A 72089-nucleotide genomic window follows, 5' to 3' on the forward strand; every position below is an offset into this window, starting at 1 on the left:
TTCAAGTCTTATATCTGAATGTGGAATTTCAACAATGTGGTAGCCAGTACCTTTGTTGCTGGCTAGCTCGGCTGTTTCATTATTCACAGCTTCAGATGTCGGAAACAGAAATATTTCTGTAATGTCAGGTTGTTTGTATATGAGGAGAACCCCTGGCTGCCTCTCTCTCTATTAGATCTTTAATAGGGTGAGTATCCTACTGTGCCTTGTCACTGTTTATTCCAAAGAAGGGTGCCTCTGGAAAGATAATAGAATACTGAAATAGAAAATACTCTCATTAGAACTATAAAAAAAAAAAAAAGAATGGAGTCTGCATCAAAAACATCTATATTGTCTTACCTACCCACATATACAAATACACAAACCTGGAAATGACATGCATTATTGAGGTCCAACAACAATGAATCATTTTGAAATTCATCAGTTAAGAAGAAAAACCTAGATTCTCATAGTGATTTTTTTCCCCAAGAGCTTTGATTTTGCTGGCACTTTGACAGTTTTTTTTTTTTTTTTGGTGCTGCTTCAGAACAGGAATTTGAAGACTCCTGCAACCCTTAAAATAGATAAGGGCATTAGCTCTGATTATCTTTCCCTAATCTAAAGCGCATGATGGTACAAACTAAGCCTTCATGTGTTAATGCAACACTGCTGCATAATATTATGTCACTTTAACTGAGCTAAGCCAAAGATTCAAGGCAGTGATAGATCTTATTTTAATTTCTTTAAACCACTGTAATTAAATTAATAGCCTAAAGGCAGCCAGGCATTTTGTTGTGACAGTGTATTAGGTGTTCGCAAACAGAGCATATGTGATAACATTTTTTTCTTTTAATAAAAAGGATAATTACTATAGCAACTGCCTGGCTATTATGATTTTTACCAGGATCTCTGTGGAGAAATTTCTGTCAATTGCATGCAGTTCTGAACAATGTCCTCTAGATGGCAGTGTTTACTGCAGTTAGAATTTTCCCAAGGCTACACTGCAATTGATGAAGTAGCAGAGAAAGAGCTGCCTGCCCATGCATTATGCAATCAATTTTTAAAATGAAAGTTCTTGAAATTTGGGGGGGAAACAAACTAGGATTTGTCAGAATCAAAGAATTAGAAGCTTCAGTGTTTATTTTTCTTTGCCCTTAATTATCAAGGCCTACTTTGTAAAACAGCACCAGCTTATGAGTAATAATGTGTTTTGTTCACTGTTCTTTGTAATGTGATCTAAACACGATTTAGTACTCTTGAGTTTTGCTTCATTAGATCAATTATTACACTTTTAAATATAAGTGTCTTCAAGCAGGATTAAAGAGAGTATCACTCCTCATTTCAAAAAAAAAAAAAGAGAAAATAAGTTTGGCATGTTGAAAGCCCCACTCTTGGCTGCCAAAGAAATGCACACAAATCTTGTCTACAAAAGTGCTTTGATCCATAGATATCCTTTGTTCCTTAAATGGATCCTGAGCAAAACTGCAGATCACGGTATAGTATCAGACCTGCCAAGTCTCTCGCTTTCAGTGGGAGACTCCTGCTTTTGCGAGTCATCTGCCGCCGGAGTGCCGGGATCTCCCGTTGAACAGCTCCATTTCCACTTTCCAGGGACAGCAGGAAATGCCTTCATTAAACGACATCTCCTGCTGCCGCTGGTCTTGCAGCAGCAGGAAAAGATGTTTGTCAATGTGTTTTACAAGGTGTCTCCTGCTGTCGTTGGAAAGGGAGGCTGTGCAGGAGCAGAACTGTGGTGGTTGTGGGTGGAGCTGTGGGCAGTTCTGGGCAGAGATATGGGTGGGTTGGGGCGGAGCTGTCGGTGGGCCCTAAATGTCCCGCTCGGGAAGCTGACTCCCTTGGCAGCTCTGCAGTATTCTATTTTGGAGAGTTCAGGAGGTGATAATGCCCTCGTCGGATCATAGAGCAGAGTTGCAGAGGTCTAGTTTTGTACCAGAGAACCTTCACTGATGTGTGAAGTCTAGCAACTTCTCCTACCATAACAGGCTAAGGGCCCAATGCGCAAAACTCGGGCACTAGAGGCAAGAGCGCACATCCCATAGCGCAAGAACAGCGCTGAAAACTAGCTCCACAATGCCCCAAGCAAATGGGATATAAATTATATGCATGCTTGTAAAGCGAAGGCAAGGGGAGGAACATGACTGACACAGGCACACAAGAGCTGTGCTTACCACGAAAATCCTGTGCTCGTATGCCAGGCAAAACAGAAAGTACAAGAGCACATTGACACTCTTACCCCATGCCATAAAATACAAGCCCCCCCCCTAAATTTTTGCAGTTTAAATCCCCTAAGAGGCTCACACCAAAGCACAAGAAAACAGGCGCCGGTGCCCGCCCTTACCCTTGCCTTTGCTCGAACTCGCAGACATGTTTTTTTTCCTCACTATCAGCACTACAGGCTGCATGGGCTTCTTTCTCCTTTCAAAAGAAGCCCAAAACTGGCAATTTAATGTGAAAATTGCAGAAGAAATCCTCTCCTCAAAACCCAAATGCCAACCCTGACCTAGCGGTGTGTTTTGAGCGTTAAGGCCAGTGTTAGTTTCTGCGCTGTCTTCTGAGCATTGGAGTGAATACGTAATCACTCTGATTTAAACCATTTCAATGCATTTAAATACAAAACGCACTAATCTTCAGTGGACAGATTAGCACACGCGCTGGAAGGTTTTGTATATGACGTGCACATTAACATGTACGCAGTTCCCGCGCTAATCGCTCCTAAGGCCGGCATAGGTTTTGGCATCTGGGCATTAGTTTGTCCTACTGTAATTAAGAGAACATGGAGGGAGGGGAACGTCTTCTTTTTTCATTTTTGAAAGTGGAGAGCAACGGGCTTGCTTTCTACAGATGGCTGAGACAGAGTTACTAAACCTACCTCTTTTAGGAGTATGTTCATGGCCAGTACAACCATTAAGCAGGACTAAGTGGTCGCCTGGGGCAGCAGTTGTTTTGCAGGCAGGAAAGGGCAACTGCAATCAAAGCAAAACAAGAGATCTTGACAGCTACATTAACTCGAAGAACCATCAACACATATTTTAACCTACGTTTTTATAGGATGATCATGCGATGATCATGATTGTTGAGTTTAGTAATCAGTCTTGGAGGGGCTGCAGACTAGGGGCCTGAAAGGCAATTCAGGGAGGGTGTAAGACTAGGGTTACCATATGGCTCCAGAAAAAGGGGGACGGATTGAGCCAGCCGGGTTTTACTTCCATTGCTTTGAAAGCAATGGAAGTAAAACCCGGCTGACTCAATTACTTCCATTGAAAGCAATGGAAGTAAAACCCGGCTGGCTCAATCCGTCCTTCTTTTTCTGGAGCCATATGGTAACCCTATATAAGACTGAAGAGTCACCTAGGGCAGGGGATCTTAACTAATGGAGCCCTCATCCTCAAGGGGTGCAGCAGTGGCATCCAGGAGTTTTTTTTTTTTACAGGGGTGCGTCTCCTGCGTGCCCCCATTCCCCCTCCTCCCCTAATACCTTAAAATCATCTCTGCTGCAGTCTTTACCCGAGCAGCGGCAGGCATAGGTTGCCTGTGGCCTGCACCGGGACTTACTTTCTGAACCATCCCACCCTTCACAAAACAGGAAGTTGCGTTAGAAGGGGCAGGAAGTCCTGCTACAAGCTGTAGTCAGTTTGAGTGCCACTGCCGCTGCCTGGGCAAAGACTGCAGCAGGGAAGATTTTAAGGTATGGGCGAGGAGCTGGGTCTGACAGGGGCTGCGTATGCAACCCACACACCTTGTATAAATACACCACAGCAGTGTGGGAAGAAGTCATAAGAGATGTGGAGAAGGGTTGTGAAATCTAAGGCAATATATTGAAACTTTCTAGACAGCGTGAAGCCAGTTATTAGGAGAGTTATTGGAAGTATAACTTTGTCCTACTGTAACTTTAGTGACATGTTAACAGTTAGCACTGTTAGCAGCTAACAGCGACATGTGTAACTGTCAGTAGTTAAAGTGGACAAGTGGTTTAGGAAGGGGTGCAAGAGTTTCATTGATCGGTTAAAGGGGTGTGGGAATCGAAAAGAGTTAAGAATTCAGGCCCAGATGCACAAAACCTAACAAGCCAGCAATGTGGTTTTTACACTGGTTCTAGCCGGTTTAATGAACAAGGAGTAAAACAAGACATTCACAAAAGGTTTCTCTGAGCTCTTTTCCTGTTACGGTAGCAGCTAATGAAAATGCAAAGCTATTATAATGACCTAATTACTATAAATGTGCATGCAAAGTAATGCACAGCCATTTTCCTAGCGATGCACAGAGGCAGCTCCTACTTTTACTGTGGAAAATTTAACAGCTGATCAGGAGCTGCCGGTACTGCCTAGAATGACTCAGTGGAGGGAAGAGCTTCCTCTTGGTGGCAGGCATAGTCGCGGGTAAATGTTTCACTAGGCTGTCCCCGGCTGCTTCTCCTTATAAGTAAGATCAGACCTCAGCAGCAGTGTATAATTTGCAGTTCCAAGAGTAGACTCGCTTTGCACTTTAGTTTTTGACCGGAAAGTATCTCTCTTGGGGAAAAATAGGTTCATTCCCAAGGCTTATAAAAATGCCTTTCCTTCCTCACTAGCTAGCACTTTAAAGGTAAGCTGTGAGAAATCTGTTGCCATCACACTTTGGACTTTTCTGTTAAATTGTTCTTGATGCCATCCAATGGTCATTATATGGGGCTATGCAGCTATGTAATTTTCTACCACTGTGGTGTGGAATCCATTTTGCAGACTCAGCAAGATTCCATCGGCAGGGAGCGGGTGGCCGACACCTCCACCCTAGTGCCCTCCCCGCCAACGATGCCCACATGCTGCCGTCTACATGCTGCCTCCCATATCCCAAAAAAACGGCGCTTATGCTTGCAAAAAAAAAAAAAAAAACAGTAAAACAAACAAAAAAAGGGCTACCTCTACTGCTTTCATACAAGTAGTTTGTCTACATTATGAAAGCCGTCTGTGGCATGCGCAGAGCAGCCGTGCTTAACGATAGGCTGCTCTATGCAAGCTCAGCTGACCGACTGGCTTCCCCCTTATTGCATGCAAATGAGCCTGTTTGCAAAAGCAGCAACCAGCTCATTTGCATGTGATTCGCTTTGGGAATCCCTCAGTATTTCCAAATCGGTAAATTTTACCGAGATGGAAATACAGAGCGAATGTTTATGGGGACCTTAGTGCATCTGGCTGTCATTGTCTAGGGCATCCATTACCCTTGCACCAGCTCTGAGTGTCTCACACTCATCTGATGGTTCTCTCACTCTCATACTGTTTTGAGTCCCTTCTCTCACTCATTAATGTTTCAGTGCCAGTGCACTGATCCTGATCACTACTTTCATCATGAGAGGCGAGCCCAAGAATAGAAAAAGCAAAGAAGCAGTGGCGATCCTAGGTCAGCTGCCACCTGGGGCGGATCGCCGCTGCACACCCCCTCCCCCCCCAGGTACAGTGGCATCTGTCCCCCCAGGGTGCAGTACGACACACACCCCGGCGCAATGACACCCCCTACCCAGCGCATCAAGCCCCCCCCCCCCCCCCCGGGTGCATTCTTGGCTGCTGGAGGGTGTAGAGAGCAGCCGCGTGCCTGTCGGCTCCGCTGGCTCCCTGCTCCCTCTGCCCCGGAATGAAGTAGCCTGTTCCGGGGCAGAGGGAGCAGGGAACCAGCGGAGCCGACAGGCGCGTGGCTGCTCTCTGCACCCTCCAGCACCATGCACCCGGGGTGGACCGCCCCCACCGCCCTGCCCTTGCTACGCCACTGCAAAGAAGTGTAGTCAGTAGGAAGACATAAGAGCATACCTTCCTGCATACTGTTCCCCCTGCCTCGTACCTTTTCCCTGCAACTACAAATACATGAGCTCTGAAACCTTTACATGTACTTTTACTCATGGAGGGGAGGACACTTTTCAGTTCGGAAAATAGAAAATTACGCAGGGAACTGCTTAGGTATCAGGACAAATTCTATTGAAAATTATCTCATATTTTCTCCTCTCTGTCCTTTCAGAGGCACAATAGAAAAGCAACTATTTTATGTTGCTTTTTTTATTTTCCTTCCAAGAACAATAAGACACTGATTCTGCGAAGAAAATAACAAAGCAGCATAAAATGGGGCTCCTTTTACAAAGGTGCGCTGAAAAATGGCCTGCAGTGTTTAGGTGCACGCAGATCCATTTTTCAGCGTGCCAGCAAAAACTGCCTTTTTAAAAATTTTTGCCAAAAATGGACATGCGGCAAAATCAAAATTGGTCTCAGACCTTACCACCAGCCGTTGACCTAGTGGCAAAGTCTCATGTGGTAACCGGGAGGTAATGACTTATGTGTGTCAAATGCCACTTGGTGTGCATCTGATACGCGTGTCCTAAATTATTTTTCAGACACACGTATCGGACACGTGCCAAAAATGAAATTAGCGCAAGAGCCAAACGGTACCAGGGCGGTAACTCCATTTTGGCACACATTGGGCACATGTAAAAGGGCCCCTTAAATCTTTCTAGATGTATACCCTGGACATATCATCTTAAATAAATCTTACCCACTAGCCTTCAATCTTACATTTTGGGGTGAAAACTCTCGTTTTGGGATGGTCTACCCTCGGCCCCTCTGCTGACACTGTACCATTGTAAAGCAGGCTGGCAGTCTCACTAGCCATCTATGTTTTTGCCCCTCTATTCCCATGCTATTTTGATCAGGTTCCATTGTTTTGTGTCCACTATGCTGACATAAGAGACAGCCCCTTCCCCCGGGGAGTTTACAGGACACACAGGTAAGAGAAACAGGAGATTTCAGTGAAGTCAAGCCATCAGGAAGAGGAGAAAAAGTAATGGCTTGAAGTTATTCTTTATGCCAGAATTCAGCAGTACAAATATATTTCATTTTCTGTGTGTTAGAATCTAGATAAGAAATGGATAGGAGGAGGGAGGGGAAAAATCTGAAGCAGACAAGTCAATGTTTCTAGGTTAGCTGGTGGATTTCTGCAATTTAAGCAAACTGCTACAGACAAAAAGAAAGCAACTGCTTTAGAGAATATTAAGGGATAAAGCAGTTCACCCAACCAATAAAAATAGAAGGAATAATTATGCCTAGCTGGAAACAGATACTGCCAGTGAAATGGCACCCAGCAATGACAAGGGCAACATCCTTACCTAATCACCTGTTGATACTCAGTCACAGTTGCATGTAGTTGATGAGAATACAGAGAACAGAAGTTTAAAAACCTGAAGAAAGAAGCTTATAGCATGAGAAAATATTCTTTGGAAGGTACTCTATAAATCAAAATTATCATAGAAGAAATAGACATTATTTTTAGGTACAGTATTTATTCTATATCAGTTCAATATATAACAGGCGGCAATGATACTTTTTTTTAAAAAACTCTTACAACTGTCAGTCAAATTAGACCCAGATATTCAATGTCAAGCTTTGTCCGGGCACCATAAGAACATAAGAGTAGCCATACTGGGTCAGACTAATGGTCAATCTAGCCCAGTATTCTGTAAACAGTGGCCAAGCCAGGTCACAAGTACCTGGCAGAAACCCAGATCGTGGCAACATTCCATGCTATAAATCCCAGGGCAAGCAGTTGCTTCCCCATGTCTGTCTCAATAGCAGACTATGGACTTTTCCTCCAGGAACTTTTCCTCCAGGAACTTGTCCAAATCTTTTTAAACCCAGATACGCTAACCACTATTACAACCTCCTCCGGCAAAGAGTTCCAGAGCTTAACTATTCGTTGAGTGAAAAAATATTTCCTCCTATTTGTTTTAAAAGCATTTCCATGTAACGTCCTCGAGTGTCCCCTAGTCTTTTTACTTTTGGAACGAGTAAAAAATTCATTTACTTCTACTTGTTCTAAACCACTCAGGATTTTGTAGACCTCAATCATCCTGATTATCTGGGATCAGCCACAGACATGGAAGTTATGTGGATGCAGGCTAATATTCAGTGCTGGCACTTACATATCTAAGCAGTCAAACATAGGACTGTTCTATCTGACCGGTAGAAACTAACACTGAATACAGCCAGTGCCTGCTTATCAGCTGGCTCCACCCAGACTCCATCCCCAGGCTGCTCTGTCACTAGCAGGACAGTGCTCTGTCAGTCAGAGATATTCAGAGGCACTGCCTGGTCAAGTGCCTCTGAATATCACCTCCTAGCCCACTGGGGTTTAATTTTTTTTTTTTTTTTGGTTACATTTGTACCTTGCGCTTTCCCACTCATGGCAGGCTCAATGCGGCTTACATGGGGCAATGGAGGGTTAAGTGACTTGCCCAGAGTCACAAGGAGTTGCCTGTGCCGGGAATCAAACTCAGTTCCTCAGTTCCCCAGAACCAAAGTCCACCACCCTAACCACTAGGCCACTCCTCCACTCTCCTTCTCAAAATACCTTTGAATATCTACCTCTGTAGTTTAATGGAGTCTTTGGGATCCTTTTACTAAAGCTCATTAAGGGGTCCTTTTATCAAGCTGCGGTAAAAGGACCTCTGCGGCGGCATCGGTGCGTGGACTTGCCATGTGCTGAGACCATCTTTTACCGCAGCGGGTAAAAGGAGATTTTTTTTTAACAGAAATGGCCATGCAGTAAGTTAAGCACTTGCCATGTGGTCATTTCCTGGAGCAGTAAGGGCTCTCGCGCTAACCCAGTGTTAACCGGGCAGCACATGGCACTGCACGATTACTGCCAGGTAAGTCCCTGGCACTAAAAATATATATATATTTTCTGAGCACTAGAAATGGCGCACGGAACACACTATAACTACCGCTGGGCTCCTGCAGAAACCTGGCGGTAGGGCCAATTTGCTGCATGCCATTGCTACAGCGGCTTTGTAAAAGGGCCACTAAGTTTTTAATGCAGGAATTAGCACATGATAACAGATAACTCAGGGGGTCTTTTACTAAAGCTTAGCTCGAGTTATCTGCAGCAGGGCCCACTTTAATCCTATGGGCCCAGCTGCAGATAACTCGAGCTAAGCTTTAGTAAAGGACCCCCAATCAATTTGATACTAAGAGGGGCAAAATCGAACGGGGCACCCAAGTTTTCCTCAGGGTGTCCTCGCAGGACGTCCCCGCAAAGGGGTGGGGAAACCCGTATTATCGAAAGAAGATGGGTGGCCATCTTTCGTTTCGATAATATGGTCGGGGATGCTCAAATCTCCACATTTAAGTCGACCTTAGAAATGGTCGTCCCCGATTTTTGGCGATAATGGAAACCGAGGATGCCCATCTCAGAAACGACCAAATCCAAGCTCTTTGGTTATGGGAGGAGCCAGCATTTGTAGTGCACTGGTCCTCCTCACATGACAGGACATCAACCGGGCACCCTAGGGGGCACTGCAGTGGATTTCAGAAAAAGCTCCCAGGTGCATAGCTCCCTTTCCTTGTGTGCTGAGCCCCCCAAACCCACTCCCCACAACTGTACACCACTACCATAGCCTTAGGGTTGAAGGGGGCACCTACATGTGGGTACAGTGGGTTTGTGCTGGGTTTTGGAGGGCTCACATTTACCACCACAAGTTTAACAGGTGGGGGGGATGGGCCTGGGTCCGCCTGCCTGAAGTGCACTGCAGTATCCACTAAAACTGCTCCAGGGACCTGCATACTGCTGTCATGGAGCTGGGTATGATATTTGAGGCTGGCATAGAGGCTGGAAAAAATATTTTTAAAGATTTATTTTAGGGTGGGAGGGGGTTAATGACCACTGGGGGAGTAGGGGGAGGTCATCCCCGATTCCCTCCGGTGGTCATCTGGTAATTTAGGGCTCATTTTTGTGGCTTGGTCGTAAAAAAAAAAGGACCAAGTAAAGTCAGCTAAGTGTTCGTCAGGGACGCCCTTCTTTTTTCCATTATCGGCCGAGGACACCCATGTGTTAACCACGCCCCAGTCCCGCCTTCGCCACGCTTCCAACAAGCCCTCGGGAACTTTGGTCATCCCCACAACGGAAAGCAGTTGAGGGCACCCAAAATCGGCTTTTGATTATGCTGATATGGGCGACCCTAGGAGAAGGACGCCCATCTCCCGATTTTGTGTCGAAAGATGGGAGCCCTTCTCTTTCGAAAATGAGCCCATTAGTGTGCATTAATTTGCACATTAACTGCATAGCATGGAATATGGTGAGAAATTAGCAGGACTGTCCCTTTCAGTTAATGCACGGTAACTTACTGCTTGTTAACTATTAACATCCTATATAATAATTTGCACCTCCAACGTTCCATGTCTGGCTGCCTGGGTTCGTAACAGCTCCTGACTTCGGCCAGCCTCCAGCGTTCTATTCCCCCTCACTGTCCCGCCCTTGCATCAAGACGTAATGATGTCAGAGGACGGAACAGTGAGAGGGAATAGAACGCTGGAGGCTGGCTGACGTCAGGAGATGTTATGAATGGAACGGAAGCCAGCGCCAGCCAGCCAGAGAATGTTCAGGTACAAATCAAGGGGAGGAGAGAATTGCGGGACATCGATGGGAGGGAGGGAGGAAGGAAAGGGAGGGGAGGGCATGGCAGAGGAGAATTGAGGGACATGGATGGGAGGACAGTAGAGGAGAGAATCACGGGACATGGATGGGAGGGCAGGGAAGAGGAGAATCGCTGGACATGGAGGGGAGGGGAGGGGAAAGAGAAAAAAAGCTTAAAGCTTACATGACAGCCTTCCTTGGGCCCATTTCATTGTTGAGGAAACGGGCATGGTTCCACAAGTAGTAGATAACCAGTTAATCCTACCTCAACAGGTGGAGTTAAGTGCATTCATTTTATCATACAATGAAGCTAACATTGAGTCTTAGGTGGAGAAGTGTCTCAGACACAGAGTGATGTAGGTACTATCTGAGATGAGAAGATACTGGAGAAGGTAGAAAGATGCTACAGTCCATGATGGTGGAAACTGGAGGTAGATTTAGGCTTCTTGACCGAGCCCACCTTCTCCAGCCTTTTCTCTTTTGAAGGGCACCATCTTCGTTTCCTCAGCCTCCCTCTTCAAATCTGTGTCAATGGGAAATCAAGAGATTTTCCTCATGTCTCTCAATGCATTTCACACCTTTGCTGTATTGGAATTTATAGGCCAGACCAAAGCACTGATTAGGTGTCTTTATTTTGTGGCAGGGAAAGAGGAAGATAAAAAGTAGTGCCCTATCATCAGAGGATGGATCACACAAATGGACAGTTTTCCTTCCCTCTGTGACCTGTGCCCAGCAGCTGTAATCAGTATGGGCCATTGAAGCAGTGAACGTTCACGGACCCTGCCCTTCCACCTCTATGGGCTTCATGTGTCCTGGAGTCTGTGAAGGTACAATGAAACACAGGGCCTTGTGCTGACTCCCGCTACTGTTCAAATTGCTGCTGCTGCATGATACCTTCCTTTCTGTATACAAGTGGGGAAAGAAGGAGGGAAGGAAGGTTTGCTATTTTGTTTTCATCATCATCTGAGGTCATTGAATGTTAAGATGGGATCATATTGGATCAAAGTTGAGGACATCAATAAACAAGTAACACTAGAAAGCCAAAATAACATCGCTGTCTGAAAGCACACCAATCAACTATAAGGACAGACTCAGATGAAATAGAGTGTACTAGGCTTTGCACACAGGTTAGTTTGGCTTTTGCCTACAATTTTGTTTGTGCCCTATAAGTAAAGGAGTTTTGTGAAGGAGCTAACTGCATCAAAGCCTCCAGTAGACATTAGAGCATAGCACATTTAAATCCATACTTATGAAACTATTTGCTATTCTTTCCAGATGTAGAGAAGTACGTAGAAGGCAATAAGGCTTAGTGAAATGCAAGATCTGAGGAAGTGTAAAGCTTAGTTGATAGTTGTGCTAGTGAGGATTTCATGCCTGTAAGCACAAGGAACCACAACTTTTATCTGGCTTTCATGAAGATTGTCCATTAAAAAGGATGCAGACCTGAGGGGAGGTGTGCTGAAGAGCAAAGTTCTGTACAAATGGGTATTGGTCGTCATCGGACTACATGTGCACATATCCATGCATATGCAAGAATGCTATTCAGTGCATAAATACTGATCTTGTATGAACTGAATAGCATTCCAGCATATACGTGCATTCAATCCAATGAGCACCAATACAGTATTTTTGTGTGCAAGACATAGTTCCACTATCAGAGACCTATGTTCACATGGGTCTGATGTGCTGTCTCAGGTCAGTGCACATTTTTGCACTCAGCCTACTTGCCTGTTATTTGCTTACAGCATTTGGGAACAAAATGTTTGCATTACGCTTCTGCCAGGCTACCATGCACTGCGCTTCAGCACATAGCTCTAATGTAAGGTAACTGCATCAGCACCTCATGAGGAGATGTAAAACATGGCAGGGTTGATATTAAACAGCCCGAACTGGCTCTTGACTGTTTAAATTGCTTGTCTGGATATTCAGTGGCACTTAAATGGATAATGTTGCTGAATATACCCTGTTAGCGCCTAATTCGTAACCAGCTATTTTGTGGGTGGTCCAGGGGTGGAGTCACCACTTATGTGGTTATATGCCAATATCCAGCACTTAACCAGTTAAGGTAACCGCATAAAACACAGTTCTATCTTTATGTGGTTCGCTTTTACAGGCTAAGTACTGAATATCGCCTTTAACTGGATTAGTTTTATCCAGCCACATATTCCCCGATATTCAATGCCAATGCCTGGACAGGACTTGGCATGGAATATCTAGGAATAAAGCTAATAGCAGTCAAGAAAATGTTGACTGCCAACAGCTTAATATTTACCCCAACATCTTTTGGTGGTGGATGGAGGGAAAGAGAGTCAGGAGGGATGCAGAGGAGCCCTATTTCTTTTCTTGTTTACAAACCCTTCCCTCCCATACCTCCACTTGGAAAAACGTATTAAGCCTAGGGTAATACCAGCAAGTCTTTAACTTTTTCAGCTGGGGTCATGAAGGGGTGCCAAATGACATTGGCTGAAAGTAATGTCATCTCTCTCTGTCTAGACAGATCTCCGTGCTAGTTTTTCTTGGTCCCTTGGCATTTTGTGTGTGGTTCAGAAATTGAACAACATGCTGAATTCCCAATCACCCCAAGTAGGCAGTAATCATTGTTCAATGATGACTGAACCATACAGCTTAATGATATCTGTTTTATACTGGTAAATAACACTGATTTTATAGCCTCCTGACTTTTTTTTTCTGCAGAAGTGCACATAAGCTTTAAGTTAGCAATTATCCAAACAGAGCAAGATTATATTTTTAGTTGACATTCTGACTAAAAGTCCCAGTTAGTTCTGGCTTGTGCTGTTTTGCACTCTTGGATCCTCCCCCCCCCCCCCCCCCCCCCCCCCCACTACATCCAATTCTATTGGAAATAATTTACATTAATAAAATAAGGAAGGTTATTTGCAGTTCCTGGAACTTGTCCCACAGAAACACAAGGAGCACCAACCAAGTCAACAGCTCATTTAGGGATAACAAGTGAAAAAAGAGCAGTGACCAGCAAAAAGCCTTTGTTTTACACACCACGTCTGTGCAATTGTATCACTTTGAAGGGGGTCAAATAGCCACTTTTAAAGTAGCAACTGTTGGGCTTTCTGTGTTCGGAAGCTCGGAAATTGATATCCATCTTTCTCCTTATAGTCAGTCAAGCCTTAGGCAAGGAGAGACAGAGCTGAGGATGCAAGCGAAACCTAAAACTGCACACAGCTTAAAGACAGTAAGGACACAGGGTGACAGGTCTCTATCCTTCTGTATTAAAGACAAGTTTAATGTTCACACAGAATGGCAAGTTTCAGATATTTATATTGTAGGAATCAGAGAGCTGCAGACTTTGTCTGCTAAGACTTTCCAAGCTGTGAAGTTTCAGCAATGTAAGTCACTTTGCACCTTAGAGCATGAGTTCTCAACCCAGTCCTTGGGACACGCCAAGCCAGTCAGGTTTTCAGGATATTCAGAATGGAGGCAGTTCTATAAAAGGTTCTAAAATTTAGGTGCTCAAATGCAGCTCATTAACCATGAATTCTATGATGGCATCTGAGCGCCTAGATTCTTGTGCCAACTTTTAGGTGTGATCGCCTACACCATGTAAAAAGCAGGAGTAAATGTTGGCATGTTGATGGTACTCTTTAGCGTACAACTTGTGGTGTTCTATGAGTTACATGCATAAATTTGGGACCTGCCCAAGCCCAGCCCACATGTACGCCCCATGCATTTACACGCTACAGGGGGGAGGGGGAATTGTATAAATGGCACCAAAAGGTAAGTGTCGGGAAGAACTGTGCTAAGTTGTATACTATGCCATACTTTGTATTATTATTTGAATATTTTTACTGCTGTAATTGCCTATTGCTGATGTTTGATCTATTCTTAATGTACACTGCCTTGAGTGAATTCCTTCAAGAAGGCAGTAAATAAATCCTAATAATAAAAATAATAATAAACTAGTATTCTGCAAAGAGTGTTGTGCATGGGCTGCACATTACAGAATACTCACTTACCCCCTAATACTATAAAAGTCACCAAAAATTGCATGCCCAATTTGCACGTGGAATCTTTTGTTCACAAACCATTAAAGACTGGCATCAAACCCAACACAGTTGCTGTGTTTCACTGAACGTGTCTTCAGGGGTTGAACTGTCACAAGCACAGCAACAACAAGGAAGCCTTATACTCTCACTGTACACATGCCTTCTGATTTAATCTCAAATAAAATCAGACGCTTAGCTTAATAAATGTTTCAAACTATTATTGACTCCATAACCAAAATGAGAGCTGAACAGAAGCAATGGCTAACTCAAGTGGAGTTGTGATTTTTCAGAGGTTCTGCTTGATAACCGGCAGTTGCGCTAACTACGGAGATATCCCTGGACATGCGTATTGATTTATATGCTATTTCTAATTGCTAAGATTTTGCAATGATAGGACTTGAAAAGGAGAGTGGATTTTCCACATGAACAAATGACCCTCTGGTGAATGAAAATTGTAATCTTAGCAGGAACAACGTGTTTGTGAAAATTTTCAGTGTTATAGTTATTTGATTGCTCAAGTCAGAGAGAGCAAAAAGTTCTTTTTAAAAAGGTAAAATGTATGTACAATTTTAAGATGGTTGTATGATTTGGTATGAGTTTGAGTGATGATAGTGAGAGTGAGGGGAGGCATTGTCCTTGCTACAGGTTATTAAAGCTTTATGTAAAGATGTTGTATTGCAATAAATATGTATAAGGCAGGGGCGTAGCCAGACTTCAATGGGAGGGGGGTCCAGAGCCTGAGGTGAGGGGGCACATTTTAGCCCCACCCTGCCACTTTTGACCTCCCCCCAGCGCCGCCGCCACCACTTTTGACCCTCCCTCCAGCGCCACTGACCCTCCCCTTTCGACCCCCCCTTCCCGCTGCTGCCAACCCTACCCCGCTGCCACCGCCATCTGGTACTTGTGCTGGCGGGGGTCCCCAACCCCCGCCAGCCGAAGTCCTCTTCAGCGCTGGTCTCCAGGCCGGAACGTTGCTGCAACTGATCTGGAAGGATTCTGTTCTGAGTGAGTCGTCCTAACTTCCTGCACATTCCTACGTGCAGCCCTGACGGCGGCGGAGGAGGGTTGGCAGTGGCGGGAAGGGGGGGTCTAAAGGGTCAGCGGTGGGGGGCAGGGCCAAATCTGGGGGGGCCATGGCCCCACGTAGCTATGCCCCTGGTAAAAGGGAATAGGGTGGTAGTTATTTCAGAGGGAAGCAAAAAAGGAGGGTCCACATCTTCCACAAAAGAGCAAGGGGTGGAAGCAAGACCAAGTCCAAATGACCAGTTCAAACAGGAAGTAAGAGTGTCAAAACAAGGAGTATTTATATTTGTAACTAGATTGAAATTATTTATACTCAAGTGCATTAATAGCATTGAATTAAAAGGAGATATCCTGGAAACCCTGACTGGCTGTGCTCCGAGGACTGGGTTGAAAACCTCTCTTATAGAATAACGGGGATATGCACCTAATTTAGGTGTGTACATTTGCACCACATTTCAGCTATTCTATAAACCGTGCCTAACATTAAGTGTAGCTTATAGAACAGTGATTTTTTTTTTCAGCAGAGATTTTTTTGGTGCCATATATAGAAACTAGCCCTTAGTGTGTATCTCACACCTAACTTTGGACACATGCCTGCTGAAACCTGGTATAAATGCTGGTGTAGAGCAACAAAACTTCTCACAGCTGATGTTGGTTTGAACATCAGCTGTGAGAAGTTTCGTTGCTCTACTCTTCTATATTTTTTGGTGCCCCCTTTTCAGTAGAGTATTTTTCCTTCTGTTTGTGACTATAAATGCTGTTGTGCAACTAATGGCAGTTGGACACATTAATGACCTTATTCTACAACATCGCACCTAAATACTGGGAACACCATGACCCGCCCCCTTTTGAGTTGCATGCTATAAAACTTAGGTGCACATTTTATAGAATAGGGTGCAGATTTCTTTATTTCTTTATTTTTAAATTTATGCCCCACATTATCCCGAACACACTCGAGTTCAATGTGGCTTACAATAAATAAAATGACAGACAAGGTTTACAATACCATAAACAAACTATCAAGTAAGGGCAGAATAGCACAAATAAGATGTAAATAAGAACTAAATATATATCATTGATGGCCAGTTACAATCTAACACAATCCATCAATAGCTAGAAATAATTATAAAAATATTCAAAAATTAAGAAACAAAACCAAAAATTTGTAATTGCATAAGTCTTCCCATGCTTTGTGGTAGCAAATCCAAAACTCCTTTTCAGCAGGAGCAAAGAGTAATCTTGGGTTTATGCCAAATTTTAGGCAGTGTTCACTTTTAGGATTCTTCACGGATGATTACACCTTTGAATCTTGCTCAAGAGCCCTCTTATTGTAGCCTGGAGCTGTCTCACACTTGGAAGTCCAAATGAGTGCCAATTAACACCAGTTATTGATTGTTAATGGCTCATTAATTAATGCACAGATCTGAGATCCCTGCCCAACTTTGGATGATCTCTATAGGGTCCAGAGGTATGTAAGTTGGGTGCTTAAATTTGTTTTGTTTGGATTTGGTTCACACCTTTTTCAGAAGTGGCTCAAGGTGAGTTACCTTCAGGTGCACTGGGTATTTCCCTGTCCCTTTAGGGCTTGCTATCTAATTTTGTACCTTGAGGGTTAAGTGACTTGCCCAAGATCACAAGGAGCAGCAGTGGGATTTGAACTGCCTACCTGTGGATGTTAAAACTGATGCTTTAGCCACTAGGCTACTCGTCCACTGTAGCATACATCCTCTCCCAACTAGAACTTATGCATATAAGCATACACTTACCCATATGATTACTAGTATTTTAGCACTTAGTTGTAGGTGCCATGTTACAGAATTAGGAGGACTGAGTATGCATGAGATAGATTTGCATTCATTGGAGGTAGTGCATGCAGATTTAACTCAAGCATATTCATTGTGGATTTCCTGAAAAACTGTCTGGCTGGCTATGTCCCAAGGACTGGGTTCAGAACCACTGATGTAGATTGAATGCTGCCCCTGGGACCTGGTTATCAAAATTATCTAATGGAGAAAGAGAAAGGGAGTATTTTTAGGACTGGTTTCATTCTGCTGCATGGGAGAAAAAAAAAAAAAGATCCCACTGATCAATAAAGTCAAAAATATTTTAAGGAAACATCTTAACAAATTTAAGAGAAGGTGATATCTTAGTTTTCAAGTGGTAAAAAAAAAGTTTTTGCATACTTTTGGTGTTCTGCATTTTCTATACTAATTAAAATTCAAGCCACCACCATTTTTAAACCTCCGAAATTTAGCATCCTACACTTTGGAAAAGAGTGGAATCTGTCATTCTAAATTTAAAATGCGGCGAGGACCATGTTAGCCTGCCAAAAATAAACTTAGTTACAAGGAAACCAAGAGAATAGCTGGGTAGAGATGTAGAGGTAAGAGACGTTTAATGAGGCAGGTTTTTGAGTTATGTGTCTTAGCACCTATTTAACATCTTTACAAACTGCATTCTAACACCTCCGTGCTATTTTTGGTTATTCTTTAACATTATGTAAGACAAAATGGACTTATATCAATTAGTTCTCAACCTACAATCTGCTGCAGAGATCCTCTGTGCTTGTCCCATGCTTTCTTAAATTCAGATACAGGTCTTGCCTCTAGCATCGCCACTGAGGCACTGTTCCATATATCTGCTACCCTTTCTGATTACAGCATGCTTCATCCTGGCATTATGGGGGTAATTCTATAACTGGGCACCTTGATTCGGGTGCCCTGAGGGCACACAGAATCTATTCTATAAACAGGGCCAGTCCTAGGGTCTCTGGCGCCCCCCTGCAGACTGAGTTGGCGCCCGCACTCGCCCCCACCAGCATCTCCGTTCTCTCTGCTCCCACCCTGCCCCTGTCCAGCAATTCTCCACCCCATCCCCCGCCATATCGTGCCGCCCTTGGTGCTTTAAATCTTTAATTTACCTCCATTCCAGCAGTGGCGTCATTTGAAAGCCCTGCCCCATCTCTAGCCTTCCCTCCCTTCGTGAGTTCATTCCGAAGTCCCGCCCTTGAGGAAATTACATCAGAAGGCGGGACTGCGGAATGAACTTACGAAGGGAGGGAAGGCTAGAGACGGGGCAGGGCTTTCAAATGACGCCGCTGCTGGAAAGGAGGTAAATTAAAGATTTAAAACACCAAGAGCGGCGCGGTATGGCGCCACAGCGGCGCCCTTGAAAGCAGGCGCCCCCCTGCGGCACTTACCCCGCTTACCGGGTTTGACCGGCCCTGTCTATAAAGGAACCTTACCTAGGTGCCTAAGTTCCTTTATATAATACTAGCGTAACCTGGTATCAATACACTTAACATCTAGGCACCTGTACTTAGCCAGCCACTGAGCTGCGTATTTGTGTGCCTCTAGAAAGTGGGGGCCCCACGTGTGCCCCACCCTCACTTCACTCCTACGTACAACCTTGCAAATACACACTATGGGATCCTTTTACTAAGGTGCGCTGAAAAATGGCCTGCTCTGGTGTAGACACATGTGTTGGATGCGCTGTGATAAGGCAGGTAAGCAGGGATATAGCAAAGAGCAGGGCATTCCAAAACTACAACATCCAGAATTCCCTGAGGGATGGGGAGAAAGGGACGGCCCAAAGTACCCGGGAGGGATTCATAGCAAAAGCGGAAGGGAAGGCAGCCCAGGGAATAGGGAGCTATTTTCCCCAGTTACCAGTAGGGGGAGGAAGAGCCATGAGGACGCTCAGTTCCCATGGCTGTGTAATCAATACCAGATTCCTGCCAGCTGTAAGGGGAGGAGGGGAGATTTTCTGAAGGCTCTGAAGCAGGGGGAGGAGTGAGAGCAAGGAGGAGAGGAGGAAGCTGAGTTGCTGGAACTGATGGATTACAAGGAGGAGGAGCTGGATATGCCAGCTGAATTGCAAGCCCAAGAGGACACAGCCAACATGGACTGGCAAAATACTCAAGGTTAACCTCTCCAGCACAAGAGCACATGGTGCCACAGGTGTTTATACTGTGTAGAGGGAGGTGTGCTACCAACCTGTTTGGGACAAAGCTGGTGGAAGTGCTGGAGAAGGAAAGGTATGATGTTCCTAGTTCATATAATTTTTTCTCTACTTTTGGAGGGTTTTTTTTTTTGTGGAACTGAATTTTGGCTAAAAGACTGAACTGCACTTGGCTAAATGCTGAACTGAACTTTGCTAAAGGCTGGGTGAAATTTTGCTAAAAGTAGAAATGAACTGTGCTGAAGACTGAGGGGAACTGGTCTAAAGATACGCCGGAGTAAATAAGGGAAAGCAGAACTTTGCTACCAAACATAGTAACATAGTAGAGGACGGCAGAAAAAGACCTGCATGGTCCATCCAGTCTGCCCAACAAGATAAATTCATATGTGTTACTTTTTATTTGTACCTGTCCTCTTCAGGGCACAGACCATATAAGTCTGCCCAGCACTATCCCCGCCTCCCAACCAGCCCCGCCTCCCACCACAGGCTCTGCAACAGATCGTATAAGTCTGCCCAGCACTATCCCCGCTGGAGAGAGAATTCATATTTAACTATGTGCCCCAGGGTTACATTTATTTATTTATTTATTTATTGTATTTGTATCCCACATTTTCCCACCTTTTTGCAGGCTCAATGTGGCTTACAATGTATCGATCTTGATGGAAATAGTTTAGAAAATCTTATAAGTCTCTATACTTGATCCATTGAATAATGACAATCCTCAACAAGTTAGATTTTACGTATCTTTGAAACAAATTTAAACAAACGAATGGGACTGTGTGGATAATTGGAACTGTTTCCCAAAGAGTGAGAGGATTTTGTTTGTTTTGTTTGCGGATGGAGTTGGCATTAAATCTTTTTCTGTTCTGAACTGAGTCCTTGCTGCTTCAAGAGTACTGCACAAGCATGAAGGCAGGGGCCTGGATTGCTGCATACATCCCCCAGAGGTATCACAGCACGCAGGTCCATTTTTCACTGCACCTGCAAAAAAAAAGCCTTTTTTTGCCAGAAATGGACGTGCGGCAAAATAAAAATCAAAGCGCGTCCATTTTGTGCCTGCAACCTTACCGCCACCTATTGACTTAGTGGTAAGGACGCGTTAACCGGTCCGTAATTGTCAGCGCACATTCACTAGCGATTACAGCCCGGTTAGCGCCATGCGGTAGAAAATAGAAATTATTTTCTGCCGCGCATCCAGAAATTAGAAGCCGGTTGGCAGTTCTAATTTGACACGCATTGTATGTGCGTAGGCACCTACGTCTCTTAGTAAAAGGGCCCCTATGTAAGGTAAGTGGGTATTTGCAGAATACCATGGGAAAAATTTATGCATTTATGCATGTATGTGTGCTCATAGACATGTATGTCCCATTACTCTAAACATTAATGCGTGCAACTCATATGTATATGTGAGCACTTAGGTTGTAGACTTGCCCTTCATGTGCCAAGGGAGTTTGGTAGATGGGGTGGAGGGTGGATGAGAGGATTGTATCAGTCTCCTTTGAGACTTTTACAATTCTGAAACGTTAATTAAGGGGTCTAGATACAGCCAGCGATGCTCTGAGTTTTGCTGAATGCTGTTGGTGTTATGCCTAGAAATTCATGTCTGGGCTCCTGCATTGAATATCTGGCTCTGCAGTGCTAGTTAAAGTATAGACATATAATTACGATATTCAGCACATAACCAGCCATGGGGCAGTGCATAAAGATAGGACTGATTTTTATACAATCTTATTTATGCTGGTTTTGCATTAGGTGCTAACCAGTCATTTTCAGCTGCAGCAACCAGTTAAGTGCCACTGGAAATGACCAACTAGCCCCAAAACAATCGATTTAGCCAGCCAGAAGCCATTTCTATCGACCCCTAAAGTTTTAAAAGAAAATTGAAACTATAAATTTATGTTGTGTCCAATATCCTGGCTTCAGAAAAAATAAAATTACTCACCTGCAGCAAATGTTCTCCAAAAACAGTAGCATAAATATTTTCACATCTGGGTGACCTCATCTGATGGAGCCAGCATGGAAATGCTCCCCAGCCTACTTTTCCAGAAGGTTCTGGGAACATCTCCCATGCATGCATGCATCTTGTCGCCTGTTGCCATTGCAACGGGACCCTCTTAACCTAATTTGTGTCCTGCTGTCCTCAGGGGACATTTACTACTGATGAGTAGCTTTGTTTTGTCCGAGGAGAAGCAGGATGAGGATGTTCTCACATCTGATAATCCTCAGCTACCAGGCTGCCCTAAATAAAAAAATAGGAACAGAAAACCTGGTTCACAATAAGCAGGGCCTAAAGTATGGTAACTGGAGTTTTCAGTAACCTTTTCCAAACAGCATATAGCAACCTTTGTTGGAGAGGAAGGCAGCCTGGAACAGAAAGAAAATGGGTCTAGGTGGGTAGAGTTGGATTCTAGACCCCAAATAGATGCTGATGGACTGACTGTCCAAACTGACTGTTCCTTCAGGAATTCTGATCCAAACAGTAGTCAAATATGAATGTAATGTGGTAACATAGTAGATGATGGCAGATAATGACCTGTATGGTCCATTCAGTCTGCTCAACAAGATTAACTCTTAGCATAAGGTATGATGCAATATTACATCTGTATACTTGATCTTCATTTGTCCTTGCTATTTTCAGGGCACAGACTGTAGAAGTCTGCCCAGAACTGTGCTGAAGACCACATCGCATCTTTGCAAAATTCCTCTACAAAGTCTAATCTCAAGTGGGCTACCAGTACAGCCATGACATGACTCTTCAGAATCAGCCCAGCCTGGGCTAAATAATGGAAATGAGGTCTGCTAGACAAATTGAGAGTGTGCATTTGCAATTGGCAGCCCCTATCCTGTTTGGGTCAAGCCAGGTAAGTGTGTTTTAGTCTACTCCAAATAGAAATCCAAAGCTTTCTTACAGTCTTGTGTATGCAATGTGCTTTCACCTTTATGGCATGAGGTCTTGGGAAGAAGGTTGCTATAATAATAGAATTCTGACGTGACGAAGGAATTTAGGATGTGTGTGCAAGACCACTCAGTTATGAAATTTTGTATAAGGTTGACCTACTACTATTTATTTAAAAAATGTATACCCTGCTTAAATCTAAGTGGCTAACAAATTAGAATCATGCTATGGCCTGAAGCTCATTGACTGTGAGCAGAAGTGACCACTACTAAAAATAAGACCTTCCAGGTCAGGTACTTCAGATGACAAGTGACTCAAAAGGTGCTTTCATCAGCTGGGTAAGGACAACATTCAGACTGCATGACAATGCAGAGGGCTTGATGGGAGGTTTCAATAGAAGCAAGCCCCACATAAACAACTAAATGCTGAACAAGATGGGTTTGCCTTCTACACTGTGATGCTAAGTATCAATTGCACTGAGGTGAACCCTAATGGAGTTGGTCTTAAAACCTGAGTCTGATAAGTGTAGAAAGTATTTAAGTAGTTTTTGTATAGGGCAAGAAAAAGGATCTATGGTGTTGTCCTCATACCAGAAGATGAGGTGTGACCACCGGAGGTGGAAGGACCCTCAAAACCTACGTAACAGTAGTACAGCGAAAAAAGGAACAGGATGATCTGGCTCTTTCAATAACCCAGGGAGACGTATGTAGTTACAAAGTCTTTATTAATGGTCCTCATACCAGACAGCAAATCTCTGAAGCCATAAGCTCTTCTAATGGAATTTTTCCTGGAAGCCAGCAGGACTTGGGAGACTCTCTGGCTGGTTTAGGGAATCCATCACTAACTTCTCAATATCCATGCCATTAGGACTATGCCTCGAGGTTGGGATGTAGCAGGGATGTACCATTCCTGGGCAATGAGTATCGGAAAACACTCTATTTTCCATAGTTCTTTTGCTCTGAAATTCGTTGCCAGAGAATGTAGTAAAGGCAGTTAGCTTAGCAGAGTTTTAAAAAGGTTTGAACGGCTTCCTAAAGGAAAAGTCCATAGACCATTATTAAATTGGACTTGGGGAAAATCCACTATTTCTGGGATAAGCAGCATAAAATGTTTTCTACTTTTTTGGGATCTTGCCAGGTATTTGTGGCCTGGATTGACCACTGTTGGAAACAGGATGCTGGGCTTGATGGACCTTTGGTCTGTCCCAGTATGTCAAAACTTATGTACTTATAAACTTATGAGACTAACACCAGAAGAAGAAGGAACCATATCTGTCTCAGTCAGTAAGGCTCAATGAGGATCATGGATCCCTGGTTCTGTCTGAGCTTCAGAAGAGTTTTCGCTATGACAGGTATAGGAGGATACACATACAGAATCCCCTCCCTCAATGAAGGACAATGGCATTTGAAGCAATTTTGCCATGTGATCCTAGATTAAAGCAGAACTAAGGGACCTTGTTGATGTGATGAGTGACAAAAGATTTATTAAGGGGGTGCCCCACACTTGAAAGATCTTTTGGGCTATGCCCATGTCAGAGACCACTCATGAGGTTACATTATCTAACTCAGTCTGTCTGCCATACAGTTCCCTTTCAGGTAAATGGCTCTGAGCATAATCCCTTGTGAGAGAGCCCATTTACACATTCCGACTGCTTCCTGACCAAGTGGGTATGAGCCGGTGCCTTTCTGCTTGTTGGCATAATACACTGCAACATTGTTGTCTATCTGAATTAGAGTGACTTGGTTGGACAACTGATCTCTGAAAGCCATATATTACAATTTGCTTTTAGCTATAGGAGGTTTATCTTATGAAGTTGCTCAATCACTGATCTTGTTTGTGGCACCCATCTACATGTGCTTCGCAAGAGAGATTGGATACAGTCTTTTGAATTTGAGGAATATGAAAGGGCATACCTTTGATCACATTCTCATGAAGTAGTCACCAGGCAGAGACTCATTGAGAGGAGTTGTGACAGAAATTATATCCTTTAGGTTCCCCTTAGCTTGCTACCACTAGGAAGCTAGGTCCCATTGAGTCTACCTCAAACTGAAGTGTGCCATGGGAGCTACATGTACAGAAGAGGCCATGTAACTAGCATTCTCAACATCTACTGAGCTTATCTCTACCGACTCTGTGGACCTCTGTAACAACTGAAGTTACAGCTTTTGCCCACTGTTAAGGAAGAAATGTGCAAGCCTGAATTGGGTCTGTCTTGGGTCTGTCAGGGCTTCTGTGAGCTCTAATTGTTGGGACAGGCTGATATGTGACATGGGGTAATTTATGATTAATCCTATTTGTTTTGACACCTGAATGGTCATGCATATTGATTCATTTGCTCCTTCCTCTGATGTGTTCTTAACCAGCCAATCCTCTAAGTAGGGAAAAATGTACACTCAGTCTGTTTAAATATGCTGTGATGACTATTAATATTTGGTGAATACCCTAGGTGCTGATGCAAGGCCAAATGACAAAACACAGTACTATGTAAAGGTTTCAAGTTTATTAAATATTTACTACCCCGCCCTACGGAGACCTTCAGGGCAGTTTACAATCTAAGATTCAATATAATAGGAGAAAAAAAAACAAAGGTAAGACTAGACTAATAGACTTGAAACAAAAAAGGATAGTAGGAGAGAACTACAATCGTGACAGTAAAGTGGGAGGGGGAGGGGTAAGAGTAGGATAGCTCTGCAAAAAATCTACCTACATTGGACTAGCTGCTCACAGGAAAAATATTACTGGTAAGCATCAGCGAACAGATACATTTTAAGTTCAGCTTTAAAGCTCTCTACAGAGGGTTGTAATCTTAATGAATTAGGGCATTTAAAAATATGGAATGCTTCACGAATTTTCATGTCAACCTTGCGCAGGGCTATGCTGATCTTCTCTGTATTGTTCTGATTTAGTATATGTGCTGTTGAACAAAGTTTTTCCCTATTTGAAATCTCAGATACTCCCTGTGGCTTGGATGTATCTGTATGTGGGAAGAGTCATTCTTAAAGTCCAGAGAGCATATGGGAAGTAGGATGAACTTTTGTTTGGCCAAGTATTTGTTCAGGGTCCTTAAATCTAGGACTGGACAAAATCCTTCTGACTTTTTAGTGATCAAGAAGTACTTGGAATAAATGTTTTTCCCTTTATTGTTGATGGGTCCGACCACATTGGCCTGCAAGAGTAAAAAAAAAAAAAAAAGAGTTCCTTTCTAAGCAATTCTGGATGCTGAGAGATTAACTTTGATGCTCTCAGTGGGTAATTTGAGTTATTCTTTCCAATTGAACATAACCTGTCCAGACTATTTTGAGAACCCACCACTCGGAGGGTATAAGGGGCCACCTTGCTTGGAAACAATTCAGCCTCCCACTGGTGGGTCAGTTGGGACAGTTACTTTGACTGAGCTATACTTTCCTGGAGCCAGTCAAAAGCTTGTCCCTAGTTTTGACTAGGGAACTATCTGGGACTTTTAGACCCACTGCTGTTATGAGATTGAAGTAACTGAGATGTCTGGGGAGGACAGGAAGGGGAGGATGCCTACTCTGTGAGAGATGTAGGACCTCCATTGACCTCTGTCAAAAAAACTATCTAAAGGAGAAGTTAAAAAACAGGTAAAGAGGCCCCATGTGACAGGACTTACACAAAAGAACAATAATCAAGAGAAACCAAAGCAAAACTCAAAAGTTCTAATTTTCTCCCATGAAGGAGCTGAATAGCACATTGTAGCGAAATGGTGAATTTTCCATCAAGAGAATTATAAGAATATTTCATGCAATGTTTTTCTCTAGTTTGGCCAGCAGGTGGTGCATACTTATGTTTAAAGCTGTGACAGAAAAAATGACTGTTCCTTCTTTAGTTTAACACCGAGAAGTAACCTGCAGTGATGTGGCCAGCTACTTTTAAAATATGTTGTTCTGGGCTCTGATTGGCCCAGGAGTTCAAATCCAGTCTGGAAATACTGGATTTTAACCCAGTCTCAGCCAGGGAGAGGAGAGATAAAGATCTCTTCACTGAGACCCTGTGAGCAGTTATATTCTGTAACCTAAGAGCAGCTATATTTCCTGTACTCCCCTGGACCTATCCAGGTAATGACTAAATGTTTAGATAGTTTTAAATATTGATCAATATTCAGATACCTGTTTTTGTGTGCTGGTTTTTTCCATCTGTTTTATGGTTCACTGTTCAATATTTTTATGATAATAAACCTTTTTTAGCTTATTGACTCTGCTTGTCTGGACTGACTAAGAATCCTGGTGGTTTGTGTTGGGACTGTGGGACCCCTGAGAGTGTGGCCCCAGTGTACTAGAAACCACTGGGGGATAACGAGGGTGGAAGACTCGCTCAGAGGCAAGTGGAACCTAGTGCATGGGGGTGGAGGGTTGACTAGTATAGAGCATGTGCCTAGGTGCAGGTGGACCTGAGCAGTGCTGGGGATAGACCTTCCAGGTGGCCACGATATTGGCCCCTGGTGGGTGCTAGGTGTTCCGTGACACACATCTTTACTGTTCCACAGAAAAACAGCTTGAAAGGGTCCTGTGCAATGGTGAAAGGCAGCAAGACATACACATGCACAGAAGATGCTTCTGGAAAAAGTAGTTTGGGGATTGTTCTTGCGCAGGTTCCAATAGGTGACATTACCCAGGCATAAGAATATCCTCACTCTGCTTGTTTATGGAAAAATAAATCTATTGTAATTTATCTGCTCATTTGTCATGGTCTGTGACACACTGTAGAATTACGGATATCTCAAGGTCTGACAAGCATTCATCTAAAACTTTTGGAGGTCTACCTTGGGCTACCACCAAGAGAGTTCACAAGTGAGCCAAAAGTAATCAACTTTGACTGCAATTATAAATCACTTGGACAACCCTGTTCATCCTGACAGTGCAGAGAAACTGCCTTAGCATCACCTATTCATTGTGACTAGAGTTTGATTGTGACAGATTGCGGCCACACCAAGATAAGAATCCAAACTGGAGACAGTGCCATTTATCTGACTGTAAAATGTTTGTGTTACAGTCATGAGGTGGCACTAACAAGGTATCCAAAAATCCAAATAAGCATCTGTCACCAGTTCACTGTGCTTTGGCAGTCCCACGACCACAGCAAACAAAACATATTCTGGCAATGTCTTGCTAAATATTTGAGCATGCATTTTATTTTATTTTATTTTTTGCAGACGCAAGTTGCTTGATGCTGTGGATTTCAATCCACTCTACTAGATGATGTAAAGAATAATTATCTTAAAGCACAGCTACACTAATAAAGAAGCTCTGCTGCTACTCCCTGACCCTAGTTTACAAAGAAGCAGAAAAAAAAAGACAGGAACTTTTTGTTCTGTTTTTACACAATAGCTGCTTTTGTACCAGAACGCTCAAAAAGATGACACTGGGAAGGGTTTCTCTTCCCCAGCGTGTGATCAGACGTTCCCTTGTTACACAACAAACCACTCAGAGAACAAGAGAGAAAAAAAGTTCACTGTAAAAGGTGATCGGAGGGGGTACCACATAGCAAGGACATGAACCTTAAGGGAAAAAAATGCTAAATCTCTCTCCCTCACTCTTTTTCTTTAGATGGAGTGAGATTCTTCTATTGTTTTGATTGATCGTAACATGGAAAGGAAAATCAAAACAATACCCATGGCCAGAACAGAAATGAGGTAGAGAATAATGAAATATAGTTGGCAAGTTGGAATTGCACTGTGGATAAAAATGGAAATGTAAAGGTGTTTCCATCAAGAGAGGCCGGGCTGGAATTCCTGCAGCGGATTTGGAAGGCATCTTTGCCTGGGGCATCCCGTGGGGTACGTGAAGGGATGTGGGACCATGTGTAGCAACTTCATTGTGGGGTCTCATTTGCATAACATAGTAGAAGTTGAAAAACGGGGCATGGGTTGCCTAGAGTTATGGCTATTAGGGGCTATAAGCTTTTGTAAATAAATACATATAATAAGTAAACATAGCCACTCAATATTAGGAGTGGTCTGAGCACTGCAAAACCTGCTGGTTACTTTTGAGCCATGGGTTGGTGTAGGTAAATAGAGTATTACTTTCACTATTGGCAGTGTTCGAAAGAGGCGCTTGTACAGATAAGGAATGTGCGAAACACAGACACTATATCAGGGCCAGTTTTATCAATTGCGGGGCCCTGTACAGACCAATTCAGTTGTGCCTGCACCCACCCGCGCCCACCACCATAAGCCATAGTTTGTCAGTTTAACAGGAGGTTTAGAGCTCTCGGATCCCCACCTCACCCTATGGGTGATATGCATCCACTATGTTTCAGTAGAGAGCAGCAGATAGCGACAACAATTTTCATATCCCGTCAGCGGTTGAGCTCGGAGCCTCCTCGCTCCTCACCCCGCCCTTGCGGAAACAGGAAGTGACATCAAAAGGGGGCGGGACACAGCAGCAAGAAGGCTCTGGGCTCGGCAGCCGACGGCAGTGAGGTATTCTGAGACAGGAGGACAGACATGCCAGAGATGTGGGACCTCTAGGAGCATGAGGTCCTGTATGACTGCCCCTGTTGCCCCTGCCTAAGACTGGCCCTGCCCTATGTGGTGTTCAGTATCAGGGGTGATTAATGTATTTGCATGCAGCTTAGCAACATGCACTGCAGATTATCTAGTTGCACTGTTATTTTTTTATTTGCTTGTGTTATAGAAAATAATAATGCTCTTGTGTGTGCTTATTTTGGGAACTGCCCATTCCAGTTTTAAAGGGGATAAGTTGTAAGACACAAGGCAGTCCATGCACACCTTCTCCTCCTCCTCTTGTCAACCTTGACTCCCTCTCTGATGGTTCTGTTCCCTTCCTTGAGGAAACAGGTGAAAGGCGCATCCCTCCTTCCTCTCTTACCATGGACCTGAAGGGTGTCTACCTGTTGGCCACCTGAGGTAGGAGGTGGCACTTGCTGGGGAGCATAGAAAATGAAACAATATTTTTATTGTACCAAAAGAATAAAAGATGGTAACAAAAGGTGGTAACACGTCTTTAAAAATAAAAACTTCCCAGAATCATATTGTTTCCAAAGTGCTGCATTTAAAAAAAAAATTACAGAAGTGTACATTTTCACCATCAGTGTACGGTCTTTGGAAACTAGTGTTATCAAGATCTATATAGTTTGAACTAAGCTGGAACACTGCTGGAACACTGCATTTAATTTTCTTTTCATTTTACATCTCATCGAGACAGCAGAAATTCTGAATTGCCCCAGTATGAAATATTGAGGAGGGGGTTTGCAGGAGGAGTGTGTCTGGGACTGGGGGAGGGGAACAGCCCAAATCCAAAGGAATCATTCTCTAGAATAGACACAAAGGAGGAAATTCTGTAAATGGGCACCTAGAATTACTCGCCACTTGGCATCACTGGCACCAATAATCAGTAGTGCGTGTAACTGTAAGGGGGCAGACTATGGGCAGACCAAGGGGGTATTGCCAAACAATGTGCACAACTTATAAAATTCCATCAGGCGCACGTACTTACACCAGCCAATGAACTGACATAAGTGATTGTGCCTAACTTTGGCACCAGGGGTGTAGCTACGTGGGGCCACGGGGGCCTGGGCCTCCGTAGATTTGGCCCTGGACCCCCCTGCCGACAATCCTCTCGACCCCCCCTCCCGCCGCCAACCCGCCGTCGCCTACCTTTGCTGGCGAGGGACCCCAACCCCCTCCAGCTGAGGTCCTCTTCTTTCTTCGTTCTGTTTCTGAGTCTGACGTTGTACGTCCAGGATGTCAGACTCAGAACAGAACGAAGGAAGAAGAGGAGGACCTCAGCTGGCAGGGGTTGGGGTCCCCCGTCAACAAAGGTAGGCGACGGCGGGGGAGGGTTGGCGGTGGATGGGGGGGTCGAGAGTGTGTTCGGCGGGAGGGGGGTCAAAGGTGGTGGTGGTGGTGGCGGCGGGGGGGGGGGTCAGCAATGACAGGGGGGTCATCGGCACTGGGGGGGGGGGGGCTCAAATGTTCCCCCTTACCTCGGGCTCTGGACCCCCCTACTGCAGAAGTTTGGCTACGCCCCTGTTTGGCACCAAAACTGGTTTGCACTAAGTACTCTGGTTACCATTATAGAACTGGTGCTCTGTGACATAGGAGCCAACTTTTCAAAATTATTGGGGGTGCTAAGCCCAGTGGAAATAACCCCCACCCTTCCTGGACACATACAAGGAATTTTCTCAATATTGGGGGTGCTCAAGCACCCACAGCACCCACAGAGTTGGCTCCTATGCTCTGTGAGCTCCATTGTGGTGCCTAATTTGAAGCAGTCACTTAGAGAACTGCTTCCAAACTCCTTTGCTTATGAGCTTGTCAAAGTTACTTGCAGCAGAGCCAGTATTGCAGCTCACACAAAGCATTGTGGGTAGTTTCTGATGTGATAGCAGCAAAATTAAGCCTGCTGGTTAATCACCAGTTCCTTTGGTTTATCTTTTGGCCAGGTAATTTGTCTTCTTGCTGGTGCTGTATCTGAATGGTCATTCATAGATGCCCAGGCAAAACACACTGAGAAGATTCCTGAGCTTGTACTGATAGATATGGGAGAAAATTGTGACAGGGAATCTTATGTGTGGGCACGTGAGTTTGGATTTTCCCCAGGGTATGACTAAGCCACATAAGAAGTCTTCCTCTGATTCGTAGTGTACTATATTTGCTTTATTTCATCGATTTGCTGAAAAGTGGTATATACAATTAGATAATTTTTGCATACTTTTCAAATGGCCAAAGTTACACTTTGTTTTATAGTGCACTCATTCTAACGAATACAACAGCAAATTGTGCAGTCACATTAACTCTCTTTAAATAAGTTCTCATTTTAATAATGTGTAGGTGATCTGTCATTGCTCATTTTAAACTGTGAAACGTGCCATATGAAGGAAGATTAACGGGCTGAGAAACTCATATTTCAACCAAATCCGGCATTAGGTTTTTCTTAGGTCTGTAATTCCTGCCTGATAGAGATTTGAATGCAGCGCTGTCTAATTTATTTAATTGGTGCTTGTCAGCTTGCCATGAACTTAGATTCTATGAGCAAGCTGTAGGTGGTGCTGGGCTGCCACGTCACCAGCGCTAGCAGCAGCTAAGAGTAGGGACGGTATGCCAGAAAAGTTTTTTCATGTCTTTTCTGTAAAAGTTCATTTTCATTGTTTTTGCTTGCCATTTTTTTTTTTTTTTGTCAAGTGAGCAAAGGACTAGGTTCAGTAAATGGTGCTCAAAAATCGGTGTCAGCATCATCAATAAAGGTCACTCCTGGCTGAGCGACCTTGACAGAATAGCGCAAAACACTGATTTCCACACTCAAATTTGGGTACCAGGACTTACGCCTGCTGAAACCAGGTGTAATTCCTAGTGCCCAATTTGGGCATGCATGCCCAGTATTCTCTTAAATTGCATGCAAATTTTCACAACGCCCTGACCCATCCATGCACCTTCCATGGCCACACCCATTTTGGGTTTCATGCTATCAGGTGAATTTTCGAAAGAGAAAGGCGCCCATCTTCCGACACAAATTGGAAGATGGGCTTCCTTCTCGCAAGGTCGCCCAAATCGGCTTAATCGCAAGCCGATTTTGGGCGCCCTCAACTGCTTTCCATCGCAGGGATGACCAAAGTTCACGGGGGCATGTCAGCAGTGTAGCAAAGGTGGGACTGGGACGTGCTTAGGGGATGGGCATCCTCGGCCAATAATGGAAATAAGAAGGGCGAACACTTGGCCGACTTTACTTGGTCCATTTTTTTTCACGACCAAGCATCAAAAAGGTGCCCGAACTGACCAGATGACCACCGGAGGGAATTGGGGATCCCCTCCCACCATAAAAAATAAGTTTAAAAATACTTTTTTGCCAGCCTCAAATGCCATACTCAGGTCCATCGCAGCAGTATGCAGGTACCTGGAGCAGTTGTAGTGGGTGCAGTGTACTTCAGGCAGGCAGACCCAGGCCCGTCCCCCCCTATCTGTTACACTTGTGGTGGTAAATGTGAGCCCTCCAAAACCCACCACAAACCCACTGTACCCGAATGTAGGTGCCCCCTTCATCCCTAAGGGCTATGGTAGTGGTGTACAGTTGTGGGTTGGGGGGCTCAGCACCCAAGGTAAGGGAGCTATGCACCTGGGACCTTTTTTCTGAAGTCCACTGCAGTGCCCCCTAGGGTGCCCAATAGGGTCCTGGCATGTCAGGGGGACCAGTGCACTACGAATGCTGGCTACTCCGACAACCAAATGGCTTGGATTTGGTCATTTTTGAGATGGGCGTCCTCGGTTTCCATTATCGGCGAAAACCGGGGACAACTATCTGAAAAACGACCTAAGGAAGACCATCTCTAAGGTCAACCTAAATTTCATGATTTGGGCGTCCCCGATTGTATTATTGAAACGAAAGATGGACGCTCATCTTGTTTGGATAATACGGGTTGCCCTGCCCCTTTGTGGGGCTGTCCTGTAAGGACGCCCTCATGAAAACTTGGGCGCCCCGTTCGATTATGCCCCTCCATGTGATTTGGGTGCCCAGTGTTATAGAATAGTGCACAGCCAGATGCATGTGCAAATCCTAATTGATGCCAATTAACATTAATTGGCATCGTTAAGCAAGTAGGTTGTGTGTGCATCTCAGGATTGCACCCAAATTTTGGTATGCAAATTTGAGTGACCTTTATAGAAGCTAGGAGATAGTGTGCATTATTTTGAAAGCGTGCTCTCTGTTTGGATAAAAATGCACTCTCTTTTCCAGATAGTATGAGCTTCTCATCTTTCCCCCTAAACCCACGTCTCCTCTTCCCCCATTCTCTGTCTTTGTGGATAACACTCTCATCCTTCCTGTCTCATCAGCTTGTAACCTTGGGGTCATCGTTGACTCCTCTCTCTCTCTCTCTCTCTTTCTTTCTCTGCACATATCCAACAGACTGCTAGAACCTGTTGTTTCTTTCTCTATAATATCACAAACATCTGTCCCTTCCTTTCTGAGCACACTATCAAAATCCTTATTCACACTCTTATCATCTCACATTTAGACTACTGCAACTTGCTTCTTCGGGGTCTCCCACTAAGCCACCTCTCTCTCCTTCAATCTGTTCAAAATTCTGCTGCATGGCTTATATTCTGCCATTCTCACTGTGCTCATATTAGCCTTCTCCTCAAGTCACTTCATTGGCTTCCTATCCATTTCTGAATACAGTTCAAACTCCTCTTATTGACTGACAAGTGCATTCATTCTGCAGTTCATCGGTACCTCTCCACACTTATCTCTCCCTACATTCCTTCCTGGGAACTCCATTCATAGGGTAAATCTCTCTTATCTGTTCCCTTCACATGCTCATATTCAAATGTGGTATATATCATTTAATGCAAGAAGTATGAAGAAAGGTGCTATATTGGAGAGAGAAGCCAGATGCTAAAGATGAGAGTCAATTTCTATAGACATCATATTAAACATCACAATGCCAACCAGGATGTTACTTCTGTGGGACAGCACATTACAAACCAAGAACACTGCATTATTGATTTTATGGTGAGAATACTAAAAGTACATTTTAAGACAATCCAGGCATGTAAGACCTTTGAAGTCAAAATGACAAAATATTTTGACACCCACCAGAGAGGTCTTAAGAAAGATCTGGGTTTTCTATCCCATTATACACCATAAAATTATACTCTTTTGTCACCCTCTCATCACCCATCCATTTCTTCCTGTCTTTCACCCACCCAGTTTGCCGTTTCTCACCTTACCCACCCCTACCCTCTTCCTGTGAGACTGTGATTAGAATGTTTTTGTGTTTCACTTATATATTCTGATATTTGTCAACATTTACTCTTTCTGATCTGAAGAACTGGGCTGGTGCTAGGGACTCTGGCACCCCCCCCCCCCCCTGCAAACTATCAGTCAGTGCCATACCCCCCCACCCCGTTCCAGTATCTATTTCTCTCTTCTCCCTGCCCCATTTTTCCAAGCCAATTATTTCTTCCACTTCATCCCCCCCACCCTTGTTCTGGAATCTCCTCTCTTTGAACCCTTACACCCCCCCCCCCCTTCTGGCATCTCCCTCATCTGCAGTCTTTTTTTTTTTTCTAAGAAGGATTTTCCATTGTGGGAGCAATTCAAACTACTGCCTTTGGCCTCCTTGGCACGCTCTCTTTCCCTCTGCTGTGGTCCGCCCCACCTCTGATGCTACTTCTGTTTCTGCCTGGGCAGACCATGGCAGCAGTGGTAGAGTGCCCAGGAGACCAAAGGCAACATTTTTGAATCGCTCCAGCTCCAGAAACCCTCTGTTTAGAAAAATAGACCAGGCAGGTGAGGAAGACGCTGGATGGGAGTAGAAAGAAGGGGGAGATATGCCTGCCCAATGCATGCTGTTTCTGGTGCCCCCAAATGTTAGTGCCCTCCTGCCATGCATACCCTGCTTACCGCGTTCCACTGGCCCTGTGAAGAAGGGTTACCTTTGAAAGCTAATCAAAAAATGTACTGTTAGTCCAATAAAAAAGGTATCATTTTATTTTATGTCCAATGTTTTGTTTTAAATCTATTTATTAACAAGTGGACTAACATGGCTACCCTACCACTTAGTTCAAAGAAAACATGCTTGTATTGTATTGTATTTCATTATTTCTGTTACGTTTTTAACCAAGCAGTGCAAAGCGGATTACAAAATTATAAGAAGTAATCCCAATTGGAAAGAATTTACAATAAGAAAAAAAAACTTACAATCAGCTATTATAAAATCCATATTTAAAACTATGTAATGTGAATCAGGATCCTGAAATGAAAACAAGTAGTGCTTTTCGAAAGGAAAATAAGGTGGGGGCTGGGAGCAGTTTAATCTGTATTTCTTTGAGGGTGGGGGGGGGGGGGATAGAGGGAGAAGTGTCTTGCTTTGGAAGAATAAGATGTAAAAAGTCCCTCCATTCCACCAAACAATGTAGGAAACCCCATGAGGTAAACTAGCTGTGTTTACCTTAGTCAGCAGCTCTGCATTTGACCACTGTGGTGATAGTTAGGAAGGGACTGCAGTGATTTAATAAAACTGCCAGGGACAGAGATGTGTCATTGTGAAAAACGCTAATGTGAAACTTAATCTGGGTGGATGTGTGGGGCTCTCCCTCCCCCTCCAAAAGAACAAAACACACAAACAAAAAAAACTCTATTCGGGGGGGGGGGGGGAGTTTCAGACTGGGTGAAATTGTTCGTGTTTAGGGGTGCGGAGGTCTAATTGCCACTTTAGCCTTTTATTTCCCAGGAAGTCTGCTCATGCAGCTGCAGCCTTGTTACCGGCACAAGCCTCTTGATAGCAGTTTGTGGAAGCCCGAGGCTTTGCAGTAAGATGTTTTTATCGCTGCTCCCTAACTGGTTGATGGCAATTGGGGAATTCATTTCCTTGCCCCTGGTGTGCTTTCTCTGGGATAAACAACAGATGTTAAGAGAGGTGAAAAGAGTGACCCGCTTGCAGTCAGCAGCTTCAGTGTATGGAGTTCTTAGGTATATTACATAGTGGAAGACACACACACACACGCACACACATATACACACGCACGCCTTCGACCAATCAGCTCCAGCAGGGGCGGTGTCCGGGTTCTGCTCACACCCACCCTCTGGGCTTATTGAGAGTTATATCAAGAAATAGAGCTGAGAGAAAGGGAGAGGAAGCAGCTTCACCCTGCAGCAAGCCCAAGCGATTGGAGAGATTCTGGCACCTGTCGCCCAGGCGAGAGCAAAGCTGTCTTCTAGAAGCTGCACGTCCTTTTTTTATTTTTTTATTTTATTTTTTTTAGTTTTAATAGAATTGGTTTTTTTGTCAGCTGTCATTAACTGAAAATGGAAATAGCATGTGGACTATTCCTGGGCTGCTAAAGAAGAGAAGTGTACTGTGGAGCTGGGTTTTTGCTTTTGCCTGCCAGGAGCGTAGGGCTGCTGCTGCTGCTAGAGGAACTCAAGACGTGGTGAGGATGACTAACGAGGGCGCCGTCAATTCCAGCCTTCTGCCGAGTTGCTTCTTTGCAGCCCAAGAGCCCCTTACTTCCTAAGGACAGAGGGAAGCGGTGCTGGTGCCTAGGATCAGAACTGCTCCACGGAGGATTTTGTGCTGCTCCGCACGACAGGTCGAAAGTTGTGCATGCAGCATTTCATTTCTTTTGGTTTCATTTGCATTCTTACCCCCCACCCCTCCTTTTTAAGGGGGCTGTCGTCTGATCGTTGGATCATTTTATGTGGGGGGAAAAAAAATCTCACTCCTTTTCGGCTTATCTGCAACCCTGCCTACCTGCATCAGGATGCTGGAAGTAATCGTGGGCATCGGACACCCTGCAGATAAGATTAGTGTTTCTTTCTGACCAGTTCAAGCTGAAGGAGCTGCCTGGAGGCTTGCACCTTCTCTCTATAATCTGCAGGTCCTGCACTGTTACCTGCAGGATTTTAATCTGCAGTATTTGCGTGGCAGCTGCTAGTGTCATCCGAATGGGAGCTTTGTGGTGAGAGACTGCACCTTTTCTGCACAAAGAAGAGAAGAAATAACTGTCTTCTACATTTCCTTGGAAACCTTTTGGCTGTGTCGGAGCTGCTTCTGGACTCCTGCTGCTCCTGGCTTGTAAGATTTGTGTATATATTTATGTTGTAAGGTCTTTTTCTAACCAGATTTGGGAGGCTGTACATCTCAGGGGAGGGTGTGGGGCACAGCAGGACAATAAACTGTTAAATCATGGATGTTGTAATTAACGGGGATCAGAAGTATTTTTACCTGCTGCTGCTGCTGCTGCGGCATGTACTGGTAGGGGCTTTCGGTATTAAAATAGAAACCCTGTGCATGCAAGACAGAGGACAGTGAGGATTAGGGTTAAGGGAGGGGAAAAAAACGATTCCAGTGTTCAAGGTTTCAAAAAACAAATGTTGCATTTGGCGGTTGATGGTGTACTTGCAAGAAATACTAATAAGTAGTTAGGGATTTTAGTGGCAACAATCCAAGGGGAGAGGATTGCATGGGCTGCAATGAATTGAGTGGAAAGTGTGGGTAGAAAGTACAGCAGAGAAAGTGGTGGATTTCATTCTCTGGATGTGCAAAATGCAAGTTGCTGTTAATATTGATGCTGTAGGACCCCCTCACCCCCCATTGGGGCAGTTAAAGTATTTGCATTCAGCTTAGCAACATGCATTACAGAATATGTAGTTGAGGTTTTGTTTTGTTTTAATTAGTTTTAATGAAAATAATTCTGCTCTTTTGTGTGTTTGTGTTGACAGCTGCCTATTCAAGTTTGGAAGGGGATGATATGTGAGACATCAAGCAGCCTGTACACACCTCCTCCTCCTCCTCCTGCTGATCTTGCACCCCCTATCCTGTGGCCCTGCTCCCTTCCCCAACGCCCCGGGCGAGAGGCGCCCTCCTTTTTCCTCTCTTACCATGGACCTAAGGGATGTCTACCTGTTGGCTGCCCTGATCGCTTGCCTGAGGCCAGAGGCGGCACTTGCCCAGGAGCTCATCTACACCATCCGGGAGGAGCTGCCCGACAACGTGCCCATCGGCAACATTGCCAAGGACCTGAACATTTCACAGTTGAGCGGTGCCAGCCTGGTCTACCGCCTGGTCTCCAAAGCCGGGGATGTGCCACTGGTAAGGGTGGCGAGTGGTACAGGCGAGCTCTTTACCACCTCCAACCGGATTGATCGTGAGAAGCTGTGCAGCACTGGTGCCACCTCCTCCTCATCCTTGGAGGATAGTGAGTGCTCTTTTGAGCTGGAAGTGGTCATCTTGCCCAACGACTTCTTCCGTCTCATCAAAATCAAGATCGTGGTGAAGGACAGTAATGATAATGCCCCCATGTTCCCCTCCACTGTTATCAACATCTCCATCCCTGAGAACACACTGCTCAATAGTCGCTTCCCTATCCCCTCTGCCCTGGATCCCGACACGGGCCACAATGGGGTGCAGCGATATGAGCTGCTCAATGGCCAAGGCGCCTTTGGACTGGATGTGGTGGAGACACCCGAGGGTGACAAGTGGCCACAACTCATTGTGCAGCAGAGCTTGGACCGTGAGCAGAAGGACACTTATGTGATGAAGATTAAGGTGGAGGACGGTGGCAGCCCACAAAGGTCCAGCACAGCCATCCTGCAGGTCACCGTCAGCGATGTAAATGACAACAAGCCTGTGTTCAGAGAGAGCCAGTTGGAGGTGCATATCCCTGAGAACGCACCTGTGGGCACCTCCGTGGTGCAGCTGCATGCCACTGATGCCGATGTGGGCACGAACGCTGAGGTCAGGTACATCTTTGGCACACAGGTGTCTTCCGTCGCCAAAAGGCTTTTTGCCTTGAACAGCACCACTGGGCTGATCACAGTGCAGAGGCCCCTAGACAGGGAGGACATGGCCTTGCACAAGGTCACTGTCCTTGCTACTGATGGCAGCTCCACACCTGCCCGAGCCACTGTTGCCATCAATGTGACTGATGTGAACGATAACCCTCCCAATATAGATCTCAGATACATTATTAGTCCTATCAATGGCACTGTGTACCTGTCTGAAAAAGATCCTATCAATACCAAGATTGCACTGATTACAGTCTCAGACAGGGACACTGATGTGAATGGCAAAGTCATCTGTTTCATTGAAAGAGAGGTGCCATTTCACTTGAAAGCGGTCTATGACAACCAGTACTTGCTAGAGACCTCTTCCTTGCTGGACTATGAAGGCACCAAAGAATTCAGCTTTAAAATAGTGGCTGCTGATACTGGGAAGCCCAGTTTGAACCAGACTGCCCTGGTAAGAGTTGAGCTGGAGGATGAAAATGACAACCCTCCCATTTTCAGCCAGCCGGTAATTGAGCTGTCAGTTTCTGAAAACAATCGGCGAGGACTGTACCTGACCACAATCAGTGCCACTGACGAAGACAGTGGGAAGAATGCAGACATTGTTTATCAGCTCGGACCTAATGCCTCTTTCTTTGATCTGGACAGAAAGACTGGAGTTCTCACAGCCTCCAGAGTCTTTGACAGAGAGGAGCAGGAACGTTTTATTTTTACAGTCACTGCTCGAGACAATGGCACCCCTCCGCTCCAGAGTCAAGCGGCTGTGATTGTGACTGTCCTAGATGAAAATGACAACAGTCCCAAGTTCACACACAACCACTTTCAGTTTTTTGTGTCTGAGAACTTGCCAAAGTATAGCACCGTGGGAGTGATCACGGTGACGGATGCAGATGCAGGAGAAAATAAAGCAGTGACCCTCTCCATTCTAAATGACAATGAAAACTTTGTGCTGGATCCTTACTCTGGAGTTATAAAATCAAATGTATCCTTTGACAGGGAACAGCAGAGCTCCTATACTTTTGATGTCAAGGCTGTTGATGGTGGACAGCCTCCACGATCTTCCACTGCCAGAGTAACGATAAATGTTATGGATGTCAATGATAACAGCCCAGTGGTTATCTTCCCACCCTCCAATACTTCTTTTAAGGTAGTGCCTCTGTCCGCCATACCAGGCTCTGTGGTTGCAGAGGTGTTTGCTGTGGATACTGATACAGGCATGAACGCTGAACTCAAATACACCATTGTAAGTGGCAATAGTAAAGGTCTATTTCGAATTGATCCAGTAACAGGCAATATTACGCTAGAAGAAAAACCTACTCTACTCGATGTGGGCCTGCATCGTTTGGTAGTAAACATCAGCGATCTGGGTTATCCTAAATCTTTGCACACCCTAGTGCTGGTATTTCTATATGTGAACGAAACTGCTGGAAACGCTTCTTACATTTATGATTTGATACGCAGGACTATGGAGACACCCTTGGACAGGAACATAGGGGACAGCAGCCAGCCGTACCAGAATGAAGACTACCTCACGATCATGATTGCAATAGTGGCAGGTGCCATGGTAGTCATAGTAGTGATATTTGTCACTGTCCTGGTCCGCTGTCGGCACGCGTCAAGGTTCAAAGCTGCCCAGAGGAGCAAGCAGGGGGCCGAGTGGATGTCTCCAAATCAGGAGAACAAGCAGAACAAGAAGAAGAAAAGGAAGAAAAGGAAGTCTCCTAAGAGCTCTCTTTTGAACTTTGTTACCATTGAGGAGTCCAAACCAGATGAAGCAGTCCATGAACCTATCAACGGGACAATAAGCCTTCCAGCTGAGCTGGAGGAACAGAGCATAGGAAGATTTGACTGGGGCACAGCACCACCAACAACCTTTAAACCGAGCAGTCCCGATCTAGCAAAGCATTACAAGTCTGCCTCTCCACAGTCTGCTTTTCATCTGAAAGCAGACACACCGGTGTCTGTGAAAAAGCATCATGTGATTCAGGAACTCCCTTTGGACAACACTTTTGTTGGGGGCTGTGATACCCTCTCCAAACGCTCTTCCACTAGTTCAGATCACTTCAGTGCCTCAGAGTGCAGCTCCCAGGGAGGCTTCAAGACAAAGGGCCCCTTACACAGCAGACAGGTAAAGGAGCACTTTTACTGGTCTATAAGTACTGCATACAAGTGCCCGATCAACCAGTATTAAAGTGCCAGCATGTCTTTTGTTTCACTGTACCTTGGCTTAGTTATATTGTGGAAGGGAAATCAGAGCTCAGACAATGCCCCCCCCCCCCTTTCCTTTTTCTTCAGCCCCCTTCCTAAATGAAACCCTGGGATATTTCAGAGATCTAATTAATGTATTGATACAAACTGGAACAACATTTTACTGTACCAAAAAAAAAAAAAAAAGATCTAGAAGTTTTTTTAGAAGTGTCCCATGATAACACAACTGTAAAAGCAAAAATGTCCTAAATTCAGAATATGTTGTTTCCAAAGTGCTGTATTTTTAAGAAATTACAGATGTGCACATTTTCACCATCAGTGTGCAGTATTCATGAGGCTGGTGTTAACGAGATCTATGCAGTTCAGACTAAGCTGAAACACTGCTGGATTGTTGTACTTGTTTTTATTGTAAATCTCAGTAGGACAACTGAAATTCTGGGTTGTCCCAATTTGAAGTAGGGGGAGGGGCCAGCAGTTGGAGTATATCTGGAGTTGGGGGAAAGGGGCAACCCAAATCCAAAGGAAACCTTTCTTAGAATTGACGCAAACTTCCTTATTATAACTTCAGTTTTCAAAGTTGCTAACTTGAAGCAGAGTATCAAAATTCACACAAGAAGTTAAATATCATATTAGCATTGTGGGTGGTTTCCGAGGTGATAGCACCAAAATTCAGCCTGCTGGTTAAGCACTAGTTCTGATGTTTTATCTTTTGGCCAGTTAAGCTTTTTGTTGGTTCTGTATCTGAATGCTCATTCATAGATGCCCATGCAAAACTAACTGAGAAGAATCCTGAGCTTGTACTGATAGATATGGGACAAAATTGTGTCAAAGGACCTTAGGTATGGGCACGTGGGTTTGGATTTTCCCCAAGGTATGACTAAGCCACATAGGAAGTCTTCCTCTGATTATAAAAATATTATGTTTGCTGTAGTATATATTTCGTTTAAAGTGCTGAAAATTGGTGTATACAATTAAGAATTTTTGCATATTTTTCAAATGGCCAAAGTTACACTTTGTTTTATAGTTCACTCATTCTAACAAAACACAATAGAAAATTATGCTGTCACATTAACTCGCTGTAAATAAGTTCTCATTTTAATAATGTGTAGGTGATCTGTCATTGCTCATTTTAAACTGTGAAATGTGCCATAAGAAGGGACATTAACAGGCTGAGAAACTAATATTTCAACCAAATCCAGCATTAGGTTTTTCTTAGGTCCGATAATTCCTGCCTGATGGAGATTTGAATGTAGCCTTGTCTGATTTTGGTGCTTGTCAGCTTGCCATAAACCTTAGATTGTACAACAGGCTGTAGGTGGCGCTGGGGTACCATGTCGTCGGCACTGGCCAGGTGCCAAGCCTGCAGCAGATAAGAGGTGGGGGAGGGCAAGATTCAGCTGGTGCAACAGCTAAAGAAACCTTTTATTTAATGGTACTTGCACTGGAGAGATCAGCAGAGGAGTTTGTGCAGCACCTCCACAGTGGGCTAACTTTGCCTACAGCAGCTCTCAAAGGGTGTTTTCTCCTTCTCTGCTTTTAAAGCTGCTATGGCTTGACAATAATGACTGTTGGCTGTCTGAGCTAAGGGGATGTGTCTAAAATCTATTGTGGGTCAAGGAAAGGGCTGGCTGCAGAGCCAGAATGGCAAGCAGGAGGCTTTTAAGTTTCTTATTCATTAAAAAAAACAAACAAACCAAAACGTGTTTGATGGGGGTTGGGCATAGGTTACTTTATATTTCCTTAGCTGGGGGGAGGGGGTTCTGTGTAATGCTTTGGAGAAATGTAAGATTTGAAATGTTGCTCCATTCGACCAATGTGGGAAAACCCAGGAGGTAAACTAGCTGTGTTTACCATATAGCTCTGCAAGGACTGCTGTGCTGATTAGTTAGAAGGAGCTGCCATGATTGAATAAACATGCCAGGAATAGAGATGTGTGACACCAAGATGTTTTGTACATTCTGAAAAAAACACTGATATAGTTTTCCTTTGTTGAAATTTAATCTGATTAGCCCTGTGGGAATCTCCCGCTTTCTTCCCCCCCCCCCCCAAACTCTTTTCAGAAAAAAGTTTCAGACTGGGTGAAATTGTTGGTGTTTTAGGCGTGTGGAGGTTTAGCCTTCTATTTCCCAGGAAGTCCTTGCTGTTCATGCAGCCGCAGCCTTGTTACCACACATGCCTCTTGATAGCAGTTTGTGGAAGCCGGAGGCTCTGAAGTGAGATGTTTATTGCCGCTCCCTAACTGGATTGATGGCAGTTGGGGAATTCATTTCCTAGCCCCTTGTGTGTCCTCTATAGGATAAACAGCAGATGGTAAGAGAGGTGAAAAGAGTGACCCGCTTGCAGTCCACAGTTCGAATGCTTGAAGATACAATCACACACACACACACGTGTCTGATGCCCTAGGTGACCGTTCAGCCATGCACCCCATCCCTACTCCCACAAGCCACCTCGCAGCTCAGCCCCCCCCATGGTTTCCTGCATCTTCCCCCCCCCCCCCCATACTTCGTTCCACCTTGGTCTCCAGCACCTCTTTATTCCAGCTCCCCACCCTTGATTTCCACAGTCTCTCTCATTTCTTTCTTTTCTCCCTCTACCCCACACACACACACACCATGTGAGGTGTTCAGACCTTACTTCCCTTCCTGCAGGGTAGCAACATGGCAGTCAGCAACTATAAAAGATGAATGGTGGCCAGCTTTTCACCTTAAGCATCTGCACATGCTCAAGCCCTGCCAGCTCTCGCTCCCTCCAAACTTCCTGTTTGAGATGGGGTGGGAGCCAGCAGTCCTTGAGCATGCACGAATGCTGAACTCCCTGTGCTTTGCCACCATGCATTTTCTATAGATACCGACAACCACTTCACAACCTTGGAAGAAGAAAAATAAGGTCTGAACACCTTGGGGTGGAGGAGGGAGGGAGGGAGGGAGAGAAGGGACTTGAAGACCAAGTATCAATGCAGTGCAATCTTAGATGCTGCCTAGTCTGTCCAGTGGAGAAGCTGTTACTGTTCAGATGCAACAGCGATGTCAAACCCTGTGTATAAACCTTCAGAGCAGACTCTTGCCATGTCTCCTCTTAGCAGCAAATGAGAAACCTCAATCATTTAGTGGGTTTAAAATAGATCTGCAAGCTTCTAACAGCTCTTACAGATTCCTTATTAAGCAGTAAGATGTTCGGTGAACGCATGGGACGTGTGTGGACTTAATGTACCGTGGCTTGGAGAAGAAGCTACTAAATTTTCCCTGCAATCCAGCTGCTTACAGATGTTGCTCTGGGAAAGCTTATTTTCCTTCTGCTGCTTTGTTTCTGTTCATTATAATATCCTTTCTCACCCCCATTAATTTGGATAAACAAATTTGTTAAGTCCCAAAAAATCCTAAATTTCAGCATGGATTAAAAAGAAAGACACGGTACAAACATTTTCAGAGGTTTGGGTTTGTTCTTCTGTAGTACTGTCCGATTAGTCAGGGAGAAGGAGAGAGAGGAAAGTTTGGTTCTGTTCCCAGGCACTCTTCACCGCTGCCATGTTTCATGCCGTGGTGGTTGCCTCGCGGTGTCACCTATTACTATGCCCATTCTAAACAATTTCACAGAAAATATGCTACAAATATGCTACCAAATCTACAAATTATGAAAACCAGAGGCATAAAAGCTTAAACCTCAAAACCATACCTATAATAATTGATGCAGTGCCATCTGGATGCCTTGCTTTTAAAAGAAAACACCACATAAAACACTCAACTGGACAAAAGAGTTTGTGGCAGTAGGTGAGGCAGTGAAAAGTTGTTTAGCGAGTAGGGTCAGGTCCCTCAACCACTTTTTTCTCCCCACCTTTGTCTTTCCTCTAACTCTGGCCCATGCAAGTTTCCATCCTGTACTGATGGACCACTCACTATATGAGCAAAATCTCGTATGCATTCAGAGCACAGTTTGCTGTCCGGGACAGATTTTACTTTGCTGCTCTTCTTAAGTAGAAAAAGTGAAAGCAAATAATAGAGTTTTGAGGACATAGGAGGTTTTTCAGTATCATCTCCTTCGGGTAGGATTAGCCTAGTAGTTAGAGCAGCAGGTTGTGAGAACAGGGAATCTAGGGTTCAAACTCCACTGATGCTCCTGATGACTTTTGGCAAGTCACTTCACCCTCTGTTGCCTCAGGCACAAACTTTATTCTTACTCCTTTCTAATCCTATCCTAGTTATTGTAAGTTATACGTTTAGTTAGTAAATAGGCCAAGCTAACAATATTGGGATATATATTTCTAAAGCTAGGCCTTAAATTGTAATCCACCTAGGGCAAGGACCTACCAACTGGACCTAAATTTGTAACTTGCTTTGAGTTTACGTTTAAAAATGAGTAATTAGCTCAAACTTTTTTCACACAACCTTTTCCAATTGCTTCCTGTCTGGCCTGTCCAAAAATAAATGTCAGAGGAAAAGTGTTTGAGAAAAGGTCCCATTAAAATCTGCACAGCTTTCTTTACTTGTAAGAAGGCCTGTATGGAGAGCAGCAGCATTGGGGAGGGTAATGCCATGATCTTAAATGGTTCTTCTCATTCAAATGCAAATACCATGGCTGTTAACATTTCTAACAATGTTATTGCATTGTTAACTGTTCAGCTAATCCACTGCAAGACATTCTTGGGCCACTTCCTTATTGATCTCTCAAGCTTAATCATAAAAAGAGCTTTTCTTCCTATTTCCTTTTACAGTTTTACTGTCTGTTGTTTCAGACACTACACACCATAACCTCTGCTGCCTGTGTAACCAACAATTGAATGACAGGGCAGAAAACGTGATTTCTCCCACCTAGTTTAGCATTTTGTCGTGTGCTGATATAATACTGATTGCTAAAAAGCTTGATCTTGGTAGCCAGTTCCATTCAAAGCAGGGGTGTCAGTCTCAGGGCTGTTAATATCTGTACTATGTAGTCTTGGAATGTGTTTTGTGTTTGTTTTATTTTCTAGATTCTGTTTTCTGCTCATACCAAGACTTGTTTGAGGGACTGGGTTGTGACAGTCCTAACAGTGGAGTGTCTTGAGGACACCTGCAGAAGGTGCAGCTCCAGTACTGACAGATGATGGCTTCCTAGTGTCCTGTCTCACTTGCCACTGTCACAAGCAAACACACACAAAACTCGGGAAGCTTTATTAGTACAACAGATGTACATATGTTGCCATTGCCAATGTAATATATATAGAAGGGAATTTTCAAAGGCATCTCCATGTATAAAACAGTGGCTCTCGAAAGTTGGCCAACACAGATCAGCATGAGTGCCTAAGCATGCACATGTAGAGAAGTATCATAAGAACATAAGAGTTGCCCTACTGGGTCAAACCAAGGATCTAGCTAGCCTAGTATCCTGTTTCCAACAGTGGTCAATCCAGGTTACAAGTACCTGGCAGAGTGCCGAAAAAGTATCAGCGGCTTTTCCCAGCTATACCTTAATAATGATTTATGGACTTTTCCTCCAATAATTTGCCCAAAACAATTTTTTAACCCAGTTACATTAGCCCCCAAATTCTATAAAAAGCATTAAAATTTGTGTGCACAAAATTTGGCGTGTGCCTAGTTTGCACACGCAATTTAATTGAATAATGAGCTAGTTAGCGCCATTAATTAGCTTGTTAAGCAATTATTGGCAGTAATTAGATTTAATTGAAATGTACGCGTGTGAATGTAGGTGGCAGATCCGCACCTACATTTTACGCTTGATTCCAAAAGGGCGTGGAAATAGGAGGGTCATGGGCAGATTGGGGGCGTTCCTAGAATTTACGTTCTTAATTATAGAATAAGGGGGATCTGCACCTAATTTAGATGTGAGGAGTTTGTATCATATTTCAGTTGGTGTAATTGGCTGTGCCAAAAGTTAGGCATGATTCACAAGCATAAGGGCTATTCTGTAAACTGTGCATAACTTTTTAAAGCATGGTTTATAGAATAGCATTTTTAGGCACTATATGTAGAATGTAACCCTATATGCTTTTACCACTTGCCCTAACAATGAATTCCAGCGCTTAACTATTCATTGAGTGAAAACAGTCAGTTCACATTAACCTGTTCCACTTCATTCAGGATTATATAGACATCTGTGATATCTTCCCTTATCTGTCTCTTCTCCAAGCTGAAGAGCCCTAACCTCTTTAGCCTTTCCTCATATGAGAGTCCTTCTAGCTCCTTAACCATTTAAATCACCTTTCTCTATACCTATTCTAGCTCCAATATATATTTTTTAGATGCAATGACCAGAATTGCCCACAGTACTCAAGGTGCAGTCTCACCAAGGGAGCTTTATTCCCTTTGAAAATCAATATTGAGTCTATACACATATGCATTTTGAAAGCTACCTGTGTGGGGAGAGTTTTCATAATGGGATGCCTATGTGAAAAATAAAAATAAATGCTTATGTTGTCCCTATAAAGTTCACCACTCTATTTTCCAGATAAATAATGAAGTAAATGCACAGTGTGTCTCCCAATGAACCTCAGTAGTGCACCTCATGGTCTAAATTTCAACCAATGAGAATTGCACACTCATGTCATCATCGGCTCAATAAATTCAATCTTGCTTATAATATTTTAAAAATTTCAGTGGAATTTACTTATAAGAGATGTTGGCTTAGGGGGGGAACTCTCTTCTAACATGCGGCTTATTTCGCTGGTGCTTTATCAAGGAACACTCCCCCCCTATAAAAAAAAACACATTCATGTCAAGATGTATCATGACAAAACTTACTCCCTGGTCTTGCCCAAAAGATAATAACCGTACCTTTCATTCAGTCCAATCCATCCAGCCAACCAGTCATTCAGTAACAGCCAAGTTGGCAACCTATGCTGTTAAACTCCTTCTTATACTATCAGGTGATTGGTGGGAGCAGTACATTTAAAACAAATCGTAGAAAATATTTTTTTCACTCAGGGCCCTGTTTACCAAGCTGTACTGTAGGCTTGCTAACTTTTTAGTGCACATTAAAAATTAGCACACACTAATGCTAGAGACACCCATAGGAATATATGGATGTCTCTAGCATTAGCGCACACTAATTTTTAGCACACGCTAAAAAGTTTGCGCGCCTACAGTGCAGCTTAGTAAACAGGGCCCTCAATGTGTAATTAAACCCTGGAGCTCTTTGCCAGAGCATGTGGTAAAAGCATTGGATTTTAAAAAAGATTTGGATAATTTTCTAAAAGAAAAGTCCATAAGCCATTTTTTTAAACTCCTGTTTTTAAAAAATATAATTTTCAACTTAAGTGGTACAATCAAGGCAGTAAAAGAGACATGTAAAACATCAATTTGCACACACAGATAGGTGCCAACAACTTTTGATATATATCCCCAGAACACCCCCTACCCTCCCTAATCCCCACTCCTGCCCAAATAAAGTCCCAACAGCTACCTACTACTACTAATCATTTCTATAGCGCTACTAGACGTACGCAGCGCTGTACACATTATATGCAGGTACTTTCTCTGTCCTTAGAGGGCTCACAATCTAAGTTGTTGGGGGGGTTTTTTGTACCTGGGGCAATGGAGTATTAAGTGACTTGCCCAAGGTCACAAGGAGCTGCAGTGAGATAAGCATTCAGAATTCTACTACATGCACTAGGGTTAATGTATCCCAAACGGGTGCCCAGGTCCTTAAGAAGGAATCTCCTTTCGAGGATGATAATTCAGAGATTCTCTTGCGTTCCAAGGAGCAAAACAGAATCATGGCTGACCCCCAATGTGACACTGCTTATGTTTAGGATAAGCAGCATAAAATCTGTTTTACTTTTTTGGGATCTTGCCAGGTACTTGTGACCTGGATTGGCCACTGTTGGAAACAGGATACTGGGCTTGATGGACCTTTAGTCTGTTTCAGTATGACTATTCTTATCTACTTGAGTGTGCTCTATTTGCGAACAGTGTGCACTCTTTAAAGAGCACACACTCTTCACAACATTTCTACCATATCAACAATGTGAAATACACCCACACTTTCCCTTCTCCCCCCCCCCCCAAAAAAAAAAAAAAAAATTCTGAACATTCCTGGAAACACAGGAAACAACACAAACATTCTCTGGTTGCTCATCTTTAGTGTACATCACAGTTCTGCTCTTGCTCCATCCAACCATGCCTTCAGGAAAACCTATGCACAGATCATGTTTATCCCCTCTTAGTTTCTATGTGTGAACTGTGCTTTCCACGCAGACAAAAAAAGACTTTTATCAAGTTACCATCATTGTGATTAAAAGATATATATATATATATCAAACATATAAACGGCAAGTGATCAACTCACCTGCAAATGCGCAGTAGAGTCGGAACGCTGAGAGTGTAGAAGTCCAAGCCCCGCCTCCACCAGCAGTACAGCCCAATAGGGAGGAGGGCTTGGACATGGGCGTGGATTCGGAGGAGGAGGGAGCAGGGAGGGAAGGAGGGGCGGTACTGAGGGAAACAGGCTGGGGGGAGGGCAGGGGAGAGAGCAGGGTTAGTGGACGGGGGGGGGGGGGGGGGAAGGCCATAGGAAAACAAAAAACTAGCCCATTGTTACGGGCTTAACGGCTAGTATATATATATATATATATATATAGAGAGAGAGAGAGAGAGAGAGAGAGAGAGAGAGAGAGAGATCTCTAAATCTAGATATATAGATAGATATATACATATATAGATATATACAATAGTTCTATTAAGAGTAAAGTATGACTGTAGGGTACAGAAAGGACCATGCAAGGGCAGTACAAAGCCACTCTCTGTAGATGTTCAGAAAGGAAAATGTTTTCTTATTTTCTGACAAAGACGAGCTTTGAATACTCCCAGGCTGTGCACTACTTCTTGCAAAAAGCTGGTTGCTTCTTTGTAGTGAAGCCCATGCAGGCATGCTAATTTTCTTCTTCCCTCCGTGATCCTAGGGACTCTGCTTTGATATTTGCTGGCTGTAAAATAAAAGTGTGGCAGGCGGAAATCTGGAAGCCCTTTAAAAGGATACACAGTGGGGCTGTGCTGAGCACGGAGCCAAAACAACAGCAAAAAAACCCCAAACCAAATGCTTACAGTTGCCTTTTCTACATCCAGAAAAAGCACTGTAGGATATAAAAGTTGTTTCGTAGCTGTTTTCACGGGGCTGTCAGCGTGTTAACAGTTTTACAGCATCTGACAGAAGCTCTGAAGTTGCGGAATCTAAGTATCAGTCACGTTTCTGGTGTCTGTGAGGAGCATGGCTTCAGGATTGCTTGCAAGGTATGTGTGTTGAGTTCAGATGTATCCCCAAGTGGAATGGGGAGGTGGGGGAAAGAGAAGAGAGCAACGTCTCCGCCCTCTAGGTATGCTTTAGGGTCTTCTTTTCCTGTGGAAAAAGGAGTGTTAACTCCTAGGAGTAGCAACTTTGATCCCCCTACCCCCCCCAACCAGACTTCTGAATTCAGCAGTTCCAGGTCTGATGGCTTCTTTGGCAGATCTGTTAGGGAGCCTTACACTAGCCCAAGTGCTGATTCTGCAGCAGGCATTAATTTCCTCTTTCAGAAACTGGTTAGAAATGATCAATGTGTAGAGCGCATCCTTGGTCCCTGACACATAAACTCTCATGCTTACTGAAGTATACAGTGTTCCAAGTGTCAGATAGATGTGTTCTTGGAAATGTCTGCTAAAATCCTAGCAGTAAACTTTCAAAGAGGCTAATTTAGGAGTCTAAATCTCATGATAATAAACCCCTTATTGGCCTCGATGTTATTAGCCTTAATGAGATTGAACACATAAATTCTGTTGGCAATTGCTTGATAGGAAGTAGTTGAAAGACCTGCCAGAAAAGGGATTCATAAACTGCCCACCTTGTATTGTCAAATAGTGGCTGAATCCTTCTTGACCTATCCAATTTCTTACCAACTCCTGTATTGTGATTGATACTTGACTATATGCTAGAAAAAAGCCAGTCTAAAAAACGACTGTCAGATCTAGTACAAATAACTTCGGTATCATTTAAATACTTTACTCTATAAAATATTTGCTTAAGGTATCATTGCTGATAAAATCACGTTCTGTATTAGCTGCAGTGTGTCACCACGCTTGAATGTTCTTATATTACTCTAGACATTTGTACTATAGAAACCACTTATAACTTCAGGTGTGGAGCACCTGTTCTCTGCCCAGAGTACCTACTGCCCACCTGGGTATGTAGCCACCAGTAGGGGGTGGGCAGTCAATAATTTTTACTTTTTGTTTGTTTTTTAATCGTTATTAAGTGAATGTTGTTAAGAGTAAGTGGCGTTCCTAGGGTGCCTGACACCCAGGGTGGATCGCCGATGTGCCCCCCCGGGTGCAGCGTGACCCCCCCACCCCCTGGCGAAGGGACACCCCCCCCGGGTGCACTTTTACCTGCTGGGGGGTGCCGCGCGCCTGTCGGCTTCGCTCATTCCATGCTATCACTGCCCCGGAACAGGAAGTAACCTGTTCTAGGGCAGAGGGAGCACAGAACGAGCGGAGCAGACAGGCATGCGGCACCCCCCAGCGGCGTGCACCCAGGACGGACCGCCCCCCCCCCCCCCCCCCTTGGTACGCCACTGTTAAGAGTGTGCACTATACACTCATACTCCCGGATTCTATATATTGCGCCTGAAAATCCACGCTGAAACCGAGTGTATTCTATAACAATGCACATTACTTAATTGGTTAGCAGCTAATTAGCGCTGTTAATAGGATGTTAACAAGCAGTTATCAGCATGAATTAGCATTAATTGGGACTTACGTGCACAACTCGCTAAGTGTTTTCTATAACTTGGTGTGTCTAAATTCTGTGTCACATAGTTGAAAAGGGGGCATGGCATATGCGCATTATTATGGAATGCACCCGATCGCCTAATTTAGGAGTCGGGATTTACACCAAGTAAAACATGGCGTAAATGGATGTGACCAAATTTAGTTGCGTGGCAAGCCACTCAGTGTATTCTATATATCACGCAGAAATGTAAGTCTATTCTATAAAATTTAGGCATACTTTAGAGAATACGTTTAGGTATAATTTTTTTTTCTGTGGACAATTTTCAGACACTATATATAGAATCTGACCTATAGTGTGCACTTTTCTTAGAGGGTGCACTGTTTGCACATAGTGCACACTCATTCCAGAACACGCACTCATTCCAGAACACGCATGAACCTCTTGGGGAAACAGTGTACGCTATGTGCAAATAATGCGCCCTCTTAAGGAAAAATATGCACTAGCCTCTGAATTCTATAAACTTGTTCTAGTGCATATTTGTGCGCTCAGCTTATAGAATAAGGGCAGTTGTACATGCAACTTAATAGTTGCTCTCATTTGGAATTAATAGCCAGTTATTGGCATAAATAGATGTTAATTAGCGTTAGTTGGTACTAGTTAGTATTTCCGCGCGCATCTGCCTGTAGTTGCTATTTTAGAAGTTGCGTGCATCACAACAATTCCATCACATGTAACATCTAGGGGGCATGGATATGGGAAGGACAAGGGTGGGTCAGGGGTATGCCTAGGAGTTAGGCATGCAGGTTTTGAAATACTAGGGGCCCTTTTGCCAACAGCAGTAAAAAAATGGCCTTAGTGCACCCTTACATAGGTCTTTACTATGTGGTAAGGCCACTTTTATCTCTGGGGTAAAATGGCTGAAATTCATATTTTTAGTATTAATGGCCACACACTCACTAATTATGCCATTAGCATGTGGCCATTAAAACAGATTTCCTCATGAGTCCTTTACTGCCACCCATTATGTGGCAGTAAGAACTCATTTGCTAAGCACAAACTAATCGATTAGCGTGTGGCAATATAGGTGTGCTAACTGATTAGCGGAGAACATGCCCGCTCTCTGCCCCCCAGACACGACCTCTGTGCAAAAAAAATAATTTTATTTTTTTAGCCTGTGGGTAGCGTGCACACCCGCACATGCACAGAACTGCCTTTCCACCTAAGCATATGTTATAAGCAGCACCTAGATTTAGGCATGGTATATAGAATACGTTTTGTTGATATACTAGCGCCTAAAACTACGTGCCTCCGTTTACACCAACAAAAATGGGGCGTAAATCCTGACACGTAGATTTAGACGCAGAGGGCCATATTCTATAACAATGTGCAAGAAGTTTGCAACGCCCATGAAATGCAGATTTCCTCATCCATAACGCCCCTTTTTGCCTGCGTGCTTTAAAATTTAGGCACAGTGTGTTACAGAATACGCTTAGGGAATTGTGCATGTACATTTCTAATTATTGCCAATTAGTGCTCATTATTACTTGTTAAGTGCTGATTGGCTTGTTAAGCCAATTAAGTTATGTTCGTTGTTACAGAATATGCTTGGATTTCGGTGCAGATTTCTAGTCACGCTTTATAGAATCCGGGAGAGTGTGCATCATCCCGGCACCTAAATTTTGGCACTCATTTTTTCTTGAGTCTATCCCTATGTGCACATTGTGTGCAGTTGTTTGAAATGGTTGCTTATCCCTAGCCACCACCCAGGCTCTGAGTGAGTCTTGATCTCTTTCACAATGACAGCAAAATGGAATTGCCTTGTAAAAGGAAGAACTATGTATGTTCAAATGTAGGTAGAGTTCCATAATATTATAGATTTTTTTTTTTACATTTTGGCATTCAGTGGCTGAGCAAACCACTAGTTATACCTTCATGGATTTCATACCAAGTAGCAACCCAACTCTAATACTAGAATGTGCTGAATTTTATGACTTATCAAGCCACATGAGCCTCAGTGGCAACTCGTTTTACACGAACCACTGTTTGTGGCTTGCCTGAATCTTCATAGGCTTTTGAAATGTTCAAAAGCCTATGAAGATTCAGGCAAGCCACAAACAGTGGTTTGTGTGAAACAATTTGCTACTGAGGCTCATGTAGTTTGAAAAGTCATAAAATTCAGCACATAAGAGCTGAATCATCATTCTGTAGGATTCCAGAATCTTGTTATTCTTTGGGGTTCTACATGGAATGTTACCACAGTTTGGGTTTCTGCCAGGTACTTGTGACCTGGCTTGGCCACTGTTTGGAAAACAGAATACTGGGCTAGATGGACCATTGGTCTGACCCAGTATGGCTACTCTTATGTTCTTATGGATTGCTACTTGGTTTGATATTTGGGCTCCCCACTAGTGAGATCTGCTCCATCTGTCTAAAATGATTTTTCATGGATTTCATAGCACAATTGAATTTTTGGAGGTCCAGCAACCTATGCGGTAGACAGTGGATTCTCTGGAACTTCAGTTTTTGCTCAGTACAGGAACTCGCTGCCTGGGGCTGAATTTGGTACAGCTGCATGGGAATGTGTTGAGTGTCTCTTGCTGAGATTTTCAATTGCTCTGCTTGCAGTTCATAAAGTAAAGAACTGCGGGCCCTTGAATAGAGAACAGTCCTCAACCACCTCTTTAACACAGTATGTTTGAAACTAACTTGAAGCCATCATTTCACGTGGGTTCTGAACATGTCTTGCTGCAGTTGAAGACCAGTTTGATGCTGGTTTCTATACTGGTTAACTGGGGCAGTTAAATGGAGCTAGCTCTGTGCTTAACATAGGCATTCACACACCCTCTTACATTAACAGCATTCACATGCTTAAATAAAGAAATAAGTAACACTTACTCTAACTGTGGATTAAATCAGCCGCAGCTTTATTCACCAGATTCAAATCTCCCTTAATTACTTAACACTTAATGGTAAATTCAACAATAAGGCAATAAACCTCTTTTAGTCAGACTGTCTCAATCTGACATTTCAAATTTTCACTGACCCCAAAGGTATAGTTCGCACTTCTGCTGAATCAACCCATTTACCCCCCCCCCCCCCCACAAGTCCATGGCGGGACTGCACATGAACCCCCAATCCCTTTCAGTAAACTCCTCAACTGTTTACTACTGAATTTACACTGATAAATGATTGTTCAGACCCCGTCCCGCTGCGACAACCAAACCCCTGTCAACCACCCTACTCTCAACCTTAACAACCTCAAGACCACAATAACAATTACCTTTTTACCTGCGTGGGCTCGCAACGAACTGCAAGCCTGCTCTAAATTCCCCTTGCATTTTTTCTTTCTTTCCTCTCCCTTATTGGTTCTCACTCCCCAGCCTTCCCAACAATCCACTTCCCCTACAACAGTAACCCCTAACCCTTCACCACACTGCTACCTTTTCCTCCAGGCTGCTCAGCCATGTTATATACCACCCCAGCTTAAAATCTGGGGTGGATCTGTATGCAGAAGTGCTGCCATTCAATACAGTGTCACAGTGGTGTAGCTACGGGGAGCCATGGGGGCCTGGGCTCCCTCAAACTGGCTCCAGTGCCCCTGGTTTGGCTGGTGGGGGTCCCCAACCCCCGCCAGCTAAGGCATCTGTCCCGCGCTATTCTAACATTGCTGGCGCCCTGTCCTGTTTTTCAGCGCTGTGCATTCTTGTTTTAATGAAACTGAGCATGCGCGAGCGTGCATGATGCTGAAAGCAGGACAGGGCACCAGCAATGTAAGACCAGCGCGGGACAAACGCTTTAGCTAGTGGGGGTTGGGGACCCCTGCCAGCCAAGGTACCTTCCAGCGGCGGGGTAGCAGGGAGGCAGAGGTGGTACCTTCCAGCGGCAGTGGAGAGGGGGGCAGTGGCGGCGGTGAAGAGGCAGAATCAGCGGCGGGGAGGCAGAAGCAGTGGGGGGGGGGGGGGCAGAAGTGGCGGCGAGAGGGCAGCAGCATGGAGGTGGCCCAAAATGTGCCCCCCCACCTTGGGCTCTGGCCCCCCCGCCGTTGAGGTCTGGCTATGCCCCTGCAGTGTCAAAATTGCATAGACCTGGCTCTGGTGTTCCTCTCTAAAATAGCTGGGTGGTTTCTTGGCTATTGGACAGGAAGGTCTATTTGCATGTGTAGCAGTGGTAGAGTTAAAGCACAGCACTGAAGTTTTAAAGATTTTTGGGATGACTTGTCATAAACAGGAAGACAGAATCCTGCAGCACTCCTTTCCTCTGGGATAGCACAAGCTCTGTTCAGGCTTGTCTCCTTCTGTGCTGACATTAGAAATTAACATGGTGTTTAGCATAATTGCAGCCTTACTGAATGCAGATGCAGTGCTGTATGGGCTAAGCCCAAGAAACAAGGAAACATCAGTAACTGGCTTCTAACACTTTGGGGAGGGGGGAGTGTAGTTTACTAAATGTTAGCGCATTGTTTTTATTTATTGCATTTGTACCCCACATTATCCCACCTTTTTGCAGGCTCAATGTTAGGTCTAGATTCTATAAATGGTGCCAAAATCTGGGATCCAAAAAAATATATGAGCTGAGTGCTATTCTATAAACATTGCTCTGAGATGGGCTTCTTTATAAAATGGTGCAGTTCCGGAATCTGCACCCAAGTATTTACACCAACTGAAAACTGGTGTAAATCCTGACATGTATATCAGGGGGCAGATCCCCCGAATTCTATAATACTGTGCACATCTTTATTGAATGCTCCTGACCCGCCCATGCCTCTCCTGTGGCCATGCCCCCTTTTCAGTCACAGGCTGAAAGATTTGTGCACGCATCTTTCTAGAATAGCACTTAGCAATTTGCATATACAAATTGTTGCCAATTAATGCCAATAATTGATTTAGCACTCAATCATTGGTGCTAATTGTCTTGTTTCTCAATTAAATTATGCATGCAAATTGGGCACGCACTCAAATTTGTGTGTGTAAATTTGGGCAATGTTTATAGAATTTGGGGGCCAGTGTCTTGGACTTTACTGCTACCAACAGGTCAGGTTTTCAGGATAACCCTAATGAATATGCATGAGAAAGATTTACATGTCCACTACTTCCATTGTATTCAAATCTCTCTCATGCACATTCATTGGGATTATCCTGAAAGCCTGACCCACTGATGGCCCTTGAAGACTGGGAGTGAAGACCAAGGTGCTAGTAAACGAATCTATATTTTGTTCATTCTCTATAGTGGAAACCACTGTGTTTTTATGTGTGGTATGGTTCATTAACCAAAGGAGCTGGAACCTAGCTTTGGCTGTCTTCTTTCTTTCAGTAGTTGATTACAAAATACTTTAATTTCTCTCTTGAGGCACTGTAAAACCTAATGATTTGCAGAGTGTGTGTCAGCCTTTAGGGATCCATTCTAAGTAGTGCGAAAAGTGGTGCAGTTCCACTTGTGCCCAATCTATCTTTCTGGTTAACTACAGGTACCATATAGGTATGTGGGGGGGGGGGGGGGGGGGGGGGGGGTCGCATGGAAGTCAGAGAGCAGGGTGGGGCAAATTTTTGTGCGTGCCCCCCACACTTTGGGCTCAGATACCCCCCCCCCCCCAAAAAAAAAACCAAAAAAAACTGACTTCTGGCTACACCCCTGATTCAAATACTCCGGCTTACTTCTTCACCTAAAACATTTGATGAATTATTATTTTTTGTTTCATAAGGCCTTGAAAACTCATCTGTTTATTAGACCAGGGTGGTTTTAACTTTCTTAGTTTTCTCATTTTTTAAAATTTATATTCTGAATATGTTTTCTTTTCTGATTATTTGTAACTTCCTGAGGTTTTGTTGTTAATTTTTTTTTTTGCCGTGTGTTATTGTAACTCGCCTTGAATCTATTATATTGAGAGCTGGCGAGAGATAAACCTTCGATAACGTAACATATAATACTTCATATTTTCAGTTGACCTTTGCCCCCCCAACCATTTTACTGTACATACATTCTTTTTTTTTTTTTTGAGACTGCTAAATAGTGAAAATAGAGCCTTCTTTCCAGCTCCCTAAGTAAATACCAATACAGAGCCATTTGGTGTGTTTTGCTGCCAGATGACTCACCCTGCCCAACCCATAAGCCAATGCCAGTGGATTTGTGATGCTGTTACTAAACAGGGGCATTTGCTTTCTTGTTTTAGCAGGGAAGGTGATTCCTGAGATTACTGGCATCACAAATTGCAGATTTTGTTTTCTGTATCAGTTGTTCATTCATTGTCTTTGAGAAAGAAACTTACGACATACAAGAGACTGGGATTTTGGAGTTTAAAAATATTCCATTCTGTCATCCAAAATATTGCAGCTGAAACCCTTACAGCTGTAGCACATTTCAGTGCACACTCTTCTCTCTGTCTCTCTTTTTTTCTGCAATGCTATTTCTTAAAAGGGCAATTCTGTAACGGGACACCAGCCGCTGTTAGGGTTCATAGGTGTATATGTTGTGCTTATTTTAGAAAGGCTACGCCAAAAAAACACAGCAAAACAGAAAAAAAATATTAGTATAATAACCAAGATAATTCAGTTCTTGATCACATTCTTTGTGTACCAAATAGAATAAAACAGGAGTCTTTATGCAAAAGGACTGCTTAAAGGGATCTCATCAGCATTCAACTGAATTAATTGAATTAATTGCTTTTAGAAATAGCTAGCAGATCTAAGCATAGCTCCAGAATGTCCATAAAGTGGGGTGAAATCTGGGCTTAATGCATTTTAGCTCAGGACTTTCCTGCATGCTGAGCCCAGATTTAACACAGCACTTATGGGGAGATTTTTGAAAATGTTTTAATTGTGTGGTAATATTGTCATTCGAGCTCAGCACCTGCATACAGTTAAAGCAGTAGCAGTTACTGCCTCCTGTTTAGGCATTAGGTACTAGTGCTGTATGATTCTTGATTCAAATCAATTTGTTTCCCCCCCCAAAAAAAAAAATTTGATTTTTTGGATACCCCCCACCTGCGCCACATTTTTCATACTGAAAGACTCGTTAGCCCATCATGTGTGTTCCACCTCTGTGTGCTTTGCTGTTCGCCACCTTTATGCCTTCCTTTGTGGCACCCCTCTCCTCCATGCTAGTGCTGTGCTGTCTGATTCGCCCTTCCTGTGTTCCCCCTCGGAGCCCCTCTTTCCCATTAGTGGACACGTCGGGATATGGTTTGTGGAAGTTAAAGGCTTTCTATTCTTAGATGGTGAAGAAAAGTAAAATCAGGAGGTTCTTTTTAATTCTTACAGTCTGATTGGGAAATCATCTGGTATTTAGGGAGGGCAGTCCAGTACCGAAGTTTGAAAAGTTTCCTATGCAGACTGAAGTGATATGAAAATTCCCTAATATAGAAATGTACAGGTGTTTCAAAGTTACTTATATATTTAGTGGGGGTTTTTAAAATAAATTAATATAACCTATTAATTTAATGATTAATTATAATTTAAAATGGACTGGACAGAATGACCTAATATGTTACAGCCCTAAAATCCTTTCTGCTGTACAAGTCATGTCTGTGAATTACTCTTGGGACAAATCTCTTTTATGAGAGTGAAAGTTGGAAGAAGATAAAGGACAGATCCCATGGATCCAATGCTGAAATCATTGAACTTTGTAAATAGCAAATGGATTTCCTGACCCAGACCTGTGGTGGAGAGCAACAGGATGGGCTCCCATTGCTTACCTAGATTACTGGGGGGGGGGGGGGGGGGGGGGGGGGGGTGAGAGGCAGAAGGAGAGAGAAGTGGAGAGTTAGTGCTCGGAGCTGGCATTACGGTTTGCCAGCAAGGGAGGAATGGGGACCCACAGAAGAGGTTTATCAGGTCTGGGATTTTCTCCCGGACTTGTCAAACCTAAGCCCGCCCCCCCAACACAAGGTCTGGTGGACCTACAGGCTTTCCCCCACCCCCAAATATGAAAAAGATCTGGTGGTCCAGTGTGACTGCTAGCCCTCCACGCTCGTTCCAGCATCCCCCCTTTCAGCGTCCTACCTTTAAACTGGAGGAGGGAGGGACTAGCACTCCCTCCCTCCTTTGCAGGCGCCTCCTCAAAATGGATGCACCGGGCAGTGTGCCACCATTTTGAGGAGGCGCATGCAGAGGAGGGAGGGAATACTAGTCCCTTCCTCTTCCAACTTAGAGTTATGCCTCTATGAGGGGGTGGGTGCCGGAACGAGTGTGGAGGGCTAGCAGTCCCACAGGACAACCAGGTCGTTCTAGTGTTTGGGGGGTGGGGAGGAGGCCTGGCAAATCCAGAACCTGGTAAACCTCGTCTGCTGTTTGACAGGCCCGGGCTTTTTTTTTTTTTTTTGACAGCCCGAACCTGTCAAAACAACTTCTATGGGAGGATTGTGCCTTGAGCAAATGCCCAGGCACAATCCTCATGCGGAAGTACCCCTATGATCAGAGCTAATAGCACCTAACTTTGCTGTTAGCTCTGATCATAGGAGCGTTAATGCCCTGCGCTGTGCCGACACTAATTTTAGAGTGCTGTTTGGAACAGTGCAGGGTTTCTGATCATCTACACCATAGTGCCTAAATTCAAGGGGGTGCACAAGTAGGTGGGGCATGGGTGGACTATGTGCATGTCTCACATGTTTGGATCTAGTTTATAGAATACTATAAAATATGCGAGTCACTTGGCGCATGTAGGTGTGCTAACATGTCTGCCAGTCTCTCGGCATAAGAGGGCACGCCTAAACACGGGTGCATCAATGCCAACTTACATCAGTATTCTCTTGGGGGCCCTGTTTACTAAGATGTGCTGTAGGCGTGCTAGCGTTTTTAGCATGTGATAAAATGTAGTGCACGCTAATACTAGACACCCATATGAGTGTCTCTAGCATTAGCACACACTAATTTTAGCGTGCGCTAAAAACACTAGCACACCTTAGTAAACAGGGTCCTTGTTGTCAAGATGCCGTTATAGAATTGGGTGCTAAGTGCACGGAATTGGGGCACTTACGTTAAGGTGGCAATTTGTAGAATTGCTGCCTAGGTTTTCCAAGCCCCTATGTTCTGGAGCAGCTTTATAAGTGCCTGTTTGAATGTGTAAAAACACTGTTCTATGTGCTCAAGTTGCTTGCAGGAGAGGGGCGATAAGATAGAGATGTTTAATATGTATGTGGCATAGATGCACAGAAGGAGAGTCTCTTTCAGTTCAAAGGAAGCTCTGGAATGAGGGAGCATAAGATGCAGGTGAAAGGGGATAGACTCAGAAGTGACCTGAGGAAATACTTCACCACGGAAAGTGTGGTGAATTTGTAGAACGGCCTGCTGGTGGAGGTGGTGTACACGGAAACTGTATTGGAATTCAAAAGAGCTTGGGACAAGTACATAGGATCTCTAAGGAATGATAGGGAGTGGATAGAATAGATGGACAGACTGGATAGGCCATATGGTCTCTATCTGCTTACTTTTTTCTGTATTTCTATGTTTTCCATGTTTTACAAAATTGCATGACTGTATACACACATAAGTCTGCATGCTGAAAAATCACACATACTTTATGCAGACTGCAGATGGGCATAGTTTGGATGAAGCAGAGGCAAGAGGCAGAGTTGTAATGTTCATGGGTGCATGCACTGATTACTTGCACAAATTTACATCATCTTTGGAGTAAATGTACATTTGTTTACTCTTGCGACTGGTTTTGGATCCTAGTTTATAAACAGGTGCCTACGTTGCCTTTATAAAACAGCTACAGTTTCTGACTTTGCAGTTCAGTGCCCTGTTTTAAACTTACCCCTCAAAGGGTAAGTCATAATCTAGATGCTCACCTTTAGGCGCCTCCAGCATTGCATACATATCTGGAGTACTAGCACTTCCTAGCTTATGTGTACAGATATGGCCCAAGTTCCAGCAGGGTCAGGGTGCCTGAGTGCTACTCTGCAAATATCCACTAACTTACATAGCACGTATTTGCAAGGGTGGCAACCACAGGGGCAGACTCGGGCTTATGCACATAACTTGAAGAATACTGTAAATTATGCATGTCTCTTCTGCATTTAAAGGTGCTCACACTTGGGCTCGCTCCATAGCTGGTTGAACTGTGAATTGCTCATTTACTCTTTCCAAAAATACTAGGACTAGGGGGGCACGCAAAGAAGCTACTAAGTAGCAAATTTAAAACAAATCTGAGAAAGTATTTTTTCACTCAACGAATTTAAACACTGGAATTTGTTGCAGTGTTTAAAAAAAAGGTTTGGATAATTTACTTGAAGAAAAGTCCATAAGCCATTATTAAGTTGGACTTTGGAATATCCACTGCATATTCTAGGATGAGCAGCATAAAATCTGTTTTGCTGTTGTGGGATCTTGCCAGGTACTTGTGACCTGGATTGGCCGCTGTTGGAAAGAGGGTACTGGGCTTGATTGACCTTCGGTTTGTCCCAGTATGGCAATGCTTATGTTCTTAAATAAAGGAACCCGGGCGCCTAGGTTATTTTTATACAATAGACTCCTACTCTGCAACCTTGGAGTACCTAATTGGAGACGCCCATCAACATAGGCTACCATTAAGACGTGTTATTTTACTGTTACCCCCAGTTATTAGTAACCAGGTTTCATTGCATAAAATGGGACCTGTGCTAAAATAGCACAAGTTAGTGGTAAAATAACCTGTCTTAAAAGTAGCCCACATTGATTACTACACCCTAAAATGTACAGTATGTTCTTTGTGTTTCTTGTATGTATGCACTTATGTTACATAGGAATACAAAGAAGACCCTACATGGACATAAATATATTTATCCTGTTGGGTTTGTGTGCTGTGATTTCCCTTGACCTTGCCTGTCGCACCTCCGTGCATCCCACTGAAACTTGTGACCTTAGGCAAGTCAGTTAACTCTCCATTCCCTTAGGTGCCTCTATGAACAGGGAAATAACTGCTGTATCTGAATGTAACTCACCTTGAGCAACAAATAAAAAGGTGTGAACAAAAGCCATAACCTATATCTATCTATAAATCTATATCTATATGTGTAACTATCTCTCTTCCTGTAGATAGATAGATAGATATAGGTAGATATAGATATAGATCTATATATCCAACTTTGAGCCTTATGCATTGTTCACTTGTGTATGAGACAGTTCCTAAGAGTTAATGACTTTTATTTGTTCCTTCTGGGAATAGGATCTCCAATGTTAGAAGCGTTTAAAGTCATTTTGATTGATAACTGTATTGACCAAGATAGTTTTCCATCTGCTGGAAAGATGGACTGCAGGGGCAGTATTGACTACTGTTCTTCTGTTCTTAGCTAGTTTAATGTAAAAAGGTGCAGCTGAGCTGACTGGATGGACCAGTAGGTGCTCGCCTGCTGTCACGTTAGTGTGTCAGTTCTAGGCCTGAGCTGCATGGCTCTAATGTCAGTATGTAGAACATTGGTAATTTGTGTTTGTGTAATGGATGTGTTAGGGATTATCTTGGCATCTCACTGTGGGTCCTTCTGAAGCCAATGACCATCAGTTGGCACAGATTACTGGCAGCTTTAAGTTGCTGGCAGTATAGACACAGCTGTGGTGAACTCTCAACCAGTCTGAAAACTTCATGATTAAATTCTCCTCTTTATATTTACACCTGTATCTATTTATCTATGTATATATTTGTGTAACCCCCACTTTTGGGGAGGTCTAGGCAGCTGCCTAGACTATGCCCAAGATAGATGGACAAAAGGGGTGCACACATTTACTTGTTGGGACCAGGGCGAGACTAGGATATACCTAGCAGGCTGAGCAAGCTTTGCACCAGACTTCACACTTCATACAATGATGGAGTCCACACCAGTTCTTTTGCTGAAACCTGAACTTTTACTGTCCTTCAATTGAGAGTACAGCTTTGACCATTTCAACACAGGTGGCCAACTATTTTCAATAGCGTTCTCCTCTCCTCCATTGAAGCACAAAAATGATATACAGCTTCTCTTTATTCTCTTTGTTACTGAAACCACTCAGCAGTGTGGTGAGGGCTTGGCTTGGCTTGCACAGTTCACTTGCTGTTACACTTAAGCAGATGTTAACTGTTATCAAAAATCAATTAGTTAGCACTCGGCTATAGGCTCCTTGGTATCTAGGTGATAGACATTGAGGCATATTTTCAAAGCACTTAGCCTCCCAAAGTTCCATAGAAACCTATGGAACTTAGCCTCCCAAAGTGCTTTGAAAATATGCCTCATTGTGACTCTGCAGCAAGGCTGTTTCAGATGTTAAACCGATAGTTTCTCCTCCTGCTTTCTATGGTTAAAAAAGGCAGGCTGCCTGGATGTCACCACAGATGCCCTGAATAAATCCTCTCTCCTTCTTTCCCAGACTACATAGGGGTGAAAATGTCCCAATGCCTTCCCACTAAAACAAGCCAGCATGGGTTTTAGGTCTGTTACTTGTCCTTTGGTCCTTGAATCCTTGCTCCTTTAGCAAGTGCCTTGTAGTGTGTACTTGTGAGAATATGGCAGGCTGATTCTACATTCAGGATTACTGCTTCAGGCTGAATGGGAGGGATCTCCCTCTTGACATGGGTCAAAGGTGGGAGATGGAACCCAAGACAAATTTGGCAGGCAAGAAGGGAACTTATAACACATAGGGGGGGGGGGGGGGGTAACTGCTGCCACTCCACCCTTCCTCAAATTATAATAACCCTCCTACTCTTCCTTCAGCTTCCAGAGGATTCTACTTTCTCTGGAAGTCTAGTGTAACCTTGTGATGTCCTGACAGGTGCTAGAACAGGAAAAAAAACAACAGGTTCACAGATCACAACTGAAGCTGGCTCCAAGCTGTCTATATGCTGAATAGATAACAGCCTAGAAATGAGAGCTGGGATAAAATTTAAACAGCTTCTTCCTATTGGCTATCAGGGGTGCCATAGACAAGCAATGGAAACACTAACTTAATGAACTGACTGGACTGTGCACAGCATGGAGAATTTTAAAACAGCTGTTAAAATTCTTATGATGTTACATATGTTATATATAGACAGAGGTTTTTATTATGGATCTAAGAGCTTTAAAGGCCAGTGAATGCCTGTTTAGGATGCTTTTTGGTAGTGTGAGAGACATGCACAGCCAAACTGAGCTGTTTAAATATTTGTCAGGGTCTTGGTGAGTTGTTGTTAAGTAGTGCTAGTTTATTGGCAGACATTATTGTACTATCTCGCCAAAGCAGAACCATTGTCCGTTTTTTGCCTGCCACCTCCAGAGGATTGGCTTACCAGGCTCAGTACATGAAGTATTTGTATGTCTCAGACTGAAAATAAAGGATTCAGAGTTATAGGTGATTAAGGTCATAGGTTTGGTGTTCTCAGTCTGCTCTCTGGTATGCCTTTGGTCCTATCACTACGCAGTTCATCATGGCTCTTCACACTTAATACTCAGGTCTCAGGGGAGGCCACTGTTAAGTGCCGCAACCGATCAGTGTCATGAGGGATGAGCAGTGCTTACAAACGTTATGACTAATTCTAACTACTATTATCCATCCTGTACTTTTTAATGTCATTGAAAAGCTCTCTAGATACACTGAAAGTACAAAAGAAAAAGGCATGTGCGAAACCTACCTTAGGTTTCTGACTCCTGGTGATCCATAGGAACCCTGGTATTCCCATCTCCTGGGAGAAAGGGGTCGTAACAAAATTGCATATCAGCAATAGCTGCTGACTGTCCTAGATTGTGCTTTTTGCTGGTTTCCAAACAGAGAGGGAAAGACTATAGCTTTGATGGCTAGACTGGGAAGGAGGTACAAATACCAGATCAGATTGCTGGCAGCCAAGTGTGAAGGAACTTTGGACCCACTGCCTGGGTGAGTGGGATGTACCTGATTGAGAATCCCAGGGATAAGCAGTTATAGCAGCTGTGCTGTAAAAACACATAAAAAGAAGAAAAAAAAAGAAGAATATGGATGTGAACAGATGATAATACTTTAAGACAGTGTTTCCACATTCTGACGTGGGCATGTGTAGTCTGCTGGAGCTCAGAGCAGAGGTTGCAGTAAAACAAAATGTAAATTCAAGTGCAGATGTGACAAGAGGGGTGGAGGTTCAGCAGTGATCATCTTTTTTGGGACATCATTTTACTTACTTACTGATTGCAATTTGATTGAATTCCCTTAGTGTACCTGAACCCATTGAGGATTCCTAGGTTCCAACAAAGGTAGATTCCTTCTAAAACTGTTATGGAATTACTCAGTACCCTGTGTTTTATGATGCGGCGAGATTTTTGTTAATCTGTTCAGCAGGGCTCAGATCAATAATCACAACATGACAGAGAGCGCTTTTCAGGCTAAGCAGAGAGCACTGACAGGCACAGCACTCTGAATGACTGATTTTGCAAATAATCATGGTCTAAGAACCAAAATTTGGATGAGCCTTTAATCAATAGGCCTTTTTGCTGCATGACTGTATTTTTAAGAATGATCATAAACTGTTTGCACTATCATCGGAGCAAACCAAAATTCACAAATTCTTATACTGTTTTTATTGTAAACTGGTTATATCTGTTGAAGTTGTATCACGTTTTAATAAACATTTTTAAAAACTCATTAAATTTTTTTTTAACTCATTTAAAAAAAAACCCAACATTATCATTACTGCTGCATAGTCCTGTGGACGACATTTGCCCAGAGAGCATAGAAAAAATTCTCTATCCCGATTTTATTTAAACATTTTTTAAAATTCCATCTCGCTTTCCTGAGCTGGCAAGTGTGACAAAGGAAAATTAAAACACAACCTATAGAGCCTCCACAATAAACCTGTTGCAGTCTTTGTGAATGTTCACCTTTCTAGTATCAGTATAACGTTTAAACTTCTGTATTCAGCATGCCACCTTTAATACATTTGTTGATTATTGGGAAGGAAAAACCTCAATGCTTACATTTTCTGATGTCTTGGTCTGTAATCAACATTGTAGTGCAGTTCGGTTTGCTGTTTTAAGTACATCCATCTTCTTTTCCTGAGACTCTCGTGTAGCTTCCTGGGAATTGATCTGGTTTTGCAAAGAAACTGAAGTCCTCAAAACGCTATGAATTTTATGAAGTCAAGGGCTGATAGATTGTAAAAAAGGCCTTCCAAAGAAAAGCTAAGGTCACATCAATAACCCATAAATCTTCCATGGTTCTGATCACCTATGTAAAATGGCTTCAGAACATGAGAGCACCTTTGCCTTATGTCAGCAGCATCCAAGTCCAGGGATTATCACCAAATTGTGTGTGGAACATGGCTCCATTCCCAGAGTCCCTAGTGCATGCAAATCATGACTCTGCCTGCTAGTTGCCCAAAATGTGCCCCCAAACACACATACCTCCTAGTTGCATAAACGTGTTGTTGACATTGCGTATACTTTAATGCGTGGAGTAATTTTATTAAGAGGCATTTTACATGCAGTCAGTGTCACTAATGTACAAAAATGCCTTTACATAATTGCCCTACTCATGCCTTTGAAAATCAACAGACTTATATGTTTGGCAGCTGTGGGCAAACGAATACATCCTGAGCATAATTGAAGTTTAATTTTCTTACCTCAGGATCGATCAACCTACCCTTTCCTTTTTAAATTACTAAAATCTGCATGTTGGTTTACCAGCAAACTTTTCATCCGAATAACCAGGTACTGTTTTTGCACCAGCATGTCCACGGCTTGACAGTTATCTTTACTCACAGATAAATAGATGATTTGTCTTTTTTTTTTTTAATTTAATCCTCATAGTTACTGATGCCATGGGAGGGAAGTAGAAAGCAAACTTTCCCACTTTGTAATTCTTAGCTAATGTTCTTTCAGTTTCACTGGCAGCTCTGCTTAGGTCTGTGACTGTCCTCCCTTCCTTTCTCTCCTTTAACAACTCCTTCCTTTGAGTAGCCCGATTAGGATTCCCAGCACCTGAGCAAAGTGGTGGGTGACTTCTAGTCTCATTCTCTCTTCTCTGAGTGCTGTCCCAGGACCAAGCAAGCCAGTGAATGACTCCTCCCGGGGCTGCCTTTATATATAGGACTCTCATGGGCAGGGTCTGTTCAACGTCACACAAGTTCCCTCCATTTTGTTTCCTTGGGGAAAGCATTTGACAATTCAGAGATCAAGGGCTCATTGGGATCACTATTTTTTTTAGACCAGAGCTAGCTAATAAATGTTACTTCTGATAACGGCGTGTTCCAAAATGAATCATATGTACTTCTGACTTTAAAATTGGTTATGTGAAGTAATGCTAATAAATCTAATTGAGACAAGTGTTAGATCTGTATGACATATGTAGGGATGTTGTGCCAAGCATTCTGTTTCTCAAAGGGAAGTGAAAGTTAATTATGTGTAAAAGAAACTTTAAGGCCAAGTTAACTAAGTTAATGATCCACCTACATATCTGTGCCAGCAGTGGTGTAAATTCTATTGAAGCAGCTCCTGCAGTGCATTTGGAGGTAGGCCCCTAGGGAAAGGGGGGTCCCACTTATAGCTGCTCCCATATCTTTTGCAGTGGATTCCACCCCCACCCCACTGCTCTGGGGGTCTTTAGTTGATATTTTCCTTGGCGGTCCTTAGTGCAGATTCCTACCACTGTGTGTGAGGAATGATGTGCAGTATACACACTGAGCAGTGGAGTGAGTATTTAGTATTGCCATACTGGAACAGACCAAAGGTCCATCAAGCCCGGCATCCTGTTTCCAACAATGGCCAATCCAGGTTACAAGTACCTGGCAAGATCCCAAAACAGTACAATTTATTTTATGTTGCTTATACTAGAAATAAGCAGTGCATTTTTCCCAAGTCCATTATAAGAATGGCTTGTGGAGTTTTCTTTTAGGAAGCCATTCAATTTTTTTTAAACCCCACTAAGCTGCTTTTACTACATTCCAGAGTTTAATTACACATTTACTGAAGAATTATTTTCTCCAATTAGTTTTAAATTTACTATTTTGTAGCTTCATTGCATGCTCCCTAGTCCTAATATTTTTGGAAAGAATAAACAATTGATTCACATCTATCTGTACCACTACACTCATTATTTTGTAGACCTCTATCATATCTCCCCTCAGCCATCTTTTCTCCAAGCTGAAGAGCCCTAGCTGCTTTAGCCTTTCCACATAATGAAGTTGTCCCCTCCCTTTTATCATTTTTGTCACCCTTCTCTGTATCTTTTCTGATTCCAATATATCTTTTTTGAGATGTGGTGACACATAATATTCGAGGTGCGGTCACACCATGGAGCAATACAAAGGCATTATAATGTCCTCATTTTTGTTTTCCATTCCATTCCTAATAATACCTAACATTGTATTTGCTTTCTTAGCCGCATCCGCACACTGAGCAGAGGGTTTCAATGTATCATCAATTATGACACCTAGATCCCTTTCCTGGTCGGCGACTCCTAATGTGGATCCTTTTATTGTGTAGCTATACTGTGGGTTCCTCTTTCCCACATGCATCACTTTCCACTTGCTCATATTAAATGTCATCTGCCATTTGGATGCCCAGTCTCCCAGTCTCCCAGTCTCATAAGGTCCTCTTGCAATTTTTCACAATCCTCTTGCAATTTAACAACTTTGAATAACTTTATCAGCAAATTTAATTACCTCACTAGTTACTCCCATCTCTAGATCATTTATAAATATGTTCAAAAACAGCGGTCCCAGCACAGACCCCTGGGGAACCCCACTATCTACCCTTTTCCATTGAGAATACTGACCATTTAACCCTACTCTCTGTTTTCTCTCTTTTAACCAGTTTTTAATCCACAATAGAACCCTACCTCCTATCCAATTACACCAATTTCCTCTGGAGTTTTTCATGAAGTACTTTGTCAAATGCCTTTTGAAAATCCAGATACATGATATCGACTGGCTCACCTTTATCCACATGTTTGTTTACCCCTTCAAAGAAATGTGATAGATTGGTGAGGCAAGATTTACTTTCACTAAATCCATGTTGGCTTTGTTTCATTAATCCTATGCTTTTGAATATGGTCTTTTGTTTTGTTCTTTATAATAATCTCTACCATTTTGTCTGGTAGCTCCAGTTTTTAAGACCTTGGGATCACTAACAAACACTTGTACTAGTAATAAAGGATATAAAAGAGAGATAATGCCATTAGAACAGAAATGCGCCTTTTTGGTTTCTTGTCATGACAGCTTTTACCAATTAATTATAAAAGTACCTTAAAGCAGATATTTCAGATAATACTGAAGGACTTGTGATTCTTAGATATAATGGTGCTTGTGGGGGGCTCAGAAATGATGTATACCTGTAACTGGACCATCGGAAAAGCGTGTGTGCACTAGTGTGCATGTGAACTCCATTAAGTATGGACAGACCTGATGGTACAGGCCATCTAGAACAGATGGGTGGCATTGGGGGCACCCCAGGAAGAGGTATGACATGACATGACTGTCGCAGGAACTAAAGATTAATGGGATTCACAGGAGAAGGTGTGTTGTGACCGCTGCAGAAAATATAGAACTTCAGTATCCAAAGACAAGTGCTTTCGGAGCTGCAGGAACCGAGGGAAGAGAGAGAGAGAGTTGGGAGAAATTGAGAGAGAGAACATGCCAGGTGGAAGAGAGAGAGACAAGGGGGGAAAAAAGGTTGCTGGTGAGGGTAAGGGAAGAAGGGGAAGAGCAGAGTACCAGCTAGAGTATGGGAAAGAAAACCAGTGGGAGAAAAGAGTGGAGAAGGAGAGGAAGGGAACGGGGGTAAGAGGTAGAGGACAGAGAAGGGTATAGAGCATGGGAGAGGGAAAAGGAAGGGGCAGAGAGAGGGGAGGGGAGGTTATAAAGATGGGAGGACTGTGGGAGAGGAAAAAGGAAGGAATAGAGAGAGCTGAGGTAATGAGGGGAAGGGAGGGGAGAAGAGGTAATAAAGATGAGAGGAAAAAGAGCATACTGTGGGGCAGATGGAGGAGGAAGGAGATAGAGAGAATGCTGGGGGGAAGTAGGCAATCCAGCTTATAATTGAAAAAGAAAAACGCCTATATTGCGACCCAAATCGGGAGATAGACGTTTATCTCACAAAAACGAATAAAGCGGTATAATCGAAAGCCGAATTTGGAAGTTTTCAACTGCACTCCGTCGCGGATGCGGACAAAGTTGATGGGGGCGTGTTGAAGGCTTGGTGAAGGCGGAACTGGGGCGTGGTTATCGGGCGATCAGAGATGGGCGCCTTTCGCCGATAATGGAAGAAAAATATGCGTTTTTAGTGAGAATTTAGGGCACTTTTCCTGGACCCTGTTTTTCCACGAATAAGGCCCCAAAAAGTGCCCTAAATGACCAGATGACCACTGGAGGGAATCGGGGATGACCTCCCCTGACTCCCCCAGTGGTCACAAATCCCCTCCCACCACAAAATATGCCGTTTCACAACTTTTTATTTTCACCCTCAAATGTCATACCCACCTCCCTGGCAGCAGTATGCAGATCACTGGAGCAGTTATTAGGGGGTGCAGTGGACTTCAGGCAGGTGGACCCAGGCCCATCCCCCCCCACCTATTACACTTGTGCTGGTAAATGGGAGACCTCCAAACCGCCCCCCAAACCCACTGTACCCACATGTAGGTGCCCCCCTTCACCCCTTAGGGCTATAGTGATGTTGTAGACTTGTGGGCGGTGGGTTTTGAGGGGGATTTGGGGGGCTCAACACCCAAGGGAAGGGTACTATGCACCTGGGAGCTCTTTTACCTTTTTTTTTGTTTTTGTAAAAGTGCCCCCTAGGGTGCCCGGTTGGTGTCCTGGCATGTGAGGGGGACCAGTGCACTACGACTCCTGGCCCCTCCCACGAACAAATGCCTTGGATTTATTCGTTTTTGAGCTGGGCGCTTTCATTTTCCATTATCACTGAAAAACAAAAACGCCCAGCTCACAAATTGTCGAATAAAACATGGATGTCTATTTTTTTCGAAAATACGGTTCGGTCCGCCCCTTCACGGACCCGTTCTCGGAGATAAACGCCCATGGAGATAGATGTTTTTGTTCAATTATGCCCCTCAATGTCTGGGCCAAGTTGAGGGGGTGACTAATTCTGGGACCACTCGGTGTTTTGCAGGTGTCTACTAGTTAATGTAGATTTCTTTAAGGTATTAACATCGGAATAATGATGATAATTTTTCAACAGCAGAGAACAGAAGTCCAACCAAATTTTGCATGTGAATGTTTTAACAAGCTGTTAGTAGGCTGATCTGGTGGCTCAGTGGTAGTGTTTTCCTCAATTCATTACTCAGAAATAAGTCTTCTGCAGCACAGGTTGGCTAGAGTTCAGTGTACACAGCCCCTGGGGTGAAGGTGTCCTCCATAAGGGCAACACATGTTGGCCAGATTTCTAGCTTGTAATGCAAAGTACCATAAGGAGTACTGGTTCATGTTTTCTAGCCTCAGGACTGTTGTTTCACTGGCAAGCTGGGAATAATAATGGAGGGAGGGGAAAAGAGAGGGAAAATTCTCAGATAGGTGCAAATGAAAGCTTATGGTGTCATCACTGGTTCCAATTTGAGGCAGAAGAAAAACTTAAAAATAGGAAGTACTAGCTTAAAAAATGTTTGTGTTTATGGTAGAAGAAAAGAAGTTTTGTAACCACTTAACATAAAAATAGTTCAAAGAACATTAACAGCGTAGTCAAGGGACGATACTTTTACTAGTATTTTGAAATGC

The 72089-nt window shown here is 43.7% G+C and overlaps 1 protein-coding gene and 1 pseudogene across 1 annotated transcript; one reads left to right on the forward strand and one right to left on the reverse strand.

Moving 5' to 3' along the window:
• Positions 1-25145: 25145 nt before the first annotated feature.
• On the reverse strand, positions 25146-25245 carry LOC115469801 (annotated as a pseudogene).
• Positions 25246-37680: 12435 nt separating this feature from the next.
• On the forward strand, positions 37681-40776 carry PCDH9 (protocadherin 9). The gene has a single exon (XM_030199434.1). It carries the CDS (start codon positions 37681-37683, stop codon positions 40774-40776), a length of 3096 nt encoding a protein of 1031 aa, XP_030055294.1.
• Positions 40777-72089: the final 31313 nt, after the last annotated feature.

This window comes from Microcaecilia unicolor, chromosome 4 (assembly GCF_901765095.1).
Source record: "Microcaecilia unicolor chromosome 4, aMicUni1.1, whole genome shotgun sequence".
Taxonomy (NCBI): domain Eukaryota; kingdom Metazoa; phylum Chordata; class Amphibia; order Gymnophiona; family Siphonopidae; genus Microcaecilia; species Microcaecilia unicolor.

What these genes read in the sequence shown, in the direction of transcription:
- PCDH9 (XM_030199434.1), top strand. Translation starts at nt 37,681, where the DNA reads ATGGACCTAAGGGATGTCTACCTGTTGGCTGCCCTGATCGCTTGCCTG.